Genomic DNA, 72089 nt, shown 5'->3' with positions numbered 1-72089 from the left:
TGGATTTGATATCCCACTTTATCATTACCCTAAGGAGTCTCAAAGTGGCTAACATTCTCCTTTCCCCACAACAAACACTCTGTGAGGTGAGTGGGGCTGAGAGACTTCAGAGAAGTGTGACTAGCCCAAGGTCACCCAGCAGCTGCATGTGGAGGAGTGAGGATTACAAGTCTACTGCTCTTAACGACTACACCACACTGGCTCCCAGAGGAGAATAGCCGCCACCACATGCACTGTTCCATTGCTCTAACCACTAAAGCTAGTGTAGTGATCGTGCATGGATAGGGCCTAATACTGTCAGGTGACCCCAGAACATCCCGAGCTGGCTCAGCCCCCAGAATGCCCTGATTTGGGGCTTTCTGATGATATCTTGAGGTCCCCACTCGCATTCCTCTCAAGTGAACGAGCTTGCAAGAAGGTCTGGGGCAATACTCCCTCTGCCTTTTCAGATGCTCTAGGGTGGGCATCAATTCATGCACCCTTCCCCTACCCATACTATGATTTTGATAATGGTTTTGCTTGGTTCAAATTCTGTTGTTTTAATGGTATGATCTGGAATACATATTGGTTTTAAGGTACTGTTTTAAATTGTATTGTAATTTGTTTAAATTTGTTATTTGCTCAAAACGGTTTTTTAAAAAGCTGTATCTGTATGTGTCTCATCCTAAAGGTTTCGCCATACCTTTAACATGCCAGACTGGCAGAATCCATAGAGGACAGTGGATTGTATCTCATACTTCACTAGGACAAGCCAATGATGAACGATCATCACTTGGCCCAGATATGGTAAATGGGCTTTTCTACATCTTCCTCTTCCTTGACTTCTTCCTCTGGCATTGATTTCTGATCCCTTCAAAGATTGGCTCCTAATGACTGTGCATTCACCCCTGCCTTATGAGGGAATTGTCATTGTAGCATGTAAACATTGAGTCCAAAACCCATGGGAAAGGCCTCTGTGCTAATATGGCCTAGCCCTGCTGCCATGGCTACCCCTGTGAGATATACCATGGCCGACTTCTTCACACCCACCCACAAAACCATAAGGGAGACCAAATTTCTCCAACCTTTGCCCTAGTCCCTAGTAAGAACACAAGGATCTTGTTCGTTTCCGCAGTTCAGTCAGGCTTTGCAGTTGAACTTACAGCTGTTTCCTCAGCAGTGAAGCAGCACAGCCGGAGAGTTTAAATGAAAGTGGAAAGCTCTACCTCTTCTTAGATGTCAGCTATATGCATGTGTTCTACCCTCCTTCTGAATAGCATCAGGTACTTTGCTGGCACTTTGCTGACAGCCATGATGTTCCTGCCTGGCTTTCCATCTCATCTGTTTCTGAGGTCTGGGGGATGACAGACAGCTGGGTTGAAGTACCAGACAGGAAACTGTTGTGGAGATGTCCAGACCTATAGAATCATAGAATCATAGAATCATAGAGTTGGAAGAGACCACAAGGGCCATCGAGTCCAACCCCCTGCCAACCTGGGGCAGGAGTGTCAGGATTGCACAGCTCCTCTTGGCTGTGTAGATATCTTCTGCTCCCACTCCTCCAAGGAGACTTGAGGTTCCAGATCTGAACAGGATTGAACTGCTTTGCTGGGTCAGGCCTGGCCCATTTACTACAGTGTCCAATCAGATGCCTATCAGAAACCCCAAACCAGCATATGGGGGCTTTGTAGTAGCAAAGAAAAAGAAGAAAAAACTAAAAAAAACAAAACCCTAAAAATAAAGGAACTGACCTACTGCTACTGCTAATGGTGAGCCCCAGCCCAGGGAAACAATAGGAGAATTTCCCCTTCCCCTGGATAAATTCTGTGAAGTGGTCCACACAAAATGTATCTGTTCACAATTATGGTAGGTAATTACCATATTTATACAAGAGCCTATTTAATGCAGAGCCCAAACATACGCAGGAGATCCATGTACTCATCTATGCAAGAAGCCATTGAAATGGAGATAAGTGCTTTAAAGAGAACACATGCAAACAGAAAAAGCATCGTGCATGCTGAAAACACCCTTGTAAATGCACAAAATCCCAAGAAGTCAGGTTAAATTACCCCCACCCCCAAGAAAGAAAGGCCAAACTTGTATGAAAATCCCTAGCTCAAACAATATGTAAATATCATTTAAAGAAAAAGAAGCAGGCAAGCTTATATAGTTCTTGCAAATCCTGGTGCTTCTATTTTCCTCATCGTGCTCTATGTGCACAGTGTGTGTGTGTGTGTGTGTGTGTGTGTGTGTGTATTTTTGCATGTGTACTGCTAGTTTGGTTTGATTGGAATGGATAGACTTGGTGAGCATGGGCAGATGAATGCATAAATAGATATGACTTTTATCAAGCAAAGAAGTATTTTAGAAGCTGAAAGTTTCAATGTGATTAGATCATGAATTATTCTAAGGAAATGGAGCAGAAAAAAATAAAATGAAAAACAAAACGTACTATTTCTCATTTTTATTTTAATGAAAAATATGTTGAATCAATACCATTACTAAACTCCTGAGCCTTCCCCTTCCTTGTTTTATAGATTTTATGTGGCACATACAGAGATAAAGGAACCCACTTCCCCGTTCTAAGTCACTGTTCATTTGTTCCCTGCTATGAAGGCTATAATAGTGATAATTTAAAATCTAGCCTTATCGACACTTCTACATATGCTTAATTTAGATTCATATAAGTGGCTAAGCTGAGGTCAGTAAAACTGCTCGTGGGGTGAAAGACAAACATATGTGGTGTATTAAATGAAAAAGTTTAGAAATCATGAGTTATGCATGCTAATCATACAATTTTATCACTCCCTCCTCCCTCCTTAATGCTCATATTGGTTTCTTAGATGCTTGGATGTACTACAGCCACATCCAGAATTGTGACATTTGCTTCTTGTTCAACAAAGCTAAATATTTGTTCCTTCCTCTTGACTAAAAGTCTATGATATATACCTGCTTCTTCTCTATATCAATTTCCACAGGCAAAACCAGTGCTCTTCCTCATTCCTCTTCTTATGAAAAGCCATTGTGCATAAAATGCCACTATGTACCCTTCATAAGGACCCCACCTGGAAGTTAAGCTCATGTAAGAGATGTTTGCCATGGGATCAGAGTGTTTTCATCATGGATTGCAGTGGTACAGGGGAAAGTATCCTGTTTTTTATTGCAAATTGTTGTATATGAACAAATTTGTGGGAATAGGTGCCAAAGGAAGCCATGAAAATGCCCTCAATGCAGCAACAATTTCATGCACGTTGGTCCTTATTTGGACTAGTTGCACGCTCTTGGACAGTTCTTTTATATTAGTTTTAATTTGTTGAAAACCATTTGCTAGCTGCTTTTCCAATACTTAAAAGTTACAAAGTGGTCCTATGTTATGTTGCTGCCAGGAGCTGTGTGCAGCTTCTTCATGTGCCGAAGCAACAAACTACATATGCTGGGCAAAAAGTCATATAAAGAGCTTCCTGGATATGATGTGTTTGTACATTCTTGCTTATTCTTTGCCAGTCTTTTCCTTCAGTTCTGATTTCCTCTTTGGTCCTGACTTCGGGTGTCTCCCATGGTCCCAGGCTTCTCCTGGTTCAGTTCAGACTGCTACCCACAGCCAAGCCCTGACAATTGCAGTCCTGTGCGTTTAGTAGCTCTGTGTAGTGGACTACTTGTACATACATTATAAATTATGAGATTCAAGTGAAGAGTTTGGAAGGGTCAGAGGAGAAAGCTTTCAGGATGCTGATTGGTAGACTGAGAAACAGTTCCTGGTCTGGGAGAACAAGGTGGTCACTAGAAGCTGACCAGATGCACAAAAAGTAATGTATTAGCTACTGATCATAAAAACTGATTGTAAAAACAAACCAACAAACCAACAAATCTCTACTACATTTCTGGAGTCACTAATGCTCCAATGATATACTTCCTTACCTGGGAGTAAGTCCCATTGAACTCAGTGAGGTTTAGTTCCGAGCAGGCATGTATAGATTGCACTATCAATCTTTCCCAATAAGCATCATTAGCACAGACTTGTGGAGCTTTCTCATTCCTTAGACTTTGATGCATCATATTATCTTGAGTTCCACATAGAGGTAAATTCCCTTCCCCTTGCAGAATACCTGCATTGGTCTACCTGTGTTGTGCCACCTGGACTCAAAAATGATCAGATTAATATGTATGCATAAATATTTGATTAATATACATGTGGATAAATGCTTTCAAAGCTGTTGTAAGAGGATACACCATAAGGAAACCAGAGATGTGAATAAGACTCTGCCATCCCACTCCCACCCCAGCCATGGTCAAATAGCAGACAAATGCAGAGAAGTACCGCATATTACTTTGTCCCCACAACACATCCCAGACCTCTGATATGAAGAGACACTTGAGTGAGTCATTGAATGTCAGGCAAGCTATAGGGGTTAGTTTGTGCAGCTCTGTTAGCAGGAATTCCACCTATATTTGTCAAGTTAACATCCACAGGCAAGATGGATTTCTCCTGTAAGTCAGACCTGCCCACAAGGAGAGTAATGCACAGCCATTTACATGAGTGTGGTAATTTGTGTGCCACACACCCTAGTAAACCTTGGAGAATGTCAATTTCCTTCACCAGTGCCAGCACATATAACCACATATAACTCTGGAGTATATGAATGATACATCCCCCTCTAACATCTTCTTGTAAGTAATATTTTTCTTCTTCTTTCCTGTTTGAAGAAAGCAAGAAAACCTCTGTTTGGATGGATGATGAAAATGATACAATACGGTGATAAATATTTCTAGTTGTATCATTACTGTCATATTAATGTTACATGTAAGAAGGATTAAGCCAATAGAAGCAATTACTAGTACAACTTCAAACTTCATTTTACATGTTTTGTGTTTTTGGAGAGTGTTGCATGCATATCATTGATTCCTATCAGCTTTCTACCAACCCATGGTAGCTGATGTGATCTAGTGATGCATGGATTTCCCCTGTGTCAGCAGCTGCTGACCACTGCCCCATCACTGCAGCTTATCAATGAAATGTCAGCAGCGGCTGTCAGCTGTAGGGGGGGGGGGGATATACCACAGGTTAATTGCATCCTGAGCTCTCTGGAGTGGAAGAGTGGGATATCAAATCCAAATAAATAATAATATAAATAATTCCTTCAGGTGTGGTTGCGAAAGAAAAAACCACATTTCTTCACAATACTACATACATTGCTACATACATTGCTACATACATTGAGAGCCAGTGTGGTGTAGTGGTTAAGAGCGGTAGTCTTGCAATCTGGGGAACCGGGTCCGCATCTCCGCTCCTCCACATGCAGCTGCTGGGTGACCTTGGGCCAGTCACACTTCTTTGAAGTCTCTCAGCCCCACTCACCTCACAGAGTGTTTGTTGTGGGGGAGGAAGGGAAAGGAGAATGTTAGCTGCTTTGAGACTCCTGAAGGGGAGTGAAAGGCGGGATATCAAATCCAAACTCTCCAAAACATAGGAAGAGAGGAGGAAGGGACTGAGAGGCCCTGAGAACTTCTCCCTCCCTGCTGATGTCAATGCATCAATCATTGCAGTAGCATGCATGTTCCACTTAAAACCAATTTTTCAGTGGGATGTCCCCTTCAAACCTTCATGCTCAAAGGAACTGGTGTACTAGGGGACAATGCAGGTGTGGTTTGTGTGTGTCCCTGCCTCTTTACAGAGGGCTTCAGATACTGCCATTACCAGTCCGTTCATTCCAGCATATTCTCTATTGTCCTATAAGAAGTGTTCTTCATTTTCCAACCTGGTGTGTTTCAATGGTTGAATTTTAAAACACAATGATCACACTAGCCTGGCGCATAGCTGTTGTGTTTTCATTCACGGTTTCTTCTTTGCAGCTTTTGCACTTGTTGTGGCTTCCTTCTTCAGCATGTCTGAAGCTACCCAGGAGCATCCATTGCATTAAACACGAGGCAGAAATGATCCAGACATTTGCGTCACCAGGCGGCGACAGCCCCAGCCCCCAGGGATCACAAGGAAGGAATAAGACAACGTTTTATGAAATTAAAATTAGGCCACAACTTTATTAAACTTCCAAATGTAGGAAGACCTTGGCTTAGGCCTTGGGCCTGTATCCCTCCCAGCCGGGGAGAACTGGGGCTCATCGTGGTAAATGGGATATGGGGGTGCTCTGCAGCCCAGCCCATATACCCGCACACAGGGTAGTTCACTGACAACCTTTCAGTGCATGGCCAGTGACACCCATATATATAACCCCTTTAAGAGGGGGACCCTGGAATTGCTGCCACAGGGGGGTGAGTCACCACTTCACGTCCCCCCTCCCCATATAGGGAAGAAAAAACTAAAGGATCCCACCCATAGCTGTTGTATTTTCATTCATAGTTTCTTCTTTGCAACTTTTGCACTTGTTGTGGCTTCCTTCTTCAGCGTGTCCGAAGCTAGAAGCCAGGAGCATCCATTGCATTAAACACGAGGCAGAAACAATCCAGACCTTTATAATAAGTTTTCTTCTCCTGCAGTGCCAGGCCTCCTGGGTGCCACTTTGCCACGCTTGCAGGGAAGGACTCGTTGTGAGGGTGGGAACCAACCTTTTCTTCTGAGTTCTTCCAGAAAGCACAGAAAGACAGAGGCTTGTAACGAATGCATTCCTAAGTAAGCATCCTATCAGTACAAGGATTCCCACTTGCCCAATGGGACTTCCTCCCTCCTGCCTTCAGCCTCCCCAAATCTGCTCCAGAGGGTTGGGGGAACCCCCAGAACAGATTTGGGGGAGGGAGAAGCAGGACGTCCTATTGAGCAAGTGAGAACTGATGAGAAACTTACTGAGCATTACACTGCATACAAAACAGGCCCAATTACAAAGCCAGCCAAGGGTAATTCACTCATCACTAAGCTTCTACCACCATATAATCTTAAAGAAGCTACCATCTACTTTTGCATGTGCTCCGTTTTACACTGGAATAAATGGACAGTGAAGCAAACCTTTGAAGCCAGAAAGGGTCACAAATATATTTCCAATCCATCTGAGCTCCTAATAGCAGGCTAGGCTGGTTATCTCCTCCAAGGTCTGTAACTGGTATATTCACTTACACTGCTGTCAGACGAAGGCCTTACATGTATTCTGTCTGTGTTATGGGAGCCATGCCTCTCACATCCAAGGCTAATGTCGGCTCTGACAACAGCTATGGATTTGTAATTGGCAGGGCACATCATCAACAACAGCTTCCTGGGTGACCGTCTGCAGCAGACAAGTGGAGCAGGAAAACTAAATTGGCTATCAGACTCCATTGGGTACAGCTAAGCAGAACACCTGTGAGACTACCCCCTCCCCCCGCCCGCTTACTGTTTCACCAACTCACACACAGTCTCCTGTTGTTCTAAGAGCCATCAGAGCATATAATAAGAGTTTCAACCAGTTGGAACCTCCTGCCTGCAGCTGGCAAACTGTTTCCCTCCTGATATTCTTTTATAGAGTCTCTGGCCTTGAGATATAGAGAGGGACTTAGAAATGGAATCTCTGTAGATTTGCATACAAAGCATATCTTGATATGTTATGAACATGTAAGAATAAGCAACATTTTTTGAAATAGCACACAAGTGGCATATGTAATTACGTGGACATTTTGATGGTGTGTCCATCACAATAATGGCCAAGGACACATGCTTGTTCATGGACGATTTATAGAAACTGCACGGTGCTACCACAACAGAGATTCTGGGTCCAAAGGGTAGGTAATAACTTTTGGCCAGTTGTCAATCCCCCTTTGGGGAGGAAGTGGGGGGTGGAGACGGTGGTGGGACAACTGCAAGTGTTTTTGGATGGCACTGATTATCTGGATCCACTTCAATCTGAGTTTAAGCCTGGTTTCAGAACTGAATAAGCCTTTATCATCCAGATGGATGACCTGTACTGGGAGAAGAACAGGAGTGTGATCCTGCTACTCTTACTTGTTTTCTCTGCAGCTTTTGATATGATTGACCATGCCTCCTACTCATATTCATATATCCTGTCCAGGCATAATGCGTAAACGCTACGATGGACAAAGACTGAGATCAGAATTCTTAGTACTCTCTGGGATACTAAACATACCCATATTCTTTACCTCCTTTCTTCCCAAGTATTACATCTATCGCCACCGCTAAATGTTTGCTTTGGTATTGCTCCAGTGAGGCCAGAGAGGCAAAACAAACATCTCTGATTTTTACACCCCCCAGATCTCTGTGAATTAGGTTAGACTGTGAGGTAGTCTGCTTGACCAAGACTCCCACAGTGGGCTCCCTAGCTGAGCAGGGATCTGGACCAAGGTCTCCACTGCTCATGTCCAGCCCTCTGCTACTCACAGTAACACAGTGGCTTTTCTCAAAGGTCTCCTTTTCTAGAAGACATACATTGGAATTTTCCCTAATCTCTTCCTTCCCTCCCCTTTTGTTTTCCATGCCCCCTCTTTGTTAAGGAGATTGACAGTTGCTTTCTGAGCATTTTAAATTTGAGGAATTCACAACCGGAGCCTCAATATTTAATGAATTGCTTTGACCTTTCAGTGCCAGCAAAATGTCTCCAGATGTTCCTGCGTTCATTACCATCGCTGCTTTCTTGGGATATAAGCACGGAAGTCAGCAATATGTGACATATTAAATACATAATCTGTTGTGACGTGCATCTAGATAGGTTCGGTGGATGGGAGGATCTTAGGAGCATTGTGCACTTTATTCTTTATTTAATTATTGAAATGCATTTTATCTCTCTATCGATCATCTATCTATCTATCTATCTATCTATCTATCTATCTATCATCTACTGGTGGAAAGTGCCAAGAATTTGTCACACAAGAAAGAGGTCCCCCTGGTTAACCAAAGGACTGCTTCAATGGCATTTTGCCATCCTTTCCCAGCAATCATTTGTAACAAGACTTGGCATGGCTTCTTCTTCCATCTGCTGCTCCTTGTAGTTCATCAGAGACTGCTCCAGAATGATCTCTGATTTGAGTTGGAGGGAGAGGACTCAGGAAGGCCACAGTGAACTATAGCTCAGAAGTTAGGGCACATAAGGAGAAGAAATGCATATGGAATTGGATTCTAGAATGCTATAGCTCATGTGAAATTTTGGGAAAGGATCCACTGAATATATGCCTTTTACCCACACAGCTCTATCATAGCATGGCAAGCAGCCTTTGCTATAAGAGGTTAGGCAAAACATTTCATACCATAATTTTCCACTCTCTATTTGTGTGATGATGTAGAAAATCCAAGCTGTACTCTGAAGTCTTGTTAGTGAAAGCTCGTTATTTTTACTCAACACTGTGATTGTGTACAAAGAAGCATATATTCTGTAAACTGCAAACAGCCATTATTGGGGGTTTCTGGTGTGCTGGATTGCTCAGAAGCTGCATGTATAATTCTCTCTCTCTCTCTCCAGTGTAGCATTCTCATTTGACAAAATGTGTGCATCTTCATTACACAAGTACAGGCCTGTGTGGTTGATAATAGGAAATGGCTGCATGGTGGCCGCTGTCAGAGGCATGTCGGCGGGTTAGATGAAGCATCGTGTCTGTTCATTGTTCTTTGTTCCTGTGCATAAGTAAACTGCAGCCTCCAGAGCTGTCAATCCGGTAAATTTCATCAGCAAAATATGACACTTTCCCCCCTCCTTTAAGAATAAAGAAACCAATTATTTCTCGCCGTGTGGATCCCCTTTGCTGGAGCCAAATGAATGCTGTGTGAGCCTGTGCTTGATTACAGAATTGCTTTTGTATTCCATTTAAGATTGCTTCATCTGTTATCAGGGAGGTAGGAAGGCTCTGAATTGTGTCACCTTCTCATCTTTGCCAATAATGTCATAATTTGATATGGAAACTATGCATAACATTATATCCTTATTTGATTTTTAAAACATGCTTCAGCAGTCAGCTGAACTCCCACTAATGCATTTATCTGATTTCCTTCACTCCCTTTTTTTCCCTCTTCTGAAAGGGGAATATTTTGGAAAGAATATGCAGTCTTTGCACACACATGCACACAGAGAAAAAGAGAGTTATGAGATATTCTATTTTCTCCATTTTAAAAGAGACTAAAGTTGTTGAATATTTTTGAAGATCTGGAAAAAAACCAAAATAGGCTGTTAATATAACCTGGAATAGCACAAAGACAACGTTACACTTTTCTTTTCCTTTATTTTTTTCTATTCTAGCGCATGAAATATTCTACAGTGATGCTCTGAATCTCATATCTCCTCCTAAGCTTCTTTCTCCCTGTTCTCATCAATGTGCTTCTATACTCTTTCACATCTGTTTTCTCAAACCATTTGTTTATTATATTTATATCCTGCTTTTTCTCCAAGGAGTTCAAGGGGGTCACATGGTTTCACCCTCCATTATTTAATCTCCACAATAGCCCTGTGAGGTAGATTAGGCTGAGATACTGTGACTGGCCAAGTCACCCAGTGAGCCTCACGGCTGAGTGGGGATTTTAACCCTGGTCTCCCAGGTCCTAGCCCATCCCTCTGACCACTATACCACACAGGCTCTTCTTTGCTGTTGTAACTTCAGGCATGCTCACAGGGCCTGAGCTGAGGGACAAGATGGCATCCTCCCCCTACACCACAAACTGAAGCCAACTTCTACATTGGCGAAGGCGAGCCATTCCCCACTGCACTGGTTTAGAAGACTCAGGGGTATCCACTGGGCAAAATAGAGAAATGGCTGCAACATGGAATCAGTTGCTTTGTGCTGTAGGTGCAACTAGTGGTAGACGGTGTGATCTACCTCCTGCTGCATCTCTGCTGCATACTGGGATGGACTGAGGAGGTGGCAGTGAGGCTGGTGTGGTTCCAAAGTGATGCCAAGTGTGCTGGATTGGCTCTGCTGACATGTTTGCATCATACCAGCCTTATCACCCCTCCTAGTCTCCATCCTAATATGTAGCAGAGCTGGAGCTGGAGGGAGAGCAGGGGCAGCCCCATCATGCTCTCTGCTAATGTATGTACTAAATCTCAGCTTTCTAGTCATTTGTTCATTGTGACAAGCAATTAAGCTAGAGAGAGAGAGAGAGAGAGAGAGAGAGAGAGAGAGAGAGAGAGAGTTGTGTGTAGTAGTTAGAGAGTGTTGGACTTGGGAGACCTGGGTTTGAATCCTCACTCAGCCATGAACTTCCTGGGTGACCTTGAGCCAAGCACTGTCTCTCAGTCTAACCTAACCCAGGGTAATCATGAGGATGAAATAGTTCATCCCATGTCCAGCACCTTGAACTCCTTGGAGGAAAGGTGAGATATAAGTGCAACAAGTAATATACTAGACTGTAACCGTAAAGAAATCAATGCGTAAAGTGTGAAAATGCAGTATTAAAATGTATTTAAACACCCTCAAACTTCCAAGCATCATAGGGCAAGTCAGGTCAACGTGGTCAGCTGCTCCATATATAGAACGCAGCCAGCGCAATAAGCTTTGGGTTATGACAAAGTGAAATAAATGCAGGAGGGTAGTTCAGACAAGATCAATACTCATCAGAAGAAATGAAGTAAACCCTGAAGGAGGGACCAAGTGGCTGCTGGGATAAGATCCTCTTGAAAGCCGAAGTGACACAAAATGACAAGAGAGGTGAAGCAAGCAGGTGACATAACGAAGATTACAGAATAAGCAAATGGCAATCGAACAGAGGGAGAGAGGAAAGAAACCTGCTTTGGGGAGAAAAAGTCAGCAAGGAGAGCAGTGAATGAATGCATTAAAATCAATGTTAAAAATCAAAGTTATGAAGGTTAACTCTCAAACTACATATTCCGTTTCCTCTCCGAATGCCTGGCATAAATACCTCCATCTTAAAAGATTTTAGTCAATTCTAATTGTTCCCCTGTGTATTTTCCTTGCCTAGGTCCAGCTTTGCATTTATAATACACTGAAAGGAAAAAATTTCTCCCTCCTCCAAATAAATCCACAAGCACCCCTGAGGACTCTTTGAAAGACTTGGAAGAGGAGCTGCAGAAGTCAGAGAAAAGAATCTTGGGCTGTATTAGGAATGTGGCTTTTTAAGTCTTCCTTCCTTTGGACATTTGGATTTGTTCTGAAATCTCAGTGCATTTGTCCTTGCATGTTGTAGAAGTTTCTGAGCTATGTTTGGGGGGGTGCTCAGTTCACAGCGAGAGCTGGTCACAGGTCATTTGGTCCTCACCACAGCATCTGCCAGACATCTGAGAGCTCTTGGGCTCATCTAATGAATATATATAGCAGGGAGGTGGCATTCTGGCAACAGATTCTCTCCCCTACCAAACACACCCCTTTCACTGCATGTCTGAAAAACGCAGTGCTGTGCTGAAAATGTCTCCTATGTTTTCCCCAAACCTTCCAGCAATTAATGAGAAAAGAAACTACACTGTAAAATTGTGAAAAAAGCAGAAAAAAGAAAATTACAATGAAATTCTCATGGGTGGGGTGTGAGGCTTTTGTTGTGCTTCTCTTAGGCTTATTTTAGGCTTAAAACACAGCTACTTTGTTCTTTTCTCTCAGTTCAGATTGAAACGGATTTGAGGGGAAACACATCAAAACACAGTGGCTCCTTAAGAAATGACAGTATAGCTGTGGTATCGATGTGGATTGTGGCAAGAGTTGTGCATACACTGCTTCCCAAATCAGCAGTTGGAGTATACAGAATGCAAAGTAAACAGGAGTGGGTACACAGGGTTATTGTCAAGGGGGCCAAGGGGGTGTCTATTCTTTCATGCCACAAAAAAATATGTCAAGTGATCTGTACTTTGCAGCTTTCCTGGGTGCCTTCATTTCCTGAAAGCCTCATAACTTCCTCGCCTGGGCTTGAAGTTGATCACCTTCACTATATTGGAGCCTCTGTTGTATCTGCTACTTTTCCACATAACAATCCTGTTGTGATCAGCCTAACACATCTATTTGTTAGACACCCCTCCCCACCCCTGCAAACCCTGACGCTAATTGCCAAGCTCCACCAGAGGTGACCAGTATAGGGTAGATGGTTACAACAGCATAATGGACTGTACTATTATGAATGCAATTATTGGATTCCACTAGCTGCAAACCACGTTGCAAATTCAGTTTTCAATCAGGTTGCCATATTATCTTTTAAATGCCATAATTGCCCTTTGTGTACTGAGAAAATAAACTGCCAGGTTTTATTACTCCACCACTGCCTAAGCAGAAAGTTCAGGGATGAAGTTTGTTAGCTGCAGAGTCCGCAGCAGGCAAAGCTGATGACATCATCACAAATCAGAGTGTCTAGATGTGAAGAACAGGAAGTTTTGAAAAAACTGAGCAAAAACAAAACAACAGGAGGGAGGATGGCTACAATCCTAAGCACATTTACCTGGGAGTAAGCCCCACTGAACATGTTGTTGTTGTTGTTATTATTATTATTTCTGAGCAAGTGCATATGATTCAGCTGTATGGTGGGAAATTATATGGAGCCCACCCAGGAATTAAATCAGGAGTGTGCCCTGACGGAACAGATGAGGGAAGAGGATGCTGCTGAATCTTGGGCGCCAGAGACGGAGGGAGTTGTGGCCCAGCAGGAACATGAGCTTTTGGATTTGACAAATGAACTTGGAAAAAGCCAGATTTGGAAAGATAAAGTTTGGTTTGGTTTGGAAATGGGGGGTTGGATAGACCCCCCCATGCAGGGATATTTGGACTTTGCAAGTCTGGCAATGGGCCGTGAGATGTTTGGGGTTGTGGGGGCTCTTAATTTTGGAGGGTTTTTGAAACATGTTCTCAAATACCTTATGGAGTTTAGTGTGGACTATGGAAAAGGGGCTGATTTGTCGAGAAGGGTTAAAAACATTGTTAAGCTGGAGTTCCCACGAGTGAAAGGAGCAGGAGACAAAGGAAAATACAGTTATAAATATGAAGAAGAGCCGCGGAAGGGACATGGAAGAGACTTAAGGGCCTCGGATACAAGGTTACCAGGTTAATGCGCTAGATCGATGGGATAAGAAGGACTGACAAAACCCGGGACCAGGAGGAAGGGACGCTGGATGAAGATTGGATTGTCTTTATTTCATTTTTTATTATTATTAGGATTGTTTTATAAAATTGATGAATGTTAGAAAAATGTTGGAACGAAATTATTTGGCTTTAGCAAAAATGTTTAAAGAATTATGTAAGAATATTATGGTTATGAGAAGTTGGTAAAATTAAGATTCAAGTTTTAAGTTTTAAGGTTCTTTATAGTAAGATAAGATTAAAATAGATTAAGGTAATGTAATGACAGAATATTATGAAATATGGAAAGGATTTGCTGCGATAATTAACAACTAGGATACAAAAAAAGGGAGGAGGAGGAGGTCAAAGAAAGAAGGCAATGACAGTTGAGGAGTCAAGAATGATGGATTTGTTTTTGAGTGTTTGTGGTATATTTTTGTTTTTTGAATTTGTATTGTTTGATGTGGTTTGTTTTTTCCTTGTTTTTTCTTTTTTCCCTCTTTTTCTGCTTTGTTCTTTTTTGTAATTCTAAAAAACTTTCAATATGTATGCTGTATGGAGAGCAGTGGGGACATAGGGAACTATATTCCATAAGCCCTGGTTGCTCATCTTGGCCAGAGTGGAAGGTGAGGAGCAACCATTTTTTGTTTCCTTATTGCTTCTTCTCTTCCGCCGCCCCATAGGAAGGCATGAAGTACATGTAACTGTGAACCACATATCAGAATTGGCATATCAGTCTGGCGCTGTCTCTAGTGCCTTTTTGGTACCTATTGAAAACCTTCCCTTTTTTAACAAGACTTTTAAGTGGAGATTTGGCTTTTATCCCAGTCTGGATTTAGATTGGATTTGAAACTGGTTTCAGCTATGAAATTGTTTTATTTATTTATTTTATATGAAGTTGTTTTGGTTTTTCCTATATGACATTGTTTTACATGTGTCTTCATTGTTAAATTGGTTTGAGAGTTGTTGTTTTTATAGGAAGTGATTCACAAATAGAAGGAAATATATGAATGACACAAAGCTCTTGAGTTGGCTGAATTTCAGACTCCCAGACAACACCATTTCCAGCCTCACCTCTGGCAGCATACTGCTGGTGGAAAGGAAAATCTGTGGAAAGCTCTGATGCCATTCAGGAAGACCATCTAGCAGAGACCTCCCTCTCTGTGGGCTAACCTCGTTCTCCGCCACCTGACTATGGGGTCCCCAGTGTCTTATGGTCTCTGGACTCTGGTCTGCCTTCCCAGGGACCCTAGGATTGCACCCTTGTTTTATTTCATTTCGTAATGATTAGTAACCATTATAGAGGAGAGCATAAATCTATAGACTTAGAGTAAGAAAGGAAAAAAGGACTTATTTTCTTAATCCTATTTTGTGCTGCAAAATCAATTATTGATTAGCTGTAACATATTTTTTAAATAATGTTTTAAAACATATTTGCCCTATATTTAGCCATAGATGATAGGAGCAAGGAAGGCCACTCAAGAAACAGATGCGTAATTACATTCCATGAATACAGGAAAACGGTAAGGAGCGCTTTGAGATTTAATTGACATTTAACAAGATAACTACAGCAAGTTAATTAGAAATTATCAGCTAAAAATAAGAATTAACTCCAAATAATCTTCTCTCTTGCTGCAATATTACTGTAGTGTCTTGTTATATGCCAGTGAAATGCCTAAATGATTTTTTCCATATCCTTTTTTTTTTAAGAATTCATTTCCTTCAAACTAATTCCAGCATTATCAGTTCCTTATTTTGTTATAAAGTCACTGAGCTGATCTGCTTAGCAACAGATTAAGCCTTGTCTTCTTTCGTAAAATAAGATTTTCTTGCTTGTCCGTTGACATGCGAAGAATAAGAATCCTTGTAGAGCACATGTTGTGTTCAGCATGGGGAGTCTTTCACTCTATTTCCCAAACTGCGGTTGGTGGTGAGGTCAGGAGGGGATTTGAGGGCAGAAGCCCAGAGCCCCACTCAGCAGAATAAGCAGAAAGCTTTCTGAATATTGACTTTTAAAGCAATGGTTCAGAATCTTTTCTGGCCAGTGGGCCAGATCTTTATCAGGTGCCCACGTGTCAATCACCTGATGTCATAACAATGTCAGATGACAACGCACTTTAAAGCCCTTTAAACCTCTGTCTTCTGCAGATTTAAGGAACAACAAAGGCTTGCTTTCAGATCACCCATGCTGCTCTTTGAACCTCTGGTTTTCAGCTCTGGTTTTCAGTTGATGAGAGAGGAACTGGCATGCACAGCAAACACAGAATCAACCCCCAGTTGATGTCAGATACATACCACTCTGGAGTGATGTCAGCTGATTGGCAGGTGGGTGTAGTTTCCACACAAAAATGGCATTGTGGGCCAGATAGGACCCCCTGGACTGTCCACCATCATTGTCACACTCAGTTTGCACAGACAGCCGTCAAACAGATCAAGGGAGGTGTGGAATGGTTCTCAGGGTCCATGCCCCACCGATTCTAAATGAAGAGGGTGAGGGAAGCTCAAGGGCTCCTCAAATCCTAGAATACTGCCTAGTTCTCCTGTGCAACTTTGTTCCTGTTGCCAATTCTGTGACATTCTCAGCAAGCTTTATGCCTTCGCAGAGCTATAACCTGTGCCACTTTGTAAGTCTCGCAAATGACTTCTTGTAAAAGACAGCTCTCCCACTGCTCTGGAGTTCAATCCCACAGCCTGGATCGAAGCTTTGGGATGCTTTGATCATATTTCCTGTGGAAACCCTTTAAAAAGAAAATCAAGAAGGCATTTATTCAGGTTCCTATTTTTGCTTTTCGCTTTTTCTTGGTCAGTGGATTAGTCAAGATTGATTTTTCTACATGACTGAGGGAGGCGTAAGGTTAAAAGATAAAGGGATGGTGAAATATACTCAGAGTCGCAAAGTGATTTCATGCTCTTTATTCAGCTCATAGTGGTGAGGAGGAATGAATGAATGTCCCCTCACAGTATCTGCTTTATATACATTATTTACACAATGGGCTGCACATGATTGGCTAATTCTGGAATTCTACTGTAAGCCAATCAGGTTGTGGATTCACTTCTATCTGGAGCAGGATTGGGTGGTTCCTGCCAACCAATCATACTGCTGCATTGTTCTAGGACCAATCAGACTGCTGCCTTTTGGATCCTATTGTTCTAGGACCAATCAGACTGCTACAGTTTGGATCCTATTCAACTCAGTACATAACACCCCTCCCCTCTAAGTTCCAGTCCTGCCCGGGAGGTCGCATTCATAGTCCTCAAGGTATGCCGGCGGCCTACGTGTGCGTTGTGGCCTGGGGTGTTCCCTGGTCCGGGCTCCGGGTTCTGGCTCGTGTTCCAAGGATGCTGGCTGTGATGCAGCTGTTTGGTCTGGTGCAACCGGCTCGCTCAGTCGTGGTTCTGGTTCCGGTGTCCTTTCGGCCTCACGGGTCCTCTCTGTATTTACTGATTCTGCCTCTCCTGCTGGCCCCTCCTGCTCTATGGGCCTCACTGCCCCGCTGTTCCCTTGGGACTCCTCTGACCTGTCCTCCTCCTGGTTTTCTCCCGGGAATCGTCGCCGTATCTGGTCGCAGTGGCGGCGCCAGCATTGCCCCCCATCCGTTAGCACCTCGTACGACACGGGGCCAGTGACCCTGGTGATTGTGGCGGGTACCCATGCTGGGCCTGCCCCAAAATTCTTTGCGTACACTGGGTCCTGGGCCTCGAAGGTCCGGGGGTTCCTGCCTTCCCCCACCACTATCTCATCCTGAGCTCTATCGGGGTGAAGGCGGTCCAATCTGATTGCAAGGCGCCGACCCATTAGTAGTTCAGCGGGGCTCCGGCCAGTCGTTGAGCTGGGGGTGCTGTGCTGTGCTAGAAGGAATGTGGCAAGGCGGTACTCCCAGTCCCCTTGCGTCATGCGGCGAAGGGTGTCCTTGGTGGTCCGCACCATGCGTTCTGCTTGGCCATTGGTGGCAGGGTGGAACGGCGCCGAACGGATGTGGCGGATGGCGTTCTGTGCTGTGAAGGTTTGGAATTCTCCTGACGTAAATGCAGTCCCGTTGTCTGAGACGAGAGTGTCAGGGAGCCCGTGGGTTGCAAACAGCCTGCGTAGTACCCGGATGGCTGCGGACGTGGAAGTGGACGGTACCAGTGCGACTTCCAGCCATTTGGTGTAGGAGTCCACCACTATGAAGAATGTTTTCCCCTGAAAGGGGCCAGCGAAATCCACATGCAGGCGTGACCATGGTGCTCGGGCGGACTCCCAGGACTGGACTGGGGCCCTTGGGGGATCCGGGCGGGATTCTTGGCAGGCCTGGCAGTGTTTGACCCAGGCCTCTATCTCTCCATCGATCCCCGGCCACCACACATAACTCCTGGCAAGGGCCTTCATTCTTACTACCCCTGGATGTGTCTCGTGTAGGGCTGTGAGGACCCTTTTGCAGAGGGGCTGGGGAACAACGACTCTGCTTCCCCATAACAGGCACCCCTTGTGGGCCGACAGTTCATGTTTGCGGGTTGTGTAGCCGGCGAATTCTGGCCCGGGGCTGCTGCTGGGCCATCCCCTCCACACCCAGTCCAGGACCCGGGAGATGACCCTATCTTTCTTGGAATGGTGTGCAACTTCTTGTGCCTGAATGGGGCGGTCGGGAAGCAGCTCCAGGCTCATAACCTCTTGTGCAGGTGCTGGGTCAGGGCCTGTTTCCGGTAGTGGTAGCCTGCTGAGGGCGTCCGCATGGCCCATCGCCTTCCCAGGTCGGTGAATCAGTGCATACTGGTAGCTGGCAAGGAAAATTGACCACCTGAGGACGCGAGGAGACAGCACTTGGGGGGTCTGCTTTTCGGGGGCAAACAAGCCAAGCAACGGCTTGTGGTCAGTCACCACGGTGAAGGGCCGCCCGTACAAGAAATCATGGAATTTTTTTACTCCCTTTACGATTGCCAGACCCTCCTTGTCGATTTGCGAGTAGTTCCGCTCGGTTGTGTTGAGTGTCTGGGAAAAGTACGCCACCGGTACCTCTCTTCCATCCGGGAGTTGGTGCCCCAGGACAGCTCCAATGCCATAGGGTGAGGCGTCGCATGCTAGCACCACCGGCAGCCTCTCGTCGAAGTGTGCCAAGACCGAGTTTGAGACAAGCAAGTCCTTGACTGCCTGGAATGCGGCCTCCTGGCGCTGGCCCCACACCCAAGGGGCCCGCTTGTCCAGGAGTCTGTGTAGGGGCTCCGCTACCGCCGCCTTGTGGGGAAGGAAGGAATGGTAAAAGTTCAATAGCCCCAAGAAGGCCTGAAGTTCAGTCTTGCTCTTGGGCGCTGGGGCATCACAAATGGCCCGTACCTTGTCCCCAGTCGGGTGGACCCCTTCTGCGTCCACCATAAATCCCAGAAAGTCCACCTGAGGCACTCCTAGTAGACATTTTTCCCGCTTCACCTTGAGACCCGCCGTCTGGAAACGGTGCAGGACGGTGCGGAGGCGGTCCTCAAACTCCTCTGGTGTGGGGCCGGCAATCAACACATCATCGAAGAAGGGGGTGACGCCAGGAATCCCTTTAAGGAGAGAGTCCATTATATTCTGGAATATGCCTGGTGCCACGCTGACACCGAATTGCAGCCGCTTTACCCTGAACGCTCCTCTGTGCGTCACAATCGTCTGTGCCTCTGCTGTGGCCTCATCTACTGGCAGCTGTTGATATGCTTGGGCCAAGTCCAGCTTGCCAAAAATTTTCGACCCAGCCAGGGTGGCAAGGACATGGCTGACCACTGGCACTGGGTATGCGTGGGCCGTGAGGGCCTTGTTTATGGTACATTTGTAGTCTGCGCAGATGCGGACCGAACCATTAGGCTTGACGGGTGTGACGATTGGGGTTTCCCAGGGAGCATTAGGCACCGGCTCCAGCACTCCTTGCTCTACGAGTCGGTCCAATTCCTCGTCTATACGGGGTTTCAAGGCGAACGGGACCCGGCGGGCCTTGAGCCTGACCGGTCGTACTGCGGGGTCAAGCTGTAGCGCAATGGGGGGGCCCGTATACTGTCCCAATTTCCCATCGAAAACCCCTGGAAATTCCTTGCATATGGCGTCCACGTCCACTTGTAAGCTAGTGTGGTTCACCCCGGTGACAGCTAGCCCCAGTGGTCCAAACCATGCCAATCCCAGTAAGCTAATGTAGGGGCCCTTGACCACAAGCAAGTCCAGTTGCCGCGTCCGCCCTCGGTATTGCACCCTGAAGGTCCCCACCCCCATTGTGGGGACCTTACGTTTCTGGAAGTCCCGGAGGGTGAATGGGGCCGGCCTGAGTTTGGGACCCCCAGTGGGACACAGTTTCCTTAAGGTCCTTGCCGAGATTATGGATAGAGTTGAACCCGTGTCAAGCTCCATGCGGCATGGGGCCCCCTCTATCTGTACCTCTACATAAATTTTCTCTACGTTGGGGTGGGGCAACTGGTATACCTGGAAGTCCGTGAGCTCCGTCGAGTTGCCTTGGTGCGTTGGGCCCCGGGACCTGGGGCTCTTGGATTGGTCATCTGATGCCTGGTGTCGGGTGGGCCGAGCCCGACACACCCGGGCGATGTGTCCCGATTTTCTGCACTGCCTGCACTCTGCGTTGCGGAAACGGCAGGTCCTCCTCTCGTGACTCTCCCCGCAGCTTGCGCAGTTCCCTCCTTCTCGTCGAGGCAGCTGTGGTCTGTGCGCTGCTTGAGTGCGCTGCTGTACTCGGTGCACCTCCTCCCTGTCGGATCCTGAGTCGTCGGTGAGGTCTTCATGGTGGACCCTCGGTTGGGATGGCAGGCTCGGCCGTGCCTCTTGGGTCGACCTCTCGGCAGCTTCTGTTGCCAGGGCCTCCTCCAGAGCGACCTGGAACGTTAGGTCCTTCTTAGCGTAGAGGCGTCGTTGCAGCTTCTCATCCTTCAGGCCACCGACGAGGCGGTCACGAAGCATGTTCTCCAGCTCTGAGAAGTTGCAGAACCGGGCGGCTTGGCGGAGAGAGGTCACAAACCCAGTTATGGTTTCCCCAGGGGCTTGCCGCTTTGCGTAGAAGGCATTTCGACGAGCCACCACTGAGGGCTGCGGCGAAAAGTGCCCCTTCAGCTGTTCCATTATTGTTTTGTATGGAACAGTAGCGACGTCTTCAGGCGCAAGGAGAGCCCGGGCGATTTCAAACGTCTCCTCTCCGCAGACGCTGAAGAATATCGCCCTCTTCTTGGCGTCTTCTTCGTCGGTGACCCCTTTGGCTTCTAGGAGGAAGGTGAAACGGGAGGCGTACGCTTCCCAGTCTCCAGATGCTGGGTTGAATGGCGAGAAGCTGCTGTTGGCTGCCATTCTGAGTTCCTTGTGCCCCGGAGCTGAAGCCTGGATACACGGTGCGAGGCAGCGGTGCGGCAGTTGGCGGTGCTGCGGTGCTGTGTGTGGCAGTCAGCTCAGCGGGATCCCACCTTCGTCGCCAGTGAAATATACTCAGAGTCGCAAAGTGATTTCATGCTCTTTATTCAGCTCATAGTGGTGAGGAGGAATGAATGAATGTCCCCTCACAGTATCTGCTTTATATACATTATTTACACAATGGGCTGCACATGATTGGCTAATTCTGGAATTCTACTGTAAGCCAATCAGGTTGTGGATTCACTTCTATCTGGAGCAGGATTGGGTGGTTCCTGCCAACCAATCATACTGCTGCATTGTTCTAGGACCAATCAGACTGCTGCCTTTTGGATCCTATTGTTCTAGGACCAATCAGACTGCTACAGTTTGGATCCTATTCAACTCAGTACATAACAGATGGATTCCTTTTAAAATGTAATTTAGCATTTTCTGATATTAGCCCTAATATCAACACAAAATCACTTCAATTTTCCCAAAGCACCTGGGACCCAGTTTGCAGCTGCTGAGATGTGGGAAACACTTTCCTCTGGAAAATCAAACAGATCTGTGGGTTGTGTGTTAATGTCTGTATGGAATAGTCACATTTCTGTCCTGTGGATTTGCAGCCTCTTAACTGACTGAAGCAACAAATAACCACTTTCTTCTTCATTGGCTTAAAAACCAAAGGGGCCTTAGAATTCCTTCTTTGGAAATATGGAAAAACATTGTTGGGGTGGTGGTGTCACGTGAAACATCCAGTCCCCGCCCTGCCACTGCCCACCTCCCAGGGCATATCAGAAGAAACTTTGCATGCTTATCAATGTACATGTATATTATACAGTGCCTCCATGCAAGGGGGCATGCTGGACCACTTGGCTTCTGACGTCATGTGGAGATGCTCTAAGCATTTATGTTGGAACACACAGCACCTTCTGATGAGCAGCAAATTTCAGATAGTGACATGACCATCAGACAGATGCCTGGGAAGGACCCCCACATAGCCCCCCACCCCTATTCATGCATTCTTTGAATAAATGGGAAAGGAATCATGTGAATCCCCAATGAGTGGTCCTATTTGTGCTTTCTACCCAAGCTGAATCTGCTTTGATCGGATCATTTCTGAAAAAAGCTAGGGATGCGAGTGGCGCAGTGGTCTAAACCACTGAGCCTCTTCGGCTTGTTGATCAGAAGGTCGGCGGTTCAAATCCCCGCAGCAGGGTGAGCTCCCGTTGCTCGGTCCCAGCTCCTGCCAACCTAGCAGTTCGAAAGCACATCAAAGTGCAAGTAGATAAATAGGTACCGCTCCAGCGGGAAGGTAAACGGTATTTCTGTGCGCTGCTCTGGTTTGCCAGAAGCGGCTTAGTCATGCTGGCCACATGACCCGGAAGCTGTACGCCGGCTCCCTCAGCCAATAAAGCGAGATGAGCGCCGCAACCCCAGAGTCATCCACGACTGGACTTAACAGTCAGGGGTCCTTTGCCTTTATCTTTACCCAAGCTGAATCTGCTTTGATTGGATCATTCCTGAAAAAGCAGTCAAAAATGTCAAATGGGAAGAAAATAGAGTTTGATTTGGCTCTCAGGAGCAATATTTCACATGACTGCTGGAAAGAGTAGCTTCATGAGCATGCATCTGGCCTCTACTTCTCATACAGACTGCAGAAAGTTAGACATTAGGGTTGTTAACAACAGGAATTGTGAGGCATTGCCTAAAAGAATGCCCAGCCATACCACTGGCTGCAGTGAAAGGACAACACCTTTGCTGAATTCATTAAGATTTCTTAGATATGAAGTGATTTTTGTTGAATGACTTGCTCTATGTATTTATAACAATACCATGTGCAAGGCAAGTTGCAGCAGCCCATCTGGCTGTACTGCTTGCCAACTGCAGTCCTAAAAGATGTGCCATAAGGCTGACTCATAAGCATGGATGGGCTGTTTTAAATATGGTATATGCCACCAAGAGTTCAAAGAACAGAAGAACACAAGACAAGCCTTCTGGATCAAGCCAATGGCTCATCTAGCCCAGCATCTGGGTCAACCAGATTCCTGTGAAAAACCTGCAAACTAGGCATGAGCACAACAGCACTCCTGCAATTCCCAGCAGCTGGTATTCAGAGGCATTATGTCTTTAAACTGCGGAAGGAGAACAACTAGCTGTCTAGAGCCAACCGTGAGATTCTCAGTTTATTTTGAGCCTAATCAGCGTGGAATTTCTGGCAGGCCATTTAGGTTTGCAGCCCTCCAATCCGAACTAAGCTCAAGTGACCTCTAGTCAGGCAAACGTTGAAGCTTATCTTCTTGGGGGTATGGCAGCAAGTTCCACACCGTGTCAGGTATCCCTCATTTCTCTCCAAGAGCACCAGTCAGCAGAACCCCTCTACCCTTTCCTACATAATGCATTCAAATAAAGTCAGCACAGTCAAGCTCGTTTGCATCTTGGCCCAAAGAGAATAGAAGCTTGTTAGAACTAAATGAAGGCTGTTCTCGTGCCAGTTTGTAGGAATAATGGAGGAGACCCACTGGGGACTTTGCTACTGTTCTGCCATCCTCCTAACGAAGAGGCTTTTTTTTTTGTCAGGTGGCACAGAAAAGTCACCCTCTTTAGAGCCAGCCATTTTGACTTAAACAGAGTAGATTAATGGTCTTGTCCATATTCCGGCACATGAAAGGTGGAGAGAGAGCACAAATTATTAGAGTGTCATGATCTTGGCATTAATATCAATCCTAGAGTCTGGTGCCAATGTTTTAGTTATAACAGAAACCCCTAGCTGCATGCCTCATCATATTGCTGGTAAGAATAACAGGTAATTTTATGCAAACAGAACAAATCTGACACTATGTAATTGTATGAGGGGGGACAATGGAACAATAACATTAAGACAACTAATTGACTCAATATTACGCCGGTTTATCCTCACAATGAGGCTTTTCTTCTCCCCAGCATAATTGTGTAATGACATTTATGTGTAATAGACTTGTGACATTATAAATGACACTTATGTCAGGATTGTCAGGCTGTGACAGCTCTGCAGACAGCTCTGGCAAGAAATTAATCACTTCTGAAGCTTGAAAGTTGCTCATTTGTTGCTGCCAAATAAGATCTCACTAGTAAAATGGAAATGTCCCTGCTGCTCCTACCATTCTCCTCTCCCTCAGGAAAATGATTGGCCATTCCCCTCGGGCAACGGGAGGTCCAGCCGCTGATGGGATTTCTTCATAATGGATGGCAGCATTCGGCATGGTCAGTGAGTCCGAAAGCCAAGGCTGCCCTCACTTGAAGTCCCCCCGCCTGAATGGAGTTGCCATTTCAATAGCTCATTTGCTTCCCCGGGAATGGAGTTAGGAAGTACAGTACACTGAGGTCCCTCATTGTCATAGCAGTTAGCAAAGGGAAAGACTCGCTTTATGTTTCTACAAGAGCAAAAAATGGAGAGTGGTTTGCAAGCAACATTTACCTTGGCCAATGAAATCAAGAAAAGAACAGGGTGATTCTGTGGCTTTGAGGAGTAATTTGGAGTATTAAGAGATGTTTTTAAAGCTTTGATTCTTCAGTTTCTGAAAGTGCTTGTAGCAAACAATTCCCCATATCTCTCCACCTCCCAAGAAATATTCTACGCATAAATAATGTAAATGATACAGTCAAACATTTAATTGATGTTTGTGCAGATGTAAAATGTTACAAATTTAAGCCAGTTAACGTAAAATGGAGACTGATGAGTAACAACCCAACACCATGCACTATAACAGCAGAGCCAGAACTAACAATGTGCAGCTAACAAGTTGGAAGGAAGCAAAGAAATAAGCAAAGTAACAATTCAGAAAGTCCTGACCTCACAAAACTGCCCGTATGCAGATGGCAGAGAAATGCTCTGAATATCTTGTACCAATGCAGAAATATCTATGGAAAGATGATTTTGCATATCCCTAGTTAGCGGTGAAAGTCAAAGCAATATGCTAAGGTGGCCAATATGACTTGAATTTGCTAACTTCATCATGAGGTGTGCATAAAGACATCACATAAACATAGGAAAGGGCACAATTGAGGCTGTGGATGACTTACCTATGTAGTATTTGCACGTCGAGGTCCCCAAGACACCCCCCCCCCAAAGAAAAACACAATTTACACTTAATTTTTGTTTAAGTTTTTGGCATAATTTTGGCCACAACTTTATTCAAATTACAGCAATGTGAGTGGTTGCTTAGGCATTGGTAGCACTAACTGACCCCGCACGGGGACAGCTCTGACATTCGCACCCCCCGCGAAGTCAGCAAGGGTAAGTCACCTGGGGAGAGAGACGGGACTGGAAACCATGCCTCACCTCTCCCCAGAATGCTCCCAGGGGCTTGTGTGGCCCTAGCCCCTTGCCAGGGGGTTTCGGACAAAAGCATGGGGAGCCCCTGGGTTCCTTTAACGGAAAACCCTTGAAGCAGCAGCAGCATTTTGGAGGGGCAGGCACAGCCGAATCCATACCCCTCCACCAACCAATTCCAAGACCAATGCCTAACCGCAAACCTTACAAGTTGTGACGATTTGCAAAAACCAAGTGGCACACATTAATCAGCCAAATGGACAAAATTCCTACCAGGCCCCTGCCCCAAAGCAGACGACCCCATGACAGGCATAGCAAGGTCAAGCAAACAGCCTAAAATTAGAGAAGGGAGGGCAGGTGATCCGAAGTAAGCAGCGAAAAGAGGAAGTTCCTCGCTGCGAGCATTGTATTTAACAAATAGGGCTGTCAATCAACAAATGGCAACATCTAGATTTCCCCAGTAACAGCCCGCCCCTGCTTAAAGGATGGACAAACCATTTACCTAGTTACAGTGAGGTGTCTTGTCAGCCCCGCCCGCAACCTGTGCTCTCCATGAGGGAGAACACACTTTATCTAAAAGGCACAACAGCTGCCCAGGAGGTGGAAAGCAACTGCACTGGCAAACCTATAAGTAGTATCATAGGTTTACACAATAAAGATGTATATTAAATAAGACTTGCTGAGTTTTGTATTCTAAAACAAGGAATTACAAACGTTGGCATTGTCAATGAATGTCTTTGTGCTAGGAAATGAAAACCTGCCTTAAAAAAAATCCAACATTGTCTCCCTCTCCCTAGTATCCTGCAGGATCATTAAAAAAGATTGTTCCCTGCATCACTTATTTATTAATGTAAGCATATATCCCACTCTATTCAAGAGGGTTAAGGTGGATAATATGTTTTTTAAACAACCTCTTTACTTGCTTATCCAATACCATTAAGCATCTGCCCACACTAAAAATTCTTATGCCACTTCTGATTTATGTTCTCAGATGAAGCCTCTGCCAAACCTTCAGTAAAGAGGATTCCAGGAATGTAGAGCAGAAGATTCCAAGAAAGGTTTACATAAGTGTCCTTGAAGTTCAAACTGTGGGAAATTACAGTCAAATATAACTATGCGTAAGTGCTAGTTTTTAGTGCATGAAGGGGTTAAAACCAGATATGTCTGTTCCTAGACTCAGCTAAGTCACTCACCCCTTTACCTTCGTGAGAGACGAAGTGAAGCTGCTTCTCTTCCTGTTCCTTGCTCTCTTTTCCAGCCATGCAACTGACCAGGATGAACCTGTCTGAACTTGTTTCAATGTTTGAAACTAGGGTTACCATATTTCAAACAGTGAAAATCTGGACAGAAAAGTTGTTTAGCTTTTCCGGATATATGCAGGGAATTCCAGATGTATGGCTACTCTATTATTCCTGGAGAAATTAAAAAAAGAGGAGTTCCTAGAGTATCCCTCCCAGAAACCCCAAAGAAAATGATGCAGGCTCCAAGTGAAAGGTTAGGCCTTTATTGAAATCCAAATGTGCATGGAGGCAGCCTCAAAAATAAGGAGCCACAGAAATGCTGTTTGCCTTCCCGCCGGAGTGGTACCTATTTTTCTACGTGCACTGGCATGCTTTCGAACAGCTAGGTTGGCAGAAGCTGGGACAGAGCAATGGGAGCTCACTCTGTTGTGGGGATTCAAACTGCTGACCTTCCGATGAACAAGCCCAAGAGGCTCAGTGCTTTAGACCACAGCGCCACCCACTCCCTACATAAACCATATATCCTAAAGACACCAGAGTCTCCGCTGTGCCTCATTTCCAAAAGGAAACACGGACCCTGGAACCCTGTGCATCAGGAACCCACTCAGAGATGTGTAACAATATTGATGGGTTGATGCCACTTAATTCTGTATTGGATGGTAGTTAACGTGCTCATTGTAGGAGTACAAAGTTGGAAAAGGCAAAGAGATTTTTCATGGAAACCAGTTGCTGAGGGATAAGAAAGGGGGATTGGAAATGTAATACCACCTGCCATCTATTTCCATCAGTGCCCCAAGAGCTGCTATACTGCGCTCTTGGTGAACAAAATCCCCTGCTATTTTCAGGCTATGGGTTTCAGGAAGGCATTTACTCCTTATAGGAGTAAATAATAGGGGAGAAATAAGCAAGCTCTTGTTCCAGTATTTAGGTACATTCCCATAACCAAGGCATAAAACTCTAACTTGGTGCGTAATCCTGTCAAAGAAAAAGAAGGTGATTTCTATGCTTGTAGGTAGCCTGCTCTCCATGTCAACTTGTCATACCAGCTGCCTCTAGGCTTCTGCAGGACTCTGTGATACTGATGACAGCTGAGGAGACCCTGTCTCACACATTAGCATCATCTGTATCTCCTTTAAGTCACACTATGTCAATCCAGAGTGTCCTGCCACATTTCTCTGCACATGGAAGGAAGATCACGAATGAGAGGAAAGAACTCCGCATATTCCAGGAGGAAGTAGCTTCCAGTAAAATAAATGAGAATGCCTTGCATTGAATCTATCTGTTTTATTGTGTTGCGATTTATGCAGCACCTTTTCTGGAAAACAGGATTTCCCAATATGCTCCCTGTGAGACGAGACAAATAGCCCAGGGGAAGGGATATACAGATCAGTCTTTTTCCATTACAATTTCACATGTGTTCATTCACAAGTCCATTGCACCCTCATTCTGCATTATTCTGGTTTTTATTTTTTTTTTAAATGAACAAAATTCATGTTTAAATATCCATCTCATCACAAAATATGCATTGATATACTCTTTTATGTCTGTGCGTTTTAATGTGTTTTGTGCATTTTTTATTTACTATATCCTGAAAAAAATCATTTTAATGAAGTTTTGTTTTGCCATGTTTGTTTTGAGCTGAGAACCGTATCACTAAATTTGGAGAAGTGAGAAATCCAGAGGATAATTAGGATGTTCCAATCCATGCATTATTAATCCAAGAGGTGCAAATACACTCAGCTTAAAAATATGCACCAAATGATATTCTCCTCAATTTCCAGCTTGGGATTTGCAGAGGCTGGTCATGTACTGTCGGTACTGATATGTGGCCTATCTGACACCTGATGTATCAGGATACTGGCACAGCCAGAAACATTTTATCTGCTCTATTGCTCTCCTGTTTTTATATTGATGTCTTTACTGTGTGGTGCAATTCTGGAGTCCACAAAGTGATGCCCTGCATGGCATCCTCACACACACACAAACCTATTAGAGCCCAACAAAGCTTCTTAGCCCTGACCATTTTTTTAAAAAAAGTTGTGGAGCAGCTTTTCCTTTTTTGTTATTTGGTGAGGATGTTACATGGGTGTTGCCTGCTCTTTGACTGCGATTTGTTTCTGTGTGTAGATGTTTTGTCAGGGTTTTTTTTGGGAGGGTGGGGGTTTGCACCAATCCATACACACAATCTGACTAGTGCCAATCCCCCCCCCCATTTCTTTTTGTGTGTATGTGGTGTTCATGACAGTCTCTTTGTTCTCCATATGTGCTCCTGTGTCCAAGAAGATTGGGCCCCCCTGGTGTAATTAATGGTTTTGATTTTTGGAAGTCTCGCCAGCTGCGAAGTGGCTCTTGGAAGCATGTTGAACAAATAAATTAAATTGTTTAAATGTAGAGAAGGCAAGGAGAGCTGGGTATTTCACTGTCTAACCAGCCTAAACCTGGCCTACTGAGACACCAAGGAAAATGGCAAGAAAACAGAAGGAAAGGTCATGGGCAACCATTGAGTTCTGTGGGGCTTGCTCCCAGGTAAGTGGGTATAGGACCATAGTGTAGCCTTAAAGTGTAACAGGTACACAGTTTATAAATAGGTTATAATAATAATAATAATAATAATAATAATAAATTTTATTTATATCCCGCCCTCCCCAGCCGAAGCCGGGCTCAGGGCGGCTAACAACAATAAAACAGTACAAAAGTACAGCATAAACAACAGTCTAAAATCATTCGTTATAAAATTAATTAATTCAAGCCACTGGCAACTATTGGGCCAGAGCTCCGCGAAGATTGCCGAGGGAGGGAGTCAGGCTGTGCCCTGGCCAAAGGCCTGGTGGAACAGCTCTGTCTTGCAGGCCCTGCGGAAAGATGTCAAGTCCCGCAGGGCCCTGGTCTCTTGTGACAGAGTGTTCCACCAGATCGGAGCCACAGCCGAAAAAGTCCTGGCTCTAGTTGAGGCCAGCCTAACTTCTCTGTGGCCTGGGACCTTCAAGATGTTTTTATTCGAAGACCGTAAGTTTCTCTGTGGGGCATACCAGGAGAGGCGGTCCCGTAGGTACGAGGGTCCTAGGCCGTATAGGGCTTTAAAGGTTAAAGCCAGCACCTTAAACCTGATCCTGTACTCCACCGGGAGCCAGTGCAGCTGGTATAGCACCGGATGAATGTGGTCTCGCAGCAAAGACCCCGTAAGGAGTCTCGCTGCAGCATTCTGCACCCGCTGGAGTTTCTGGGTCAGTCTCAAGGGCAGCCCCACGTAGAGCGAGTTACAATAATCCAGTCTGGAGGTGACCGTCGCATGGATCACAGTGGCTAGGTCAGGGCGAGAGAGATAAGGGGCCAACTGCTTAGCTTGGCGGAGATGGAAAAATGCCGCCTTTGTTATAGCTGCAATCTGCGCCTCCATGGAAAGGGAGGTGTCGAAGATTACACCCAAACTCTTAACGGACGGTGCTGGCACTAATTGCGCCCCCGCAAGAGATGGGAGTTGCCCCCCCAATCCCATATCGCCCCGTCCCAGCCACAGGACCTCTGTCTTCGAAGGATTTAGCTTCAACCGGCTCCCACGTAACCATCCAGCCACAGCTTCCAAACATCTGGTCAGTGTGTCTGGGGCCGAGTCAGGATGGCCATCCATCAACAGATAGAGTTGGGTGTCATCGGCATACTGATGGCAACCCAGCCCAAAACTCCGAACAAGCTGGGCGAGGGGGCGCATAAAGATGTTGAAAAGCATCGGGGAGAGGATCGCACCCTGCGGTACTCCACACACCAAGGAGTGGCGCGATGACAATTCCCCCCCAAGCGCCACCCTCTGTCCCCGACCAGAGAGAAACGAGCACAGCCATTGAAGGACTGTGCCCTGGATCCCCACGTCGGCTAACATTTTGGGAGGACCAAACAGCCTAACTGCTAGCCCATGAACTCTCAGCCTCCTTGCAGTGAATGGATTTCTAATTCTTTTTTATTCTGCATCTCCTGAAGCTGGTTCACTTTTAAAACATTTCTTTTTCTTAGAGTGAAGGTCAAGCAATGAAACATAGCATAAAGGAGCCAATGTGGGACTTGGACCATGCTGCCATCTTCAATATTTGAAGTGATTGGGAGGCCTAACAAGATTCACCCTTCCAGAACTCCAACCTGTTGCAAATCATTGCAGTGAGAAAGGTGTGCACCACATGTTCATTCATATTCGGCATGTTTTAATTGCTTCTGCCACCTGGTGGATTAAAGCTGGCACTACAGTGTACAAAATTACACAAGGAAGAATACATACACACACACTAAAGGTGTCTTAAAAGCCCCATTTTTTATTTAGTTCAGAATAATAATGATGATGATGATGATAGGTTGCCTTTCAAGTTTGTCCCTCTCAAATCAGCTTCTAACAAGTTGAAACACAATCTATAACAACATTACAAACAATAAAACAGCAAAAATATAATCTAAAACATAAAGCAACTAAAAATAAAATTACAGTAGGAGATTAAAAACAATATCAGCAGTCTAAACTGTAGACACAGACAGCAAAAATGACAATAGAAAGCTAGCAGAAGAAAAACAAGTATTTGAGGCATGTTTAAAAGTCATCTCTGTAGAGGCTGACATGCACTAGACATGGACAATCCTGGCAAGGTTGCACCTATCTGATATATGTCATAGGACCCCCTCGCTTCAGATTTGACCCCATGGTAAAACATCCAGCAAGCAGATTGGTTGATACAGGATATACCCAGTGCCTAGGCCAAAGTCCCTTACATCTGTAATCAAAAAAGTTGTGGCCTAATTTGAATCAAAGAACGTTGTCTTGTGTGATCTTTCAGTCTCATGTCAGAGTGGTGAGTTCACAGCACCTGGGCAATGCAAATGATAAGCTTCTTCGAATTTAAAAAAACCCAAGTATTTGAGGCATGTTTAAAAATAATGTCTGTAAAGGTCGTACAGTTTCATAGTCAGAGGGCTGTCTTGCGAAGTAGACATGGACAATTAACCTCTTCAGGTCAACTTCTTCAACCTTGTCTTCTTGGTGGACCTCTGATTCTCCCGTCCCACATCTTTGATTTAACATCTCTCCCTCCCCTTTCCTTTGGTTAGAATCAATCGTGGAGAACCTTTGGCCCTCCAGATGTTGCTGAACTATGACTCCCATCATCCCCAGCAAGCATGACCAGTGACCAGCTCCTACATCTACACAGTACAAACCTAGGTTTGCCAGATCATCAGTGAGCAGTGCAGAAGGGGGTTGTTCCTGCTTTTCACACATGCCCCAAATCTTCTCTCAAAGCTGTATTTTTGGAAATTGCATTTTCCCAGAAATTTGTGGACAGTTCAGTTGCTATTGTTTTGGAGATTAGGTTGCTCACAGTCTACCTACCCTTCTTTGAAGGGAGCCTAACTTGTGGAACCCAATAGCAAGTTATTAATACATTTTGTTGTGTTTTTTCGTTCTATCACCCAAACTTGAATCCTGCTGTGATTACTTGTTTTGCTGGTTCCCATTCCCATAAGTATTCCCTCTGGGGAAGGGATGGTTGTTTTACAGGGCTGTAACAAGAACACACATGACAGAATAAATTTCCTAGCTCATCAGTGTCTATTTTATAGTGGCCTAAATGTGCAGTGGCTGCCATTGCGGAAGCTGCAGCACCAAGCCGAGCTGGAAAGTCTATGAAGTTTCCCTCCTGTCCTGACTCTACTTCCAGGCTTGGCCATATATCCACTTTAGCTCATTATGTCCTAAGTGTCTCTGATATAGTGCACCCAGGATGGTTGTTAGGGCTATATCTACTGCATAGATCAAGTGAGCACGTTGAACAAACAGATGGCGGTTGGATAAATCAAGGTGTTTTCTTTTTATACTTGATAGGTGAGCTGACAGTGCCATGATAGAAGGCCCAAAAATAGCAACCACTGTTTGTTCTCAAAACTGCTCAGTGTAATTTCTCTTCTGCCACACTGATAAAAGGCAAAACCCTTTCTTCATTCACTTGAGGTAAATCTATTAAAGTAGTTTTCCCATTTGCTATCAGTATCAGTCAGTCAAAGGCACCTCTTGTATTGCTCAGAATAAAGCTTTGGGTTCTTTTACAATCAAGACTCAGATTACCTCAGATTTGTCAAAAGCCAGATACTTTGATCCGAGGCATATTCAAACCAAGTTTCTATTTTGGGGGGGTGAATATTTGACAAAGTGCTGCCTTTTCATTTTAAAAAATGCTGTATTGGGGGTGTATGCAAATTCTCTCTTTTTAGCAGTTCTTTGGAAACTCTTTATGGATGACTGGTTAACTTGTGCCACATGATGAAGTGGCTGAGGTAATGGAGAGCTGAAAAGGAAATGTCAGGAATTCGCACATACAAATTTCACAAAGGTTACATGGATTCCATGAAGAGCGCTATAGCTAAAAAGCCCTCATCATGTTGTTGTTTTTAGGCCCCATGGGAATAAAAATCCTATTCTTGATCAGACTCAGTTAATGACTGAAAGGGAGAAGGATGGGTGAGGAAAGTCCCTGCAAGGGCATTCTGAAGTAAAAGAGTGATAATTCAAAAGCCTGGAGGGGGTGATTATGCACCATTGACTGAAAGCAGAGCTTTGGACTGCAATACCCGATCAGACTATGCATATAAAAACGGACAGAATTTTGTTTCTAAAGCACAGATACGACCGGGCTCTGTCCTTAAAGGCTGATTTTCACACTCATCCAAATAAGGATACATTCCATGTGGGGGAGGGATGTCACCCCACGGCACATACATTGTAATAGGATGATAGGAAACTGCCTTACCCTGAGTCAGACCATTGGTCCATCTAACTCAGGACTGTTAGTGGTGTCCAAACTTTTTCCAAAGAGGGCCAGATTTGATGAAGTGAAGGGCCGTGAGGGCCGACCAAAGTTGTTGACCTTTCTTCGGATTGAAGTTATTGAGGTTTTTAAGGATTTTACCTCAGCAAATAAACTGCCACAGGGGCCAGATTAAACCGACCAGAGGCCTGGATTAGGCCCCCAAAACAGACTTTGGACGTGCCTGGAACAGTTCTCCAGGGATTCAGACAGGAGTCTCCACCAAGTCTACCCGGAGACTCCAAGAATTGGACCTGTGACCTTCTGCAAGCAAAGCAGATGTTCTACTACTGAGACATGGGCTTTCCCTTCTGCAGTGTTTGGCATAGGGAAGTGTAATTAGTGGCACAGATACCCATGCACAGTCCATTGGTATGAAGATGGCTTATCCACTTTCGTTGTACCATTCTGGTGGTAGGGGCAGCTGCCTTGCCCTTCTCAGCCAGGTGAGTGTGTGAACTGACCCCGATGCAAGCATATTTCTAGATCTAAGCCATGACTAACAAGCATCTTTTCAAATTGCCACTGTGGACAGTCCACGGTACCATCTGAATTTGCAGCAGTGTAAGCTCAGATAGGAAAGGGACTGGTACAGTATTAAATCTTTTGCTTTATTGTATCATTTGGCTGCAAGCAACTACTGCTAACTTTTATGTAAGGGTCAGATGGAAAGCAGACAGATGCCATCTGCTTGGGAAAATTTGTGTGCCATGTGATGTTTCTTCCATCTGCAAAACAAAGAAATAAGCGTTCCCCTAGAATGTATACCCTATATAAAATGGAATTCTTCCTATATGAGATAATATAGATTGCAAGCTTAAATTTAAACACTTTCCCTTTCAACATGATAAACAAAAAGCAAAGAACAGGAAGAAGCAGGCATGTAACTTTATAGCCTGCAAAATTGATTTCCTCCTAAAGGTTTTTCTTTAGGTGGACAATACGACATTTTGTCATCCTCCAGGAAAAAGAGCAATAAAACTATTCATAACAGGTTATATTTGGCTATGTGATGAAATGGGTTCAAACGTCATTAAATCAGGCAATCCTCTATTTGCAAAATTTGGTTTCTTAATAGAGCACCACATCAGGAAGGAAGCTACTAGATATGAATGCCACACCTGGGACTCAGCAAAGAAAAAGCACTTTGTATGTGTTGTATATGCATTATAACACTGTGACACTAGATGGCGCCGTGGAGTTCTGTTTTTGCCAACCCGATTTCTCATACAAAGTTTACAACGTGTTTAACTGAAAAACTTCTTTGATGTATCTAGATCCAGCCCTGGATTTAGAAATGCAAATATAACTATCTCATCTATAATGCTTTAAGGCAACCCTCGATTTAGAAAGATGATGGGGCAGCAACACCTTCAGTTTTTGGGAGGGAGGCTTGGACAACCTCTTCCAAGTGTCTTTAAAGTTTTATGACTGCAGTGGAAGAGGTGGCAACATTAGTAGAAGACTGATTTTTCCCCCCGAACAGAAAGCTTGTGAATGCCAGTCAGAGACTGAAAGAGAAGGTACAGTCATTGATCAGCACTTTGACAGTATTAATAATGCTGACAGGCTAGCATGTATACATTTGCTTAACTGAAAGCCTACTTTATCAAGGATAGAAATCCGAGTGTTGCTATTTATATTAAAGAAAGCATGTAAGTTTATTCCAGAATCCAGAAGACCAGAAATCTTTAAAAAGCAACAAATAAATTGCCATGCCAGGAAACTGGGCAACCATTCCAGTCAAAGACATTAAGCAGAAACTTCAGGATGAAGGTGAAATAAAAGGCAACGCTAAGCCCCAGTTTAAGAACTATGGAAAGAACTTCAAAGCCGAGCAATTAAAAAGAGCAGAATACAGTGAAAATTAAAACTCAAGCTTGGATTTCAGGAGATGTGGCTTTGGATTCCGCCTCAGCTGCCACTGAAGTGTCATTAAGCAAGGACAAATATGCCTGCTATTGTCTGGGCACGCTTCCTCTGATCAAGGTCAGGAGTCATAGCACTGGTTGGCCAACAAAAATGAAAGTTAACTGCTGCCATGGCAACCATAGCCTTTTCCCATTGAAACCTGGCACCAGCTATGTAGTTCTGGTGTTTTGATCTGAAGCAGGAGGAGACTGAGAGAACCTTAATGTAGCTCCATTGTCTTGGACAGATCACTTCTGCAGGGATGAAAGATCCACCTGCAGAGACTGAGGAATCTAGATGGATGGCTTCTCTACTTGGTGTTCCTGTTGAAGTTCGGACCAATCCTTTGGAATGGGAAGATAGCATGTATTCTCCTACTTAGAAGAGCTCAGGAAGCTTCATGGTTAACCAAGGAACTGGGAACAAATGAAGAAAGATGGCTAGAGCAATAGCAGCAGAGAACACACCATGAATTCAACTGAATGCGGTTAACTTTTAGGATCTGCCTGAATGCTTGACAAATTTGGTCTTTGTGAATTCCAGAACAACCAAACTGATCCACACCAGGAAGACCAGTTACCCTTTGGATTTTGCAGTGTGGTTATCAACTCAAAAAAATATGAAAATGTGTGCAATAAAAAATGCACATTTTAGGATAAAATAAGTTTAGAAATCCATATTGCAATAGAATATATTTCCAAAAATGCATGCGCAAATATGAACGTTCATGTAGATTTTTTAAAAATCAAAAAATCAAATTAATGCAGAAACAGGACAGGGCAAATTTATGAATGTGCATATGGAAAACAGCCGCAAGCCATGGCAGTGGGTGGTACTGAGTTTGTTAATAAATTCCTTTCAGCACATATTGTACATTTTCCTTTCATCTTAAATAACTGGGCAAAAAAGGGGTGGGGTTGAAGAAGCAGGGAAAGAGACGAACAACAATTTTAAAAAATCACAATTATAAAAAAAATCCAGGATCAGATAACAATGCTGTAAATGCAGAATGATTTAAAATAAAACAGTTAATCATTAGAAATAGCAAATGCACATAAATGATGTGCTAATTGCATTGATGAAAGACAATAATTGTACAAAATGGTTGTAAAGTCACATTATTAATAGTATCATTAGAGCATAATGAGTATTATATGGTGGTTGATTAATAGCCAGCAAAAAGAAGAAAAAAGCATCTATTTTAATTTAAATCTTTATCCTATCAGTTATCTCGTAGTTCTTATTTGTATTGGTGAATTGCAAAGTATCATTCAGAATTAAATAGATGCCATTTAATTTGGGAATTTTTGTTATCACTATGAATTTTAAATTGCTATTGCCTCTTTTTTCTTTCGGCTTGGCTCAAACACTAATTTAAGACTAGTCTAGTCTTGGAACCATTGGGAATCCTTCCAATGCCTTCATCCTAGGACTGATGGGAACTTGTCAGAAACAGGGCAGAAATATAAACATGGTTCCCTTTTTTTGGTGTGTGAGTTTGCAGTCTGTGGTCCATACAGCAGCATTTTTAATGGCAATGCACCTCAAATATAGAGGTGTTTCCCCATCCATACTAGTGGGCAGTGCTTGGTGGGACTCCGATGTCACTAGTCTGTCCAATCAGCTTCACCCACTGAAACCAGTCCCATTTGTTCCCAGCCAAGAAGGAACTAGGCAGAGGTGGAGATGGAAACACCACAGCGGCAAAAGAGGGGAACTCCTCAATGTGTGGTGGGAACACACAGGAAGGGAAGAACAGGTTGCACAAAATAATTGGGAGCTGGGGGAGGAATCCAGAGACCCTTAGGATAAGAAGAAAAACCCTCACTCTCCTGCCTCCACTCACCTTCCGAATGGGATAATGTTCTTAAAGCCTCCGGTGTTTCTCACTGAGGTGACATAGCTGCAAATTTGAGAAGCAGCAAGGAAAAAGATGTACACCCAGATACATACATAAACCTCATTTGGTTAACATTTACTGGAAAGCAGGGTGTGTGATGCTCACACCAGCCAGACCTGTTCGCATGCTTCTCTCTCCAGACCAACCTCAGCCTCACTTCCTGTTGCCCCCACCCCATGCAGCTCATCAAAGAAGAGAACCCACCAGGGGCAAAGTTACAGCTTACCAAGAGGGTGAGAGAAGAGGCAGGACTGCTGCTCAGTCAAATACATCAGCCTGGTTAAAACAAAGCAGAGCCAGCCTGCAAGGTAATTCTTTTTATTACAGCTATTTTGAATTAGTTCAGATCAGTAGCGGGGGGGGGGGGGGGGGTTTAAAATAAAAGAGGCAAACCTACATCCTTCCTCTGGTCAGAAACAAAGCAGGCATAGGGTGTGGTACTATCATACATATGTTACCAGAACCCCCTACACACACACACACACACACACACACGGTGCTCAAGCAGTTTCACAGCCAAGAAACATGAGGTTTTGTCTGGATATACTTCTCCTATCTGGACTTCCTCAGATTAGGAAAATCGTATTTTACTGCTCAAAAACCGTGGGCTTCCCCTTGGATAGGGATGTGTGTGTGTCATATGAACCATGGCAATAAAAAGGGAATACAAACAAGTACAGATTAAACTCCAGTGGGGACAAGCCCAGAGGAAGAACAGGGATCTCTGTGTACTTATTATGCTTATTATTATCTGAATCACAGCAGCACGTCTGATCTCGCCATTGGGGAGGAAACATAGCAAAAAGACAACTCTGCCCAAACAAGTTTGCAATCCAAATATAAAGCAAGAGACAATTGGTGGTAGGAATCCACAGTGATAGGAATGGGCAGGAAGAGGCAAGGAATTGGCACAACACCGTCAGCTCCAGCTCCTTACTTGTTGCTTAGCAGAGGTAAGCTGCAACCAAGAGCCTCATCATGCAATGGTTTTCATAAGGCAACAGAAAATTACTGCCTGCCCTGAAGGAGCATGGAGATGAAAAGGAATTGTGACTAACAGTGTGAGTCTCACCTAAAGGCCCATGGAATTATTCCTCAGGGAAAGAAGTTCCAATGTGCTGACTACAATGTGCTTTCAATTAAAAGGAGTGAGGGTTGGGTTGGGTTGGGTTGGGTTGGGTGGGTTGGAAGTGTCCTTCCAGATCTGAAAAGAACTAGGATCCTCAGTTTCTCTGTCCTATAACAATATTATGAAGACTGAGCCTGCCCAAAGAATCCTCAATTATTAGGCAGAAATCAGGAAGGCGCATAAGCTTATGTTCTCCTTAGAACTATAGTAAGCAGCTACAGAACTACGGTCTAAAACCCATCCACCTTTTGTCTCTTCAATCTGTGGATGGGATGAAAGAAACAAGAAAGGGCATCTCTCCTAGTCACAGAAAGGAAACCAACCGTAGGAGCTACAACAAAGGTTACTACCAACTACTGCAGATGATCAGAAATAAGTAGTGCTAAAATGGTAATCCTTGTTTCCACACTTACTTCCATAAAATATGGTGGTTATCTCAATTTCAGGTATCAACATTTCCTTTAGTTGTGAATTTTCATCTGGCAAGCCTATCGGTACCAGATGCTGCAGAGAGCAGTTCTCCAGAGTTGGGTCTCTAATGCAGCAGGGTAGGAGAACCTTCTCGTACTGTTGCAAGAATTATTGAAGAAGCATATGTCAGGGATCAGCTACTGGCTGACTTTCACTAAGTCTCAGCCCCCGAGTTTCTCAAATGCAAAAAGAGAAGTGAGCAACTTGTGTGGCAAAGTATCAGGAGCTAACAGGGCTAGAACTGATATACTTCTGTTTTCTGCATTGCTGCTCAGTGTGGTATATTTTACTGGAAATCTTATCGGAAATTAAGTATTCTCACCTCTGAACAGACCCCACCCATCCAAGTTAGCCCTCCTGGACATAAAGTGTATGAAAAACTCCCTATTCAGAGTGAGGCCTTATTTTAACAACAAATACCTCCTGGCTCTTATGTATTCTTGCCTCAGGTTTCTAGCTTTGTCCTCCAACCAGATTTCCTGGCTCAATTCCTGATTCTTCCTGGCTCCTGGCTCACCTCTGACAGGTAACATCTGCCTTCAGCTCATCTCTCACCAGTGGGACTTGGCAGCTGATTACTGGAGTTTCAACCTGTTGTCCCAACCTTGTGAGTGTCCTGCTAGTGGTTGGTTGGTCATTAATATCCTGCCCTTATTTTGATGAAAACAGTTATCATAATTCAACAGCAAACTGAAGGATGCCCTTTCCTTCTGATTGTTGACATTCTTCAGTGACTGCACCAGGAGATGCCAGATGGAAGGGTTCTGTTGGTCCCTCCCTCTGATGCTTCAACTGCAAGCAGTAGGGATGACATATGACCATCTGCCCTGGACTCCTTGCTCTGCAAATGGCACTTGATATTTTGCAGTGGCCATAGCTGGGACAGGATGATAAATGGAAGATGGCCCTGGTTTCCCCCCCGCTGCTTCCAGTTGATAGATGGGGCAGGTGTTGATGACATAGAGATGAAGTGAGTAAATATCCCCGGGGTACTTAGTGACCATCCTAAACTAGCTCATAGGATTCAATATGCCCTAATAGTATATGAAGCTTATGAGATGGAAGGGCAGGTTGTTAGGAAATATTTGAAAGTCCTGATGTTGAAGGAATATGCACGAGAGTTGTTCAATATGAACATGGAACTCTCTGAGCCTTTATAGGCGACCCTGGGTAATAACCACTAAAGGGTAACTAAACAAGAGGTGTGCGCGGGTGTTGTTCTTTCCCTTTTACAATTTCATGCTATAAAAAGGGAAGTTATAATTGTGCTCATCTGGCAGATGTATAAACTGAGATAGAATTCAAAAAATTATCTTGCAGAGAAGAAGTTTTAAGCCTGCTTGTGCTCTATTCATTTCCCCAGCACTTAAATATTTACTGCTACTGGACAATGCAAAATGTTTTCAAAAGTAAGGAAAATTTTGAGACTTGAAATATCAGTGTCAGTGCAGTGTGTGTGTGTGCGTGCGAGAGAGAAGGGGGGGAAGAGAGAGGACTTAGACTTAAATGTACTGGCAATTCAACAACAAAATCCTTTGCATTTCCCTGAAAAGCCTGACTATTATCATCATCGTTTTTATTTCATTACTCTGCCCCTTGTTACTTGTGATCAATTCAAATAACTTTAAGTCTTGAGAAATGAGTGTGAAACCAAAAGAGGGGATGAGCTGTCCTGTTTTCTCTTTTGGCAGTGCAAGATAAAAGATAACCAGCTGTCCTATCACTGGGGAGTTGTTACTAATTTATCATTGGATGTGGTTGAAATGCTTAGAAATATTTGGCTATGTTTTTAATCAGCTTGCATTTTAGACCTTTAAAGTACAAATATGGATTTCAAACATGTCAAGGGAACAAATTAACTCCGAAAAATGGCCATTCTTTCCAAGGTTGCACCTGCCATGAAATTGCTCCAAGTTTGCATTTCCCCCTCCGGTCTCCAGCGTGTCATTATGGCAGATTGATCTCTGTCCTCTCCCTAGCAGTTCCCCATTAGATGGTTTTTATATGGAAATTAATAGAAGGCTGAAAACATTGCTTTTTCAGCTGCAATAGCAGAAGTCACTTTTGATTAAGCATTTCAAATCCAGCAGGCTGGAGTGATCTCTTAGCTTTATTTTGCTATTGTATTATCACTAGTGTCAAGTTTTGTTTCTGGAGCCATTTCTTTGGCATGGCTGCTCTATCTGTCCCTAATGGGAATTTCACTCATACCTGCCTGTGTTTATTTTTCTATAGGACTTGCTCTCATTTCGACAGAGGCCAGCCACCTGGTTTTCTGTAGAAAAATCAAGAGAAAACTGATGTATTCAGTGCTTCCTAATGGCGATTTTGACCTATGCTTTATTTTGTGAAGTGCTGCTGGTTATTCCATGTTTTCCTTAGTTTACATGAAGGTACAAAATTGAGGTTGCAAGTATAGGACTATAAAAAGGTGATTCTGTTAAAGGCATCGGGTCTCAGACCTAAACACCAGTACACACACACACACACAAACACTAACATACTGTATTGGCCTGAATATAAGCCTCACTTTTTTCACCAAATTCCGACCGTGAAAAGTTAAAGTGCGGCTTATATTCCTGACATTATGGTATGCAGCCAGAAATGTGGCAAAGCAGCGCCCGCTGCACACATAGTGCCCCCTCCTCTCCCCCAAGGCTGGGAAGGGAGAGAGCGAGGAAGGGGAAAGGCCGCTGGCAACACAGTGCGCCCCCCCCCCCCAGTATGCAGCCAGGAGCAGTGAGGAAGGGAGCGGCTTATATTTAGGTATTATCCTTTCCTCCCCCCCCCCCCAATTTTAAAGGTGCGGTTTATATTCAGGTGTGGCTTATATTGAATTAATGGTATTTCCTGCAGAATCTGGGAGAGTGCAATGGCATATATAAAGATAGGGCTGAGCACCCAACTGTCAACCTCTAAATCTCGGTTGTAGCAATGGCAGTATGTACCAGTACTATATATTACATATGCATGTGGTCTGGATCCTACACATGCATATGCAGATCTGCCCAATTGCATTTCCAGTCACAATCATCTTTGGATTCACGTGTGCCCATGGTCATCTAAAAATGCTCCCAAGTGAAGTAAAAGCACATGCTTATACATGTACATGGGATTGTTGCTGTTGTTATAATCTCAGTAGATTTCAGCCCCCAGCGTACTCCCAACGATTTCATAGGAGCACACTGCCTTTCAGAAGTCTTTGCCCTTGAGATGACAATCTGTGCCATTCCCACACTTCATAATACTTACCAGGTGTTTGTGTGTGTGTGGAGAATGTCTCATTCAGGCTTAGTGGTATAGGCAGCCTTCAACATTTCTCTCTCTGTGTAGTGTGTCCAAGACATCTGGAAATCATGAGATGAACAATGAAGCATTGGTGATTGCCTTTACAGTGAAACATATTTGAGCTCCCCATAGTTGTGCCTGTTGGAATATTCCGTTCCACCTTAAGAACAGACGTGTGGAATTGTTGTATGTCACATGTCTGTTTACACTCCAGCACAGTTTGCTGGGAACTTCCGTTTGTGTATAGCTTTTGCTTATGCTGTCTCACTTTGGACATGAAGGAGATCAGACATGTTTCCTTTTGTCCTGATGTGTGCCGAATAAACTGCTTGTCAATATGCTCACACGACTTCTCCTGCCACTTCTGTTGTGTAGTGTTTACTCTGCTGAGTAGCGTACCCCAGCTTCTGAAGCTCGGGTCACAGATGCTGCACCAAGGACTGGAGATCGCCCGGCACACCGGCCGGTTGGCTGGAGCCAGCTGGGGGCCTGCCAGTTGCCCCCGTTTCCTTGGCTGCATGCCAACAGTGCCCATGTTGTATCCGATTCCCCTATAGTTTGTATATTATACTGTAATTCTTCACACCCATTTGGAAGGGCAGTGGCTCAGTGGTAGGGCCTCAAGGACATCATAATATAAGAAGAGCCTCCTGGATCAGGGAAATTGAAGGTGGAGGCAGATAGCCTTCTCCTTCAACCATTTTTCTAATCATATTTTAAAGCCATCTAGGTTGGTAGCCATCACTGCACCCGAGGAAAGCAAGTTCCATAGTTTAACTATGCACCTTACATGCTAAACTCCCAGATTCAGTTCCCACTGAAATGGGGTAGAAATGTCCCTGGTCAAAAACCCAGGGGAGCCAATCAGTCTAGGACTGATCAATAGTTTGACTCAGTAAAAAGGAAATTGCTATGTACTTAGCATACCTGATTGTGCTTCATGATCCCAGGATCACCTTGGATTGAAGTTTCCCCCAAACATGCTGGGGGACATGTTTAGTTTTAGTCTTAGTTACTTCGTATTCTCTCTTTCTCTGTGCAGAGACAAACTGCACTCCACAAGTCAACTGCGCATGGTGCTCCCACTGCCAACAAAGGAGTGGAAATGCCCACCAGGAATTATATCTTGCCGCAGTAGGCAATAGTAGAGAACCATACATTTTCAAATTAAACAAGAAGATTATTTTAAAATATTGAGCTTTTAAATATAATAATGTATTCTAATACAAAGATAAATCACAACCATTCAGTTTCCCCATTAGCATTAATATTTGATGTCACATCGAATACTTATCCTCTCTCTCACTGCAATCATCTTGCTTCCTACCTGCCTAATTTCATTGAATTTCTGCATGTCAGCTGAAAAGCAGCAGAAGTACAAAGTAGCTTTTCTGCATGGAGTCCATATTAAAGAAGAGACTCAATATTAATCAAAGCTGTGATAGAACTGAGAGGGTAAGATAACTATAAAATGCATGGCCAGTCACAGGACTGAAGGATTATATTCTGGCTACTTTATCAATGAGCTAGTTTTTCTTAGAAATGATGAACAGGGCAGTTTGGAAAACAGGAGAAGTTTCTTTTAAGCTGATTCCACAGTTAATCAAGTTGTAATTGAGAATAATGAACTTTTTTACCATCTTGGCTGGAATGAGGAAGGTGCTGTGGCAAATGTAAATGGCATCATTTAAACTACTTTTTCTGGAGAAAGCAGGACAAAGTTTGGCCGAAGCTAGGATCCATGAAACAAGAATCCCACAGTGCCCCCAGACACCACAAGGAAGATGCAAGATACAATGGGTGACAGGGTTTATGGGCCACAGTTTGTTTTCACTGGCATTGTGCTTAACTGTTTAACTGCCAGCTTCACTGTCACTTACTGTAAATATACTTGCTTCCCCAAGTGATAGCTAGTAGATATCATCTTACACATTTTTATTAGGATGATCCCATCCCGTCTCCAAGCAGCAGATCAAGAACAGAACTTGTCATTGCTCTTCATCGCAACACACCAATTTTCACAATGGACCAAAGCTCTGAATAACTTGGAATTCACCTAGTTTGCCCTAAATCTAATTGGCTATGTAAATTGTAACATCACCCAAATCATCATGTGATACGTGATTGGCTGATTGAGAACCAGTGAGATGTAGTGGCTAGAATGTTGGACTGTCTCCCAAGATGCCAACATTCAGATCCTTATTCAGGAATGAAGCTCACTGAGTGCTCTTGTGCCCATCACGATTTCTCAGCTTAATCTAACACACAGGATTGTTAAGAAGATGAAATGGGGAGGGGGGGAATAGACATCACTTTGAGCTCCTTATAGGAAAGGGGGGATATAAATGGCAATGGCAATAATGATAATAAGCAGCTGGAAAAATCAATGGCACTGAATATAATCATAAAAGAAGATGGGGTCAAAAAAAAAATTCTGATCTCTCTCCACCTCTCTCCCTCTTTCTCTTTCTTTCATTCACACAACAACAGTACTATTTTGTGCCTGAAAATGGGATGTGTGGAATAGTTGGCACAACCTTAGTGAAAAGATTAGTGACATTTTAGTGACAGAATTGGATCAAGAAGGTGTGATATTCTAGTGCAGTGGTAGCCAACTTGGTCCCCTCCCAATGTGGTGGACTACAACACCTAACATCCATCATGATTCACCCCAGTGATCAAGGCTAATGGGCTCTTTGGTCTAAAACAGGCTTCCTCAACCTCGGCCCTCCAGATGTTTTGAGATTACAATTCCCAGCATCCCTGACCACTGGTCCTGCTAGCTAGGGATCATGGGAGTTGTAGGCCAAAACATCTGGAGGGCCAAGGTTGAGGAAGCCTGTCTAAAACATCTGGAGGCCACCACATTGGCTAACCCTGCTGTAGTGACACAAAGCAGTATGAAGACACACCATGCTGATATGTGATGTAGAGGGTATATTAAGCCAGAAACATTCGGTTTAGTTCAGTGCCAAGATGCTTGCCAGACAGAGCTGAATAATTTGACATGCATTCTGGAAAGTGTAGTAGCAACCACTGTTGAGAAGGCATGCCTGACTGATGTAGTCACACACACACACACACACACACACACACACACACAAATGATGTTAAGCCATTATTTGGAGAAGTCATAAAATTACTATTTGAATATCCATCCATCAACCAGGCAGCTGCAAAAGCCAACCTATACATCATGGAGAGGTTGCAATTATGGTGACTGGATGTGCAGATATCTGAATTTCATAATATCTCTATAGGGATTGGCTTGAGAGGGTGAAAGGGCAATTTAGGAATGGCTTTTTGAACATTTTGGCAAGACATTAGCCTGGCTAAATATCTGGTTGGTGTTTTTCTCTGCCTGACAAAGAGAGGAAAATGTCAACAGTGATGTTTAATGATTTGGGAAGGAACAATACAAGAAACAGACAGGAAAGGAACCTGGCAAATCTGGTCTGAAGGCAGTCAACTGCCACCTGCTATTATGCTGTAAATGAAAACAGGAAGACAATAATAACAAAGCACTGGATGGATGCAGAGAAAATAGAGCATAATTGTCAGGGGAGCACATGGCTGGGAAAATGAACAGACAATGAGAAGAGAAGAGATTCCCAGATTGTCACATAGCTCAAAAGCAGAAGCAAACAGCCTCATGATGGTCGCTGATTTTATTACTGTGGTCTTTTTCACAGATCCACAAAAGTAGCATTCTCCATGCATTGGTGTAGCTAAGAATATAATCCCAATACTCTGAAATATGTTGAATTCATTGCAGAATTGTCTGCAGGTGCGATCCTCCCTCCCTACCTCTAAGCAGAAATACTGTGAAAATAATATGGCAGTAATGATTTAAGGGAGAGGAAACATAAGATTATTTTTTTTAAAAAAACCACTTACAGCACAATCTGAGGCATGTTTTCTCAGGGGTACAGTAAATCCTACTGCTCAGTGGGACTTACTCCCAGCTATGTGCGTAATAGGGACACGGGTGGCGCTGTGGTCTAAATCACTGAACCTCTTGGGCCTGCCGATCAGAAGGTCGGCGGTTCAAATCCCCACAGCAGGGTGAGCTCCCGTTGCTCAGTCTGAGCTCCTGCCAACGTAGCAGTTCGAAAGCACGCCAAAAAGTGCATGTAGATAAATAGGTACCGCTCTGGCGGGAAGGTAAACAGTGTTTCTGTGCATTGCTCTGGTTTCGTTGTTCCATTACATCAGAAGCGGCTTAGTCTTGCTGGCCACATGACCTGGAAACACTGTCTGAGGACAAACGCCGGCTCCCTCAGCCTGTAAGCAAGATGAGCGCCGCAACCCCAGAGTCGTCTGCGACTGGACTTAACAGTCAGGAGTCCTTTACCTTTACCTTTTTATGTGTGTAATAGCCTTGCAACTTCAAGGGCTGAACTCTAAGTATGTGGTAATAGCAAAGCCTCTTTGAGACTGGTATGGACTACCATATCATTAAGATTTGTTGGAATCCTTAAGGAGAAATTCATCATAATGAACCAGAGAAAGACTGTTTCGGAGACCTAATGACAACAATAACTGAAGAGCTATTTTGAACTTTTTGAGTGGGAAAAAGGAGAATATTAGATGCCTGGGAGGGAAGATTGAGGAAAATACCATCTAGCAGAATAAGAATTTTCTGGACATTAATACAGCTAGAAGTTATTCTGGAGTGCACACTTTGCATATTTTGAACAACTGTTAAATACATAATTGGCAGACAGAAAGTTGGAAGACCCTCTTTTTTATTTTATTTCACCTCTCTTTTTATCTTGTGACTTTTAATTATTGCTAGTTTTCTGTTAATTCTATCTATATGTATGTTTTGTTTTTTTGAAGCCTACTATCTTTGATTAATACATGCAGATACCTGCAGGAAGGTGATGGATGGAAGACAAAGGTTCCTGGATGAGAAGCAGGATAGAAAGGATCCCTCAGGGTGGGAGGCTGGGGGAAGAGGGGGAAGCTCCCAAATGAGATGAAGGGGGTTCACTCGTCTGTGTGTGGAATAAGGGTTAAGATATAATTGTGATAAACAGCTTCATGTGTCTTCTCCTCTTTCTGGTCTCTTTCTTATCTCTCTTTAGATTACTTTGACATTTATTGCATTTTGTGTTGAAAACTTTCAATAAAAATGATTATTAAAAAAGAGACTGGTAAGATTTTTAGCAAAATGATTCAAAAGTGGGTGTACAATGCTGATTCGATGATCAGAAACCAAGTTAAGGTTGGACATATTTGGGGTTAAAAACTGATGAAATTAGCTTATTAAATAGAATCATAGAATTGTAGAGTTGGAAGGGATCCTGAGGGTCATCTAGTCCAACCCCCTGCAATGCAGGAATCCAACTAAAGCATCCATGACAGATGACCACCCCACTCTGCTTAAAAACCTCCAATGAAGGAGAGTCCACAACCTCCCGAGGGAGTCGGTTCCACTATCAAACAGCTCTTAATGTAAGAAAGTCCTTCCTGATGTTTAGTCGGAATCTCCTTTCTTGTAACTTTAATCCATTGGTTTGAATCCTACCCTCCGAAGCAGGAGAAAACATTTAAAAGGCTGTCATCTTCCATGTGACAGCCTTTTAAATGTCTGAAGATGGCTATCATATTTCCTCTCAGTCTTCTCTTTCCCAGGCTAAACATTACCCAGCTCCCTCAACCATTCCTCATAAAACATGGTTTCCAGACCATCTTGGTTGCCCGTCTCTGCACATGTTCCAGCTTGTCAATAGCCTTCTTAAATCATAGTACCCAGAATAGTAGTAGTAGTAGTAGTAGTAGTAGATGATTAATTAAATTTCCAGGACTCACGGCCAAGACATGGCTTCTCACTTCTCTTTTGGCTAATTCTTTAAACCACGTCTTTAAAGCGCATCTTGCAAATCCACTCTTCATTTGTACATATAAATGGTCCCAGACTAGCACCAAAGAAAGTGCTGTAGGTGAAAACATCTATTAACTAATAACCACATTATTCAGCATTCAATACTCAAATCAATGATATTATTTCATTCATATATATATATCTATATATGTAGTATTGATATGTTCCTGCATTTCCCAACCCCTTTAGTTCATTTGTCGGAACTAAATGGGCATAGAACTGCTATTCATTTAGAGCAGTTCAGTTAAAATTATTTTAAAATGATCTTATACTATAAACATATCTCATAAAATTAATGCTGCCTAGGCACTTTATGACCTTCATCTCTTCACAAGCCATTGATTAGCCAGATGCCAGGAATAGTATATTCTCTTTATTGCATTTTGGGTTTATTGTAGAGGCACCATTATCAATTCAGTTGCAAGCGCCTGGCTATGCCTGTTTCTTCTTCGCTGTTGTTCCTTACGTGTGTCTTGTTAATTCTGCAATTGATCCCCCTATAGATGTTTCATGGGGCCTCATAGTAATAACCTTAAAATATATGCTCATGTTCTCTGGGAATACATTTTTCTTTAGCTAATTTCATTAAGCAGTTTTCATGTTTCCTTTACTATGTACCAAGCAACATTAAACAACAGTACAGGAGCACGGGGATGGAAATTCTGTCTGCAAGAAAATCAATAGAAACACTCACATTGGCTTTTGAGAAAGTTGAATTACATCTGCGATATTTCCACAGCGGAAGGTTGTCTGTGGTATAGACTTGTCCCTTGTGCACTCATAACAGCACCACAATAGACAAAAAACCCCCACAAATGTTAACATTGGTAATGATGACCAAATTCTCTGTTAATTGGGTGGATTGGTTCCATAAGAGCATTTTGCTGCACAAATTGAAACCTTCCTAAATGGTCAGGCCTATGTAGCAGGAAAGACACAGAGCACATTCATTCAGACAAAGCAGGACTTAAAATATGAATTTCAGATAGGAAGGAATTTCAGATAGGAAGGAATCACATGGGTGGGTTGAGGTGTGGGCAGAGCAGCGATCAGGCCCTGTTGTATCCCAGATTGGTGGTCTGTTAGTGTCTGAGTTGGTTCTGACACACTCAGTATGGTGTGAATCTCTCTCTCTCTCTCATGCAAAAGAGACTTAATTTTCTGTCCCTTTCTTAGGGCACATGAGAATTTCTTTACAATTATAGTTTCCATGGGTGCAAAATTTAGCTTACCTTATAGCTGTGAAGTGGTTGTGTGTGGAGGGTACATTTTTTGCCTTTCCTTTAAACCAGGCATGTCCAAAATACGTTTCGGGGGCCTAATCCGGCCCACTGGTCAGTTTAATCTGGCCCCTGCAGCAGTCTATATCCTGGGGTAAAATCCTAAAAACAACTTCAATCTTTGAAAAAGCTCAACAACTTCAATCCTAACAAAAGGTCAACAACTTTGGTCGGCCCTCATGCATGTTCACTTCATCAAATCCGGCCCTCTTTGAAAAAAGTTTGGGCAGCCCTGCTTTAAACAGTTCTCCAGTGCTCTGCAGCCTCCTTGGCTGCATATGCATCCATATCTGAAAAAGCCCCATGGGAAGGAGGGTCAGGGTTACCTCCTGACCTCTTCCCCTGAGTTATGAATGAAACACAGGAAGCCAGGGAGGCTGGCTACCAAGCACCTGATATCAGTGCACTTGCTGATGTCTTTGTTTGTTTGTTTGTTTGTTTGTTAAAGGCAAGTTGTTTCTTTTAATGCTTTTTTAAAAAACAAAACAACTTTTCACATGGATTTCTTTAAAGTTAAAAAGACTTATTCATTAAAAAGAATGTAAACAGTTGTTAGGCACACAGTAGACAGCTTCCTCACTTTCCTGTACTTGCTGGAAATCCCAACTGAGGACATCATAGGACATCAGGAATCGAGGGCACCCAGGGAGGCTGCAGAATGAAGACAAATGGAGAGATGATTTGTAGAATGAAAGAGGGATGCTCACAAACACCCCATGGCCACCTTGAAAGCAAATTAAGTGCAAAAAAACCCACCCATGAGAATGTCACCAATTTTGTTACTGCCATTTGATGTTTTCTAAGTGCATTTCTTGCCATTCTCTTTCACAAAGGAGGGCAGTAATAGCTTAATCCAAGTCAATCCAATATTAACCTAGGAGAGCTCACTCATCACTAGTGTCATACATTTAAATAACTAAATAACACTATGGATTTTTGTGTGTGTGTGTGTTCTTTCCTTCTTTCTAACTAACAACGGTATTAGGAAATTAGTGTGGCCCAAGCTCTTTAGGCAAACATCATAACTGGGGAAGTATGCAATTTATCAGAACTTGTTGTACATTGATAAAAGTCGTAACAGGGGCACAAACTCCATTAAAATGTAAGAGAGCTAATTAAAAATATTTATTCAATGCAGCCAATGCTAGTGGAAATGAAGATTATCAGCTATTTCATACTGTGGGTTTATAAAACAAGTATTAAATTTGAGAAGATAGCCACATTCTATTTTAATTATGGCATTCTTTTGAGAACCAGTCAACTAGTTAGCCTGTTTCCCACCTTTGGTTTTGGACTGGAAAAATAGTGTTAATTGCAAATGACCTGTTGACTGAAGTGAATTATTTATGATGCAACAGCAATAAGATTGTCTGGCTGGGTAGAAATGATACACTCGGCACTGGGTTGTCTCTCTTCAAGGACTACACCTTGCCAACCTTTTTCCAACATAGTCTTTGCTGGTGGAAAGCAAGATTATCAGCCTTTTCTTGTTTCAGCCACCCTTTTGTTCACATGAGCAAGGTAATTAAGGAGAGGTCATGGGTTAGGCATTTTTATTTATAATCTGAATGAACATACCCTTCAATATTATTTGGCAAATCAGCACACGGCTGGTGGAAGGAAATGAAACCTACAGTCCAGTCAAGCACAACCCAGATATTGTTGCTCCAAAGACCAGCATAAAGGCAAGTGTAGCATGGTGGTAACCCCAAGCTACTGCTGCAGGAGTCCTCCATGGTTTCTGTCCTCCATTCCATTCTGCCCAAATCTATGACAAAATTAAGAACACCTAACAAAACTATATACTGGGGAAAGGTTATCTAGTCTGAGGCATTCATTTAACACATTTGAATATATGTTCTGCAAAGGAGAGCAAGTTGGGAATGTCAGGTTACATGACTGGTGTGAGTACCTGAAATTCAAAACCACATTTTTTTTTTTTTTTACTGATATACCAGTAGTCTTGTACCCAGCATTGCTTGGGAGTTCCAAGAAACTAAAATATGAGTGCACATTCTGATATCAATGCAGTCTTCAGTCTACCGTCTTGATTCAAAATGTCTAGTCCTTGACCTCAGGAACCATCATGCCAAATTTGGCTATGGCATCATAAGAGGTATATGCACAGAGAGCAAACTAACAACTTTCCAGAATATGTAGTAGTTTCAATCATTTGCTTATAATTTGCCTTTCAGAGCAAGTATTATAAAACTTGAATTGTTTAGCTGATACCTGAGGGGTAGAGGTGGTATATAAACATATTTGCTTTCCCAGTTCCTTGTGTATCTGCAACCAGAAAACAAGATACTTCCACAGTGGCAACTCAGGTACGGAAGCCAAACCCTATGTGGGACTAACATTGGGCTGATGAAGCAACAATTTCCTTTGAGATCTGCCATGGTCCAGAGACTGACAAACACCATAGCAAATGGATCATCTGAGAGGGACATAACTTTGTCCATCTATACTAATTGTCCTGCCCTAGCTTGACTCAAAGCTCCGGGGGAAGGCTGGGTTGAAGCACTGGCACTTATTGGAAGGGCAGGGTCATGTCCAATAGAGCCATGTCTATTTGGCCAATTGAGCCGTGTCCTTTCAGGACCCTGGACAGGTCACTGTGCAGGTTCTGGGTCACATTCACGCAAAGGATAGTTGTTGTGTCTGTAGCCTTCTGAAGGCAAGCTAATCTAGACCTGGGGTTAACCCTGTTCCTTCTGAGAAGGTGCCTGTTTCTTAAAAGGCCTGTGTTTGATTCTGCAGCTGCTGGCTCCTGTGGTGTGGAAGTGGTGACAACTGCAATGGTAGGATGCCCTCAGACTTGGCGTGAGGTAAGGCCCCACTCTCTAGAAGTAATTTAACTTTAAAATATTGAAATGCATCAATACCTACATCTCTGGATAAAGGTAAAGTTAAAGGGACCCCTGACCATTAGTTACAGTCGTGGATGACTCTGGGGTTGCAGCGCTCATCTCGCTTTATTGGCCAAGGGAGCTGATGTACAGCTTCCGGATCATGTGGCCAGCATGACTAAGCCACTTTTGGTGAACCAGAGCATGGCACGGAAACACCATTTACCTTCCTGCTGGAGTGGTACCTATTTATCTACTTGCACGTTGACATGCTTTCAAACTTTAGGTTGGCAGGAGCTGGGACTGAGCAACGGGAGCTCACCCTGTCGCGAGGATTCTAACCGCCGACCTTCTGATCGGCAAGCCCTAGGCTCTGTGGTTTAACCCACAGCGCCACCCGCTGGATAGGCTTGCCTAAACAAAAATGTTTCAAGCAGGCACCAAAAACAGTACAGTAAATGTGCCAACGAACAGGGAGTTTCAAAGTGTAGGTGCTGCCATACCAAAAGATCAAGTATAAAAACCTCTGCACATGCTTATTGGTTCCCTTTATTTTTATTGCAATGAATGATAGTCCTGACACTATTTTCCTAGAAAAAGAGGTACCAGAATTGACTACGAATGCCTCCCTTGCTCTCTTATAATAGTAATGGCACCCACCTGAGAGATGCCAGAACTGAGTTCCAGCCAGTTCCTGCTGAAGAAAAGCCCTGCTGACCCTGGAAAATAGTATCAAGAAACTTGGCTACTGCTACTTTCTCACTAGATATTCTCACCTGGCCAGAAGAATACCTGGTAAAAAATGAACTCAGCAGGAAGAATCACACAGCAGGAGAAAATTGTTTTAAAATCCAATTGTCACACACCACTAGCTGAGGTATTTTTTCCAGCTCTAGGATAATGTCATCCCTTTCTTCAAATGAGCTGAAACTAATTAATGACCTTGATTAAATTATCTTCTGCCTCAGAGCCACTGGAGTTTTTCTGAGATACAAAACACACATTCTAACTGACCCGGGTGAACAGGTAGACCTTTCTGGTCCCAATTGCTCCTCTCTACATCTCCCACACCCTAGAAATTCTATAACTGAAGCATTTGAAATGATTTATACGGCTTATGATGGTAATAGTGTTTATATAATGCTCTGGCAATGTTCAAAGTATTCCATATTCATTGTCTCATTACAACATTCCTGTATGGTAGATCACTATTTTCCCCCCAAATTCAAACAAGGAGCTTAGGCCAGGCTTCCTCAACCTTGACCCTCCAGATATTTTTGGCCTACAACTCCCATGATCCCTAGCTAGCAGGACCATTGGTCAGGGATGCTGGGAACTGTAGTCTCAAAACATCTGGAGGGCCGAGGTTGAGGAAGCCTGGCTTAGGCAGAGGGTATATTTGCTTACTTGAGATCATCTTATGAATTCAAGGCTGCAGTGGAATTTGCAAATCACATTTCACATTCTTAGCTACTGCATTATAATAGCCTTCAACAAACACAGCAAAATTGTTATGGTTATGTGGCGATGAAGTGATGTGGTGATTATGTATTAGCCCATCAGTTAGGATGGATAATTTATGGGCTAAAAGATGATCAAATGCCAACTTCCTTATACCCTAGATCAGGGTGAAGAACTGAATCCAGTCAGCAGGATTCAGAAATGATCCACCCTCCACAGGACACTCTTTTTTTACAGGTGGGCAAACCTGTTCACCAGTCAATCACCTGACATCATAAAAATATAAATAGAGCTTAAGGCTGAGTCATGACCATCAGCCAAGACTGGTTAATCGGTTGGTCCATCAGTAAGAGCTGGCTTCTACTTATCTCACAGTGGAACAAGATGCTTTAATAAATATGCTTAGAGGGAATCTACAACTAAAATGAGGAAGGAAGGATAAAGTTATACCATATATATATATATATATATATATATATCACATAATTTGTTCTGATAGTTGGTTTGAAAATTAGCTTTAGGGGCACCCTTCTTTGCTTCCTTAATGATGTGCAACATAATAGCCTCAACTGTAATAAAGACGAATTACTTTTTCATAAAATAATGAAACTCCAGTAAACATTCAAGGTTTATCGCTTAATTTATCCCCCAGCACTTCCAGTGAGGGATTTTTTTTTTAATTCTCCTTTTTTAATATTCCTAGTCATTAGATTTCAATAACTAACTCGGTAGCTACGTGCGTCTCATTTCCCTGGACAAGCAAAATAGGCTGTAACTTCTTCTCAGTTTGAGTACTAATGCTGTAATTTAGAACTTCTGTCAAGATGAAAGATCTTCCAGGGGATTTACCGAAGACCCACTTGAGCACAGGGCTGTATAATGAAGTTTTCATTATTAAATAAAGATATTTTAGGAATGTCATAACCCATAAATCCATTCTCCTAGAATATATCACTACATTAGTTTGTTTATTTCAAACTCTGAGACGCCTGCCCCCGCCCCTTAATATTTAGCTACTCCTTTGCACTCTCTGAAGTTGCCATGGAGATGATTTCAAGTGTCTCTTTTGGCAGCCCTGATGCTGAAATCTGATTGGATGGAAAACCCTAAATGCCTGTCAAGGAAGGCAGGGCAACCAGCTCCTTTGTTGGCAGACATTCTAAGGCCCTGCAATTTAATGTTACCTTAAGGAAATGCTAATGTGAATCATAGAGGTTGGAAAGCTGAAGAATTATGAAGAGAGGTTTCCCCCCCTCCCCTTCAAAGTGAATTTAGTGCTGCTGAATGGTACCAGATTGGGTGCCCTGGGGCTCAACTCTTCCATTAATTTACAAGGCACGTAGGCTGTCAGAAGCCACAAGAAAAATCCCCCATCTACCACCACGCACTGAAAGCTGCTACCTATGATGTGTTCCTGTGTTATGATTGTGTCCTTGGATAGCATGATACGGGAGCAGCTGCATACAGGCAGACTGGAGCAAACAAATGTTAAAACAGAGCCATTCTGGAACTGAATTTCCTAAATAATCAGTGACTTCATTATTATGGAGTTTGTACAGGGTTCTTTAGCAGCTGGGACCATAAGAAATTGTCTATAGCAGTCTATCCAGGTAGGTAGGCAGGAAGGAGGAAGAAATGAGACTGATCTGTTGCATTCCCAAAAAGAAGAAGAAAAGGCATTGACTGCTGAATTTGGGATACCTGGGTACATCAAGGGTATGTGTACATCAAAATCCCACAGGCACTCCAGATGGCAAAAGTGGACACGGACTTGCATTGCACTAAAATGCTAATTTAGAAATAATGACTATTAGAAATGCAATACGTAGTACGAAATCCGGTGACCAGCTGATCATCCTACCAGGATGAGACCCTACCTGCCCACAGACTGTCTCTCCAGAGTAGTGCATGCTCTAGTTTTCTCCCGCTTGGACTACTGCAATGTGCTCTATGTGGCGCTACCTTTGAAGGTTACCCAGAAACTACAATTAATCCCGAATGAGGCAGCTTGACCAGGACTGGGAGTGGCCATCAAGACCATATAACACTGGTCCTGAAAAACCTGCATTGGCTCCCAGTATAATTCAAAGTATTGGTGCTGCCCTTTAAAGCCGTAGATGGCCTCGGCCCAGTATACCTGAAGAAGCGTCTCCACCCCCACCATTCAGCCAGCTCTGAGGGCCTCCTGGCGGCTCCCTCGCTGCAAGTAGTGAGGTTACAGGGAACCAGGCAAAGTGCCTTCTTGGTAGCGGCACCATCAGATGTCAAGGAAATAAACAACTATCTGACTTTTAGGAGACATCTGAAGGCAACCCTGTTTGGAGAAGTTTTTATTGTTTGGTGTTTTATTGTGTTTTTAATATTCTGTTGGGAGCCGCCCAGAGTGACTGGGGAAACCTATTATTATTATTATTATTATTATTATTATTATTATTATTAGTTTGCCTGCTCAGTCTGCTATCCAGAGCGTTGATGGACATCCTCAAGAACCCTGCTCTCCCTTCTGATGGTTCTTTATTGTTCAACTGGACTTAAACAGGACTTCTCTTCAAATAGAAGGCTCATTCAAATAGAAGACCAACAGCCCTTCAAACAGAAGACGGTCCCCTGCTTATTAGGGCATGTGACCACCCTACCACTAGCCTTGCTTCCGATTTTTCATGTGCCACTGGCCCCACCCCCTCAATGAACATTCAGTGTGACGCTCAAGGGGGCAGCTGGATTGGCTCTGGCACCACTTCTGTCCTCATTGACTTAAAAATGTTTCTTAATTAATTTTAAAATGGGGACAGCGTTCAGTGGAATGCCTACAAGATGAAACAGGAACCCTGCAGTCCATTACAACTGGTGGTAGTGTTGATCACAATAAGCTAAGGCTGCTATCGTTCTTTGCATAATTCTAAACCCCATCCCAAAGACTGAAATCCATAATTTGCACAATGATCAGGTATAAATGACCCCCTGGACGATTACATCCAGTCAAAGGCAACTATGGGGTGTGGCACTCATCTAACTTTAGGCTGAGGGAGCCGGCATTTGTCCACAGACAGCCTTCCGAGTCATGTGGCCAGCATGACTAAACCAATTCTGGCTCAACGAGTGCCAGAGCGCATGGAAACAATGTTTACCTTTCTGCCACAGCAGCACCTAGGTATACTGGGTGCTAGACTGCACATGCCTATATGAGACTAAATCCCATGGAAGGCAATGGGGCTTGGTTGCATAAGTAGGCACAACTTTCATAGATGGAGTAGTAGATTGAAGCTATGACAACCTTAGGAAAAGCCTTTCTGTGTGTTGATTAATTGAGGAGAAGAGAAGGGCAATGTCAAAGAAATAATTCCAACTCTGGGGTGGGGACCTATTTCAGCCTAAGGGTTGCATTCCCTTGTGAGGAATTTTCTGGGGGCTGTATTCCAGTGGTAGGTAAGCCCAGAGCCAAAAGTGAGCATAGCACCTTTGTACAGCAGGCTACATTCTAGCCCTACAAAAGTCAAAGGGGTGTATGCACACATCTCCCCATCCATCATCCAGCCCAGCAGGAGGCATTATCACAGTGCAAGGATACAGTCTAGCTAGGCAAAAGCACTTGAGGAAGGTAATGTTTGATGTTTTACTATGTTTTTATATATGTTGTAAGCTGCCTAGAGTGGCAGGGAAACCCAGCCAGATGGGAGGGGTATAAATAATAAAATTATTCTTATTATTATGGAGCAGAGCCAGTGAGGTGTGTGGCTTGGGGACTATCAGATACAGAAATCTGGAGGGGCACATTCAGCCCCAAACCCTGAGAGTCCTCCTACCTGTTCTAGATCCTTCATTGTGTCCTGCCTTGCAACTGATTGCTACCGTGAGGGGCTCTGACAAGGGAGGAGAAATGGAGCCAGCAAGTGAGGGCTTCATATATCCCTTTGTCTTCTCCACTCTGCCTGCCAATGCACGTAATACATGCAACTTTCTGTTGAACTATCAAATCTCTGGACTGGGTATCATTATTTTTCCATACCTTATACATTATTTGAATAAATTGCTTGTAAGTGTTATTTCCTTTTCTGAGCATTCTGGGATAGGGCAGGTTAAAAAAGGTCAAATAAGTTAAATGCCAACTGAAATAAGGAAAAGTAGCAGGCTGGAGCCTGTGCTGGAGCTTATGCAACCACTCCTGGCTTCCACCCCCTCTCCAGCCAGGTTGCTCCAACACTACACTGTCCTTCTTCCTGTATCTTTCATTCATGTATCTGCCATTCTCCTAATTCTTTTCAGGACTATGAATGGGCTCTGATCTGGCAACAAGACTGGGTTCTAAACAAGTGGATCTCTTGCAGTGGCATCCTAGCCATTAAAGTAGGCAAAGGAGCTGAGGCTGTCTGCACATGGTAAGTTCAGTGAGTACTTGATTGCTTGTGACGTCAAAATTATATTCTACCACTATGCAAAGGTCCATACTGCATCCATACCCAGAAGGAGATATCAGACTGAGGAGGAGAATTCTGAAATGCATCGCTTTGGACGACCAGCAGGAGGGAAATATTTTTGAAAAGTCCCCTGTGCTGAAAATATATGTGTGCAGTAAACTGGCATAGAAGAAGGAGGGAGGGAGATGATCCCTAATAGATTGTCTACATTAGAATTGCTCACTGGAGCACCACAAAGTTTCATGCCTCAAATCTGGAGGACTACAGAGATAGTATTGGCAGTTGCCTCCTGTGCCATCCCACCCCTTCCAGTTAAGTCCGCCCTTTTATTTAGCAATTGTACTCCACCCACCAATTGCTCCAAGAGACCGCCTACATCTCAAACCCACACACTGGTTCTATGAAGAGATTGTTTGACAATCCTCCCCCCTGCCCCGTCCCCACACAAACAATCTGAAATGCCTCTCTTGTCCATATATATATGTCCATGGTTGGATTTATGCCTTGCTCTCCCAGCAGCAAAGGAAAAGCAACACAAACTACACAAATGGGAGTAACAGCAGAAGTATATTTGCAATGACAAGATAATGAGGCAATTGTGATCTACATGGTCTTTCTTGGGTCTGAACAGATGTGCTATTTACCTCTCAGAAGGTGTGGGCTTTTGAAAACAGAAAGCTTCTGTCATTTATTTGCTTTCACAAGAAGGACAAAAGTGAGTTTTCTACAATAGATATCTCAGTTCTGGAATTAAATTAGATGCAGTGAGGCTCAACATAGGATGGTGTTTAAAATGGCAGATCGAGTCTGGGTGGCGACAAATCCCCAGCTAGCCACTTTAAGTTTGCTGTGTGATCTTCGGAGTGCCATTATCTCTTGACCTAGCCTACCTTATCAGGTTGTTGTGAGGGCAAAGTGGGGACACCATATGCATTGCATTGAGCTCACTGGAGGAAAGTCAGAATATAAATATAACACAAAAAAATCTATGGATAATAGTGATATGCAAGCATCGTCTAATGCTTCTGTTATTGCAGTCATGCACAGCAGGAGGAGCTGGTGATCAATATCAGTTTCATGACCTGGATGCTACTAATGCTAAACTGACCGTGGAGGACTGGGAGAATGGATAAAATGCAAGAACTATGTGTACATTTGTTCCATTTGCAGGCAGAAGGAAGGACGTTCCCTTGAAAGATTACAGAGATTTTCGTGGAATAGAAATACATGGCAAGTGGGAGGGAGAGGGAGAGAGAGAAGTAGAAGGAGAGGGATGTGCAGCTGACATCTGTGAAGTCATCCATTGCCTCCCCCAAAACATCTGGGAAAGAAAATTATGAATTGCGCTTCTAAAAAAAGAGACGAGGATGTTCGCTCATCATTAGTACTGTATATTTATTTTTAGAGTGGAAAACAAACTGCAAACACTATCAGCCCTTCCATTAATTGAAAATAAATTTTCCTCACCCAGCACTAAACAAATGGAAAAGTTTGGCAAGATAGTGTTAATGCTGCCTGTAATAGTTTGCTAAGATTCAACTAATTAAAAAAAATCTCATTTGAAGATAGTTAATGGATTCTGCATTTCTACAAAGCATTAGGAAGACAATATTTATCTGAACTTCGGGGGCTTGCACTGATTACTACTCAATTAGTTGTGATTCAATTCACTGAAGAAAAATGGTCATTTCATTAGCACAAAGAAATAACCATTGGCCAAAAAATATATTTCCTGCAATTGCTATGGCAACTGGGATAATACTGTGCTGAGCTTGGAATTTTAATTCTGCCTGGATTTGTAATTGTGACCATGTTGGATCATCCTTGAATGACTGCCTGATATTGGAAAATGACTGGGTGAGGGTGAACAAACTGAAAGTAAATCCAGAAAAGATGAAGCTGTTCATGATAGGTGGTCAACTGTTCCAAGGCGAATCTACAGAGATATAAATGGGACTTCCATTTGGGACTTCCATGCTTGTCCTTCAGAGTAGTGGGGCTTATCCTACTGCAGTGGTGACAGTAGAACAGCTGGCTGGCAGTTGCCACCCCCACCTCCATTCCTGAGTGTCATCTGGAAAGATTGTGGAGCGATAACCACAGTTTCCTCATCCCACTAAAAAGTAGCAGATGCTGGAGGAGGTTACGTTTTGTTGCGTCTTACATTTCTTCCTACTATTGTGCAGAACATGGAATTGCTATGTCTGGGGTATGGTAGATAAATAATATGGTGGCTACCAGGTGGAAAGAGCTGAGGATCTCTACACCCTCCCTCACAGGCAGCAGCAAAGGTAAGGCAAAACAAAACAAAAAACCACCCCTCATGAATGGGAGTGTAAAGAGCTGCCAGGGCTTTCCTAGCCTGCTGTGAAGTCTAATCCACCTGCCCTTTTATGATCTACCAGGAGCCAGGGCTGGGAAGCAGGCTGGTAGGAAGTCTCACCTACAAGGCCTTGTTAGTCCAGTGGACAGGGCAGAGACCAGCTGCAACCATGGGACCATAATGAAATGAATGAATCAACCAACAAATGAATGAAAATGAAAATGAATGAGAACACAAGTGAGCAAAAGGGAGGGAGGGGGAGAAAGAAGAAGAGGAGGACTGCAGAAACCCCTTCCCCAGAAGCTGCCTGGGGGGAAGCCCTACATCTATGCTAAGGGTCAATCCTGCTTGACACAGCTTTATAAGCCAGGACTTTAGTCGTCCAGACTAACTGCTAAGTGCCCTTGTGCCTTTAACAACTAGAGGTGAATCCTAAGTCTTAAAGTAAGTTCTTTTCAGCTACTTCAGCCCCCCCCCCCCTTTTCTGTATGCCCCACATCACTTCAGTGGCAGCCTCCATAGGCCCAAGGCAGTTCAAATATTATGCCAGGTGAAGGAGGGGCTAGAGAAGGTTAATATGGGTCCATTGCTTGATATTTTCTCCAGGTAGCCCTGGTTTGGCTCTGGGAACATTTAATTCTCTCATTACTGAATTTCAGGGATGTTTGTGGACTTTATTTACCCATATTCTATCTGGAGAAGATCCCAAAGTCTTGGTGTGGAGCAACATTGGGAATAGAGATATGTGTACATTCTGTCATAAATTTTCGTTGCGATTGAACTTAACACAATGAATGCAATAGAACATGGGGCTTTTTATGTCTCCCCTGCACACACACACATACACCCAATACCCTACCGGCGGCAACAAAACAAGTATGCCTGTAATGATGAAATAACAAAGCAGTTGTTATTTGCATGAATGAATAATGGAATTCATGCGCTCTTTTAAAAAGAAAGGAAATAGAATTCTAGAGAGGACATTGCTCAGGAATCTGTTTTCTCCATTCTGCCTCCCTGAATTCTAGGTCTCACCCTTCTTAGAAAGAAGATTAATTGTGGCAAAACTTTTGTATCTGGAGAAGGGCACAGGATGAATGGCTGCAGAAGGAGAAAATATCTCAGGCATGGTAAAGTTAAGTAGGGTTTGCCAACCATTTGGGTCCATGGGCACATTTCTAAACTAAAGAAAGTGTTGTGAATCTCTCACATACCACCACCAGCAGCATTAAAATACATTATATACTGCCTTTCATTTCGAGAACAAATGCCAAGGTGTTTCACAAACAAAAAAGCCCAAAGCAAAATGACAAGGTTGAAACCAATTGTAAAAAGAAAGCTACATAGTACAATTTCATCAAAACAATGTAACACCCGTAAACAAGGTAATTAAAACAGAATAAAAGTTAAAACAATTAGACAGGAGGTTCAATTTAGAACACCATGGGAATGCTTGCCTAAACAGGTATGTTTTCAAGAGCAAAAGGAATGCCAATATTGATGGGACACCTTGCATTTCAGCAGGGAGAGCATTCCACCATACTTGTGTCACCAGTGAGAAAGCCTAGCTCCATGCTATTACATGTTGTTATTCACCAGGCTGTGGCAAAACTAGTCCTCTTAATGTCCTTACCTGACAAAGGAGGGAAAGGTGACTTTTTTGGTAACCAGAGTTGTTTAAAGCTTTGTAACAGGGACTTAAAGCCAGTTCAATGGTTAATAGACAGCCAGGACAGATCCCTTAGCTAGAGTGATATGCGCTCAATATGAAACACCACTCACCACCTAGGCCACAGCATTTTGCACCAGCTGCAGCCTCTGGATCAGCTGTCAGGGAAGCCCAACTTAGAGCACATTGCAATGATCTTAAACATGAGGCTACCAACACATGTATCATTGTAGCCAAATTACCCCTGTCCAAAATACAGCACAGTTCACCCACCAGCCAAAGTTGATGATAGGCACTCTTCACCACAGAGACCAACTGGGTCTCCATGGACAAAGATGGATCCAAGAACATTCCCAATCTGTGACAGTGGTACCTCTGATTATGAACTTAATTCATTCCGGAGGTCCATTCTTAACCTGAAACCGTTCTGAACCTAAGATACCACTTTAGCTAATGGGGCCTCCCGCTGCCGCCGCACCACCAGTGTGCAATTTCTGTTCTCATCCTGAGGTAAAGTTCTTAACCTGAGGTACTACTTCTGGGTTAGTGGAGTCTGTACCCCGAAGTGTTTGTAACCTGAGGTGTTTGTAAACCAAGGTACCACTGTACCTGTTTCTTCAGGGTGAATGCAGCCCTGTGTAGAACAGGCAAATGCTCCAATTTTTGAACCTGGGAACCAGCTGCCCACATTGTAAATGTTTTAATACATTTAATTTTTCCAAAAAAAAAAAAAAAAAAGTATGGTTTCTTGTCATTAAAAATGTTTATGTCCCACCATTTTGCCTCAATTAGAGTTGCCAAAGTCAGCTTCCAACAACTAATCGGGACAGCAATTTAAACACACTTCTTTGTGAGCCTATAACACTGCCTCCTTTCTGCTTTACCAATAGAGTCATGCTTGCTTTTGTTTCAAAAGAAAGATGAACAAGAGGCATCCCATAACCTATCTTGCTGCACCCACTACCAGAAAGAAGGGTTTTCTCCCTTAGGGTCAATGAAAGGAGAAGAGGTGTGGCTTAGCAGTCATTTGGTAAGGTGGAGGGGTCTCCTTTGCATACACAGGCTGTCCAAAACAAGTCTGAGGAGCTGTTGGTGGGCAGGACTTCTGCCATAAAGGTAAAGGTAAAGGGACCCCTGACCATTAGGTCCAGTTGTGGCCGACTCTGGGGTTGCGGCGCTCATCTTACTTTATTGGCCGAGGGAGCTGGTGTACAGCTTCCGGGTCATGTGGCCAGCATGACTAAGCCGCTTCTGGTGAACCAGAGCAGCGCACGGAAATGCCGTTTACCTTCCCGCCAGAGCGGTACCTATTTATCTACTTGTACTTTGACGTGCTTTCGAACTGCTAGGTGGGCAGGAGCAGGGACCAAGCAACAGGGGCTCACCCCGTCATGGGGATTCGAACCGCCGACCTTCTGATCGGCAAGTCCTAGGCTCTGTGGTTTAACCCACAGTGCCACCCGTGTCCCGACTTCTGCCATATCCGGGGCTTATTTTCAGCTGGAACTCACTGGAACCCAGTTCCGGCACCTCTCAGGTGGGCACCATTGCCATTATAAGAGAACCAGGTGGGTGTTCAGCGTGAGTTCCAGTGCCTCTTTTTCTACAAAAATAGCACCCGCCATATCTAAGTCTTTTTTTGTAGTAATAGAAGGAGCTAGTTTCTAGTTGTGGGTTTGGTTAGCATAACTTCAGAAGCAGAACTCCTTCAATATTCCTGCACACTGGGGGTAGCTAACACATTCAGTTATGGCTTGGATGATGAACATGTAACTAACGTGTTCCCTTTGGTGTAAATGAGAACCAGCCACCAATATTCTGGTTTGGGACCAACTCATTCTAGCAATAATTACTTCATTAATCTTCTCAGCATCCTGGGGAGGTAGATGTTGTTATCCAATTTTTCAAATGGCATATAAGTCTTGTTACAGATTGAAAAATGACTGTTCAAAGGATCTGCCACCACACAGACATTCTCTGTAAATTTTATAATGCAGTGCTTTTCACTGTCAACCCTTCAGAAGCTGGGGATCAAGATGTGAGAGCCTTGGCACAGGGCAAAATTTTATATAGTGAGGTCAGTAGCAGCTTCGTCTCTCTTCCCCATAAATTTAATCCATTTTTTTCTCAATTACTCACTGGCCAAATTGCCTCTCTTTTGGTCTCAAAGTGGGGAAAGATACCACACAGGTGGTTTGTTTGTTTTTTTAAAGCATTTTCTTTAATTCTTGTTACATATCAGACCTCAATGCCAGACTTTAAAGAGGAGCTACCAGTCTTCTACTGTGCACTGAACTCATGCTAGATCCTTGATTCAAAAGGGTAACTCAGTAGCCTGCGATGTGGCACACCATAACCACATCAGGACCTAATTTCTACTTTATCTGTCAGTGCATGAAGAGACCTTGTTAATTATCTCAGCAAATCCTTTCCATCTTTCACAATATTCTGTCATTAAATTACCTTAATCTATTTTAAACTTATCTTATCCATAAAAAACCTTAAAACTTAAAACTTAAATCTTATTTATACAAAATTCTTTTAACCATAACATATTCATACATAATTCTTTTTAACATTTCTGCTAAAGCCAAATAATTTCATTCCAACATTTTTCTAATACTCATTAATTTTACGATACTTTTCTAAATAAATTTTTATAACTTTCTTCCAATCTTCATCCATCGTCTCTTCTTCCTGGTCTCAGGTTTTGTCAGTCCTTTCTATCCCATCCATCTGGTCCATCAACCTGGTGACCTTGTATCCGAGGCTCTTAAGTCTTTTCCATGTCCCTTCCGCAGGTCTTCTTCATGTTTATACCTGTACTTTACTTTGTCTTCTGCTGATCTTATTCTTAATTTCCTTCCTTTCACTCGGGGAGACTCCAACTTGACAATATCTTTGTCCCTTCTCGACAAGTCAGCCCCTTTTCCATAGTCAACACTGAAATCCATATGATATTTAAAGGCATGTTTCAAAGTCCCTCCAAAGTTAAGGGCCCCCACAACTCCGAACTCCCCCCAGCCCAAAGCCAGACTTGAAAGGTCAAAACATCCCTGCATAGGGGGATCCATCCAACCCCCCATCTCCAAGCCAAACAGAACTCCATCTCTCCAAATCTGACTTTTTCCAGGTTCATTCGTCAAATCCAACAATTCCAAACAGTTCCTGCTGAGCCGCAGCTCTCTCCATTTCTGTTACTTGAGGTTCAGCAACAACCTCCTCCTTTATCTGATCTGTCAAAGCACATTCCTGGGTTAATTCCAGAGTGGGTTCTATATAGGTACCCACTGCCTGTCCAAAATTTCCAATCACAACAGTCATCAAATCCATCTTCTCATGTAACTGTTCCAATAAAGCACTTGTCTTGCAAAAAGCAAGCACCAAAGCCTCCTCTAAGCACATTCGAAGTCTGGTCCCATGATCTTTAATCTCTACACCTGCAAAGCTCCCCAGTTCGACTTTAATAACAGTTTCACAAGCTCCCTCTAGGGGAAACAATTTCTATTTGTATCCATCTTTTTTTTTTTTTTTTAAAAAAAGCAGATCTAGCAACAAAGTTTTCCTTTTTCAGATATTTTGTTCCTTTTAAATGCGAAAGGGAACAATGGAATCAATATGTTTCTCTTTTGACTATCTGTCAAAAACGTTTGTCCATAGTCAATGAACTTCCCCAAAACGTCTGTCCTGACACCCCGCTCCCAGGTTCAAGACGGTGGAAATTTACCTTTCTTTACTCTCTCTTCTGCAGGTTTAAACAGTCTAAAAAAGGTTCCCCCCTCTTCTCCTGCTTCCAAGGGGGGTTCAGTAATTTCAAATGATGAAAATTTAATCCTTTACAAACAACTTTCCAGACTCTAGCTTACGATGTCTTTGCTTCAAACTGTTTACAAAAGCGGAAGGCGGACTTCCCGTTTAGACCTTCCCGCTCCGGTGCCAAATTACGAAGTTTAGTAATCCAATTTTCCGTTCTACTCACGGGTACTTGTTTAGAGTCCAATTGTCCACAGGAAAAAAGTCAGCGTTCTCCGACAACAGCAATGCAGCTTCACTCCGTGAAAAGAGCAGTCGATTCGAAGCACCGCGCCGCTCACCCCACGTCGCTCCGGATCCCCGTAGCCGAGTTTCCCCGCGAGTAGGGGAGGCGCTAAAGGTGTCAGCCGAATCCCAGGTCCACAGGCTTCTCCCGCCTGTGGTTTTTGATGGGTCTCTGCCTCGCCGTGGCGGTCCAGACCCTAATTTTCACGGAGCGGGTTCCTCCAGATCAGAGGAAGCCCGCCATTGCCGGTGGCGCTAACCCGGAAGTCCTCTGCTTCCCCCACAATTCAAGGTCATGTGTGTATTTCCCTGCTTTGTTTGATTGCTGTATTTATGTTCTGTACCTGATGGTTTTATTGTACCCCTGTATATTTGTTGTATTTTATCTTAAAGGTGTTGTTTAAGTAACTGTTAGTAAATAATAATACTGAACAATGATCAGTGATCCTTTCCAGCATGAGCTTAAATTAGGCCTGAACATGGAGGGACACAATTACAAGCTGCGCCACAAGAGGAAAAAGGGGCTGGAATAATTTCATGGCAATGTGTTGTTATAAAATTGAAAACTCACCCTGAAGCTGCTTAAACTCACCTTTACGCACACATAGGGTATACCCTTTGGTAAATATGTTTAGGATTGAAGCATAAATCACTTCTCAATTCATTTTTGAAACTTACCATACGGTTATATCGAAACCTGCAATGGGTTTACGGAGTGAAGAATTTTGCTACATTCCATTAGCTCTGCTGGGTTCAATGGAATAAATGCAGCAAACAATTCACTAGCAGATAAGGGTAATGAGAGACCTTGCAGGGGATGGAAATCTTAGGAATGCACAGAATGGGCAGCAGTTTGCAGTTATTGGTTAAATGAGCCACTGATGCAATTCCAAGCGCTTACTGTTAACTAAGCATTTGTGTCTTTATCGTATTATATTTTTAGCCAGCTTCCTTCTTCTGTGGAGGTGTGTTTTTTGTTTTTTTTTTGCCAGCAGTTCTAGCTTTGTGTCTGAAGTGCCAACAAAGCTGTTAGTTTGAGCAAATTGTTTTCGGTGACAACCTTTAGATTAAGATCATTTCAGACTTCCAGTAAGGAACACACACACACAGACACACACATTTTGACCTTTGTCTGCCCAAGATAAAGCCAAAGAAGAGATAAAGAAAAAGAGGCAAATTAGAATGGAATGAAATGTAAGATCTAGATAAATATCAGCATTAAGAGTTTGCTTTCCTGCATGATTTTATACACCACCTTACTTTATCTCTAAATGAAACCCCTGCCCCAATGCTAATCTTACCTCACCTGGGAGTTCCTCCATTTTTTTTATTTTTTATTTATTAAATTTATATACCACCCTTGAACTGAAGATCAGAGGGCCGTTTACAATATAAAAACACACAAAAATACATAACATAGTAACAAACAAAAACAATACCCCTCCATCAGTTTAAAATGCCATAGAATGTTTAATTACCCAAAGGTCTAGGAGAAGAGGAATGTTTTTACCTGTCATCTAAATATATGTAATGAAGGCGCCAAGTGAGCCTCACTGCAAAAAGCATTCCACAAACAGGGAGCCACCACAGAAAAGGTCCGTTCTCGTGTTGCTGCCCTCCAGACCTCTCACAGAGGAGGCACACAAATGGCCTCAGATGATAATCACAGGGTCAGGGTCAGCTCATATGGGGAGAGGCAGTCCTTGAGGTATTGCAATTATCACTTCTACTATTTGGGTTCCCCTTTTTCTGAATTTTCCCCCAGCTCTACAATATCCTTTTTGAGGCAAGGTCATCAGAATGGTATATTAGTATTCCAAGCACAGTCCCACCATAGATTTGTAAGTAAGAATGTGCCATAGATCTGGGGCATTCACTTCTTTCCTCTGCAATGCTTGCACAGTAGTGTCTAGATATCAATAAAGGCAAATGACTAACACAGCTATCATCCACCAGTACCTAAAGGCTTTGACCTTGAGCAGTATTACGGTAGCTCTTGCTACCAATGCTGCTGACCTATTACTTAGCAGAGGTGATGGTGAGGAGAGGCTACCTTGTGCCTGCATTGTGACTGCATGCTACCATATATTGATGTTTGATTCACAGTTGTATGGCATTATTGGACCTGTATTTCTAGAGAACAGATGCTTGTTACACAGCTCTTTGCAAGCTAGTGAGGAACATCAGGCAGTGTCTAGCCATGAGGGCAGGATCCAGCCCCTGCTTTGTAGGCCATAATATGCACAGTTTAAATGTGTCTGGACGAGTCTGGAATGCATATGTGGGTGTGTTTGATACACACAGTCATACTGGCAATCACAGTTTGTCAACCAATGTTCCCAGTTCCATTTGGCAAGGCTTGGAGATTCATTGCACAAGCGAAGCAAACTGAAGTTCATTAGATGAAACAACTTTTTCATATTCTTCCTTGGAAGGAAAGAAAAAGAAGTCTAACTAGACACTTCCAGTTCTGTTACAGTAGTATGGGTTTCTTTTACACTATATACTGTACTATGCAGGCAGAAACTTGCCTTGCTGGATGTTGTTTAATTCAAAATTGCTCAAGTGCTGTATATTGGGGGCTGTTGTCAAGGTGGCTTGCAAGTTGTTCTTGGAAGCTATTTTTTTTTATTTGATGTCTTTCATTACTTTTAATTAAAACACTGGAGGCATTTTGGGTTTTGTTTCCTAAAAAGATTGCAGTAGTATTAGTGCTTCAGAACTACCAAGGTTGGGAGCCGAAATTCAGTGTGCATCAATATGAGTTTCAACACACACAATAAGAGTAGGCATAATATTAGATTCATTTTTTTTTATTCCGATTCAGATATTGTAACCTTAGGTCTATATAATATGAAACAGATAATTAAGGCTTCAGCTCTAAACACACCTACTTTAAAATGAATCACTTTGAAACTGAAGGTGAGGACTTAAGACAGGAGTGGAGAACCTGGACTACAACTCCGTGACTACTGAGAATGCTGGCTGGGAATGATGGAAGATGAGCTTCCAATACCATCTGAAGGACCACAGGTTTCCCACTCCTGGTTGAAAGCATATTGGATTCCAAAACTAAATATATAGCAACACAATCCTAAGCATATCTATTCAGAAGTCCCTTTGTGTTCATTAGGGTTTACTCTCAGTTATAGGATCACTGCGTAAGTTCCTGTTCTGCCACAGATCAACAATCATCCAACACTATGAAGTGTTCTCTTAGAAAGTCTGGGTCCACTTTGTAAATTTGCATACTAGCAGGTATGTATGGGTTATCTCGAATTGTCTTCTTGCTCAAAAAATGGTTGCGAAGACAGCATAACAGTATCCACAACTACACTGATAAGGAGCAAGTGGAAAAAAGGCAACATGGATTCTTCTGTAAGAGTTGGCTCCCTTTTTGGAGCAGTTATTAGTGTAGGAACCAAGGAAAGACCATGTGGCAGGAGGAAATGCAGCATACTTTAGGGCATGGCTGACCAACCTCTGGGCTAAAGCTCCCATCTTCCTTGACTATTGGCCTTGCTGGCTGGGGCAGATGAGAGCTGGAGTGAAACCACATCTGGAGGCGCACATGTCAGCCACCCCTACTTTAAAGTCATCACACACTTTGTGTTCAGGAGGCCCCAGTTCCCCAGTTCAGAGGACTTGAAATACCAGGGCCCAGAAGTGCTTAGGCTCTAAAGAGCTCCTGCCAGCCCGAATACACCATATAGTAGGCTGGATGGACCAATGCCCTGATTCAGTATGGAGGGCAGTTTCATATAATCAGAATATATGAAGATAATATTGGCTATGGAAATATATCCACAACGAATGCGGATACAGCTGAGAAGAGGGCATGGACTTGCCTTGACAGACAGAGAAATCACAATTGCATCTGTCATAGGGATCAGCATGGCACAAGATTTAGGGAGGGGAATGGCACATGAAGCAGGAATTGAGAAAGAGGAACAAAAGACACAAAAGCGGGAATAGAAGAAAGGAAGAAATCAGCATAGGGTGAGTCAATCGACAAACCGTCATTATAAAGCAACCCACTATTTACATCTCCTAGCCTTACCCCCACCCCAGCATTTGAAATATAAGGGTTGCCTATTTTTATCCCAGCCTTAAAAAAATAGACCCTCAAGGTGGCTCACAATAGTTTAAGTACAACAAAATCAAACCATTCAGAATAACCTTTAAAAGACAAAAAAAAGAGAACTAAGCTGTAGCCAGTAGCAGCACAGCAGAGAGACCAAATTGCTCTTGTAGCAGTATCCATGTGAAGCTCCCTATGTACTCAAGAAATGCAAAATAAATGTTAAGTACCATTATTACTGAGGTAGCAATTATTGTTGAACTTTTTGTTTGCAGATGACAGTAAAACTCTTGATTTTAAAATGCCATAATGGTTTAAGAAGGCAGCTTGCCAGAGGCTTTCTCTATTATATTTCAGTGCATTAAGAAGCAAGAGGAAGCAAACACTCACATTTATAAAGTGTTGCAGTGAAATGGTGGCAGAGCCCGTCTGCCGCTCTTCGGTAACTGTAGGAGGGGTCCACAGAAACCTCTCTCACCGCCACCAAATTTGAGTTTTGCCTCAAGTCAAATAAAGTTTCAACAGATATTTGGCAGCTGCTCCAGTCATGCAGCTACTAGCCACTCGTTCCATAACCTAGTCACTCCGTCAAATGCCTTTGACAAGCTGGATCTTGAGAAAATGTAAAATCAACAACATTCACATATGTATTCCCGTAAGCTTTCAGCAGTGGATTCTGTACTGACACCAATGCCAGCTTGGTGAATGTTAGAAATGATACTAAGTTTCTTTCTGCAGAAGTGGTGATCTGTTGCAACAGGCACAACAAAGACTAACAATCCTTATGCCATTAATAAATGTGCTACACTGTGTTGTATTTATTCTGCCACAGCTTGGGACTGGTATTTGTGCTTTGATTCAAGACATCCTAGCTGCATTGTAGGGTTTCTAGTCTAAAACTGATGGCAGAGCCCATTGTGCAGTACAACTGCAGTAGTAAGATTCACATGTGAGACTGTCTGGAACTGATGGAAAACTGAACATGGGGTATAATGGTGAATCTGAGAGCTAGTAGTACTTGCAATCACACTGTGATATAATTATACATGTGATGATGATGGTGGTGGTGATGATGATATTAACTATTAGCAGCAGCAGCTGTTGTTTAGTCGTTTAGTCGTGTCCGACTCTTCGGACCAGAGCACGCCAGGCACTCCTGTCTTCCACTGCCTCCCGCAGTTGCAGCAGCATTAGTAGCAGCATTAAAAACAGAAGCCACATCATACACTAACCCAACTGCATTTGTTAAGAATAATAATGAATAATAATAATGTAATGCTGAAGTGTCCATTTTTACCTTCAAGGAAGCTACACTTATATAGCAATAAATAAGACAGAAGGGGGAACTGGGAAGATTTCTGAGCACAATATACATTAGTTGGGCAGTGAAACATCTTTTCAATAGTTAGGAATAAATCTTAAATCTTTAATATCTCTTGCAGTCTCATTTTAATCGCATCATAAAATATTACATGGTATGAGCAGTGGTGTAAGGGTGCAGGTTCCTAATTTCTGGTCTGTTCTGAGAAGCTGGCTGCGGCTCAGCATTTGTGGATTGGGGGGCTGCTGGCTTTTGAATTAGATTTTCTGTGAAAATTCACATCCAAATTCTGATCAAATATTGTGGACCCAGCATATTTCCAAAGCATGGTCTGGAAATTCCGGTGACTATACCAAAATCTGCCACTTATTATATTGGACATGTGTAGGAATGGGTGAGAAATCGGATTCAGTACACATTTAAAGGCAAATCTATTGAGCTTCCGCTTTCCACAACA

General features: G+C 43.4%; 1 protein-coding gene and 1 long non-coding RNA gene across 6 annotated transcripts; one reads left to right on the top strand and one right to left on the bottom strand.

Moving 5' to 3' along the window:
• Positions 1–30666: 30666 nt before the first annotated feature.
• LOC308479349 lies at positions 30667–37719 on the bottom strand. The gene is made up of 3 exons (XR_013987630.1): positions 37644–37719; positions 32242–35933; positions 30667–31165 (listed from the first exon to the last, which is right to left on the bottom strand). It is a non-coding gene; the product is annotated as an uncharacterized lncRNA (long non-coding RNA).
• Positions 36627–61633, top strand: LOC308479336 (uncharacterized protein). 5 transcript variants are annotated; one of them, XM_081009952.1, is made up of 6 exons: positions 38646–38936; positions 39467–39543; positions 51750–51802; positions 52236–52303; positions 58049–58170; positions 59371–61633. In XM_081009952.1, exons 1-5 carry the CDS (start codon positions 38934–38936, stop codon positions 58163–58165), a joined length of 318 nt encoding a protein of 105 aa, XP_080866078.1. In that variant the 5' UTR covers positions 38646–38933; the 3' UTR covers positions 58166–58170; positions 59371–61633. The 5 variants fall into 5 exon arrangements, 2 of the variants coding, with proteins under 2 accessions (XP_080866079.1, XP_080866078.1); XR_013987612.1 differs by lacking the exons at positions 38646–38936; positions 51750–51802 and adding an exon at positions 36627–37725 and having other exon boundaries at positions 39467–39624; XM_081009953.1 differs by lacking the exons at positions 38646–38936; positions 39467–39543; positions 51750–51802 and adding exons at positions 36627–37725; positions 38180–38370.
• Positions 61634–72089: the final 10456 nt, after the last annotated feature.

The sequence above is a fragment of the Podarcis pityusensis genome (genome assembly GCF_964106645.2).
Source record: "Podarcis pityusensis genome assembly, chromosome: 6".
In the NCBI taxonomy this organism is placed as follows: domain Eukaryota; kingdom Metazoa; phylum Chordata; class Lepidosauria; order Squamata; family Lacertidae; genus Podarcis; species Podarcis pityusensis.
This window is presented reverse-complemented; position numbering and strand designations above follow the sequence as displayed.

Bases quoted from the DNA above. Each gene is read 5' to 3' on its own strand.
- LOC308479336 (XM_081009952.1), top strand. The intron at 39,544-51,749 runs GTAACATCTGCC...TTGCTTTCCCAG, and splicing joins TCCTGGCTCACCTCTGACAG to TTCCTTGTGTATCTGCAACC. The intron at 51,803-52,235 runs GTACGGAAGCCA...TTGATTCTGCAG, and splicing joins CTTCCACAGTGGCAACTCAG to CTGCTGGCTCCTGTGGTGTG.